The 72,089-nt window shown below is 42.3% G+C and overlaps 1 protein-coding gene across 2 annotated transcripts; it reads left to right on the forward strand.

Annotated features, from left to right (window-relative positions):
• Window positions 1-33,845: 33,845 nt before the first annotated feature.
• LOC123790019 (P antigen family member 3-like) lies at window positions 33,846-40,111 on the forward strand. Of its 2 annotated transcripts, none has more exons than XM_087860582.1 (5): window positions 33,846-34,206; window positions 35,125-35,207; window positions 35,648-35,756; window positions 37,644-37,769; window positions 40,001-40,111. In XM_087860582.1, exons 2-5 carry the CDS (start codon window positions 35,133-35,135, stop codon window positions 40,021-40,023), a joined length of 333 nt encoding a protein of 110 aa, XP_087716708.1. In that variant the 5' UTR covers window positions 33,846-34,206; window positions 35,125-35,132; the 3' UTR covers window positions 40,024-40,111. The 2 variants fall into 2 exon arrangements, with proteins under 2 accessions (XP_087716708.1, XP_087716707.1); XM_087860581.1 differs by lacking the exon at window positions 40,001-40,111 and adding an exon at window positions 39,596-39,982.
• Window positions 40,112-72,089: the final 31,978 nt, after the last annotated feature.

The following is a 72,089-nucleotide window of genomic DNA, read 5'->3' on the forward strand; positions in this document are numbered from 1 at the left end:
AAAGCAATTTGGAACAGCTTCCAGAGAGAAAGATAGAGAACTCATGTCACAAGCCCCATGGCAAAAACCCACACACAAATCTCTTGCAGAACTTCTAGACTTTCTTGAAAAGCTTTTAAAGGCAGGATGCCTGGGCGGTTGAGTCGGTGAAGCCTCTGCCTTTGGCTCAGGTCTTGATCCCAGGGTCCTGGGAAAGAGTCCCCCATCAGGCTCCTTGCTCAGCATAGGGCTCCTGTTCAGCGGGGAGCCTGCTTCTCCCTCTGCCTGCCACTTCCCGTTTGTGCTCACTCTCTGACAAATAAGTAAATAAGATCTTTTTTTTTTTTTTAAGTGTTTAAAGGCAAGGACGTTAGCCATTCTAATACGTATGAGTTGATATCTCATTGTAGTTTTTTTTTAATTTTATTTATTTATTTGACAGAGAGAGAGAAACAGCCAATGAGAGACAGAACACAAGCAGGGGAGTGGGAGAGGAAGAAGCAGGCTCCCTGCCCCCCTAGGAGCCTGAATGGGGCTCCATCCCAGGACTCCAGAATCACGCCCTGAGCCAAAGGCAGACGCTTAAGGACTGAACCACCCAGGCGCCCCCTCATGTAGTTTTGATTTGTTTGTCGCTGATGATCAGTGATGTTGAGCATATTTTCATGTGTCTGCTGGCCATCTGGATGTCTGCTTTGGATAAATGTCTATTCATATCTTCTGCCTATATTTTAGTTGGATTCTTCGTTGTGCGGGTGTTGAGTTTTATAAATACTTTATATGTTTTGGATACTAACCGTTTATCAAATGTGTCATTTGCAAATATCTTCTCCCATTCTCCAGGTTGCCTTTTAGTTTTGTTGTTTCCTTTGCTGAGCAGAAGCTTGTTATTTTGATGAAGTCCCAATAGTTTATTTTTGCTTCTGTTTCCTTCCCTCAGGAGACATATCTAGGAGGAATTTGCTACAGCTGCTGCCAAAGAGGTTGTGCTCTACTCTAGGATTTTGATGGCTTCAGGTCTCACATTAGGTCTTCGATCCATTTTGATTTATTTTTGTGTATGGTGTAAGAAAGTGGTCCAATTTCATTCTTTTGATGTTGCTGTCCAGTTTTCCCAACACACTTTCTTAGAGAGATGGTCTTTTCCCCTGCTTTGCCCAACATGAGTTGACCATATAGGTGTGGGTTCCTTTCTTGGTTTTCTGTTTGTTCCATTGATCGATGTGGCTATTTTTGTGGCTGTGCCGTCTCGTTCTGTTCACTACACCATTGTCATATAACATGACGTCCAGAATTGTGATGCCTCGAGCTTTGCTTTTCTTATTCAAGGTTGCTTTGGCTATTCTGGGTCTTTGGTGGTTCCATACAAATTTTAGGATTGATTGTTCTAGGTCTGTGAAAAATGCTGGTGGTATTTTGATAGGGACTGTGTTAAACGTGTAGATTGCTTTGGGTAGTGCAGACATTTTAACAATATTTGTGCTTCTAATCCATGAGCATGGCATAGTTTTCCATTTCTTTGTGTCGTCTTCAATTTTTTCACCAGTGTTTTATAGTTTTCAGGGTACAGGTGTTTCACCTCCCTGGCAAGGTTTATAACTAGGTATCATATGGGTTTTGATGCACTTGTAAATGGGATTGATTCCTTAATTTCTGTTGCTTCATTATTGGGGTAGAGAAAGAAAACAGAGTTCTGTACCTTGAGTTTGTCTCCTGTGACTTTATTGAATGCGTGTTAGAGTCCTAGCAATATTTTGGTGGAGTCTTTTGGGTTTTCCACATAGAGTATCATGCCGCCTGCGGATAGGGAACGTTGGACTTCTTCCTTGCCGATGTGGATGCCCTCGTTTCTTCTTGTTATCTGATTGCTGTGGCGAGGACTTCTAGGATTGTTTCATTTAATTTCAATCAGTTACCATGTAGCGTATTATTACGTTCAGAGGTAGAATTTAGTGATTCATCAGTTGCATAAAACACCCAGTGTTCTTTACATCAAGTGTCCTCCTTAGTGCCCCTCGCCCAGATACCCCCCTGCCCCCCCACATCCACTCCAGCAATCCACAGTTTGTTTCCTATAGTTAAGAGTCTTTTATGGTTTGTCCCCCTCTCTGATTCCATCTGATTTTGTTTGACCCTGCCTTCCCCTTTGATCCTCTGTTTTGTTTCTCAATTTCCACATATGAGTGAAATCGTATGATAGTTGTCTTTCCCTGATTGCCTTATTTTGTTTAGCATAATACCCTCTAGTTCCATCCATGGTGTGGCAGATGGTAAGAAGTCATTTTTTGGTGGCGGAGTAATATTCCATTGTATATGTATATACCACACTTCTTTATCCACTCATCCATTGGAGGACATCTGGGCTCTCTCAGTATATTGGCTACTGTGGACTTTCCTCCTATAAACATTGTGGTGCAGGTGCCCCTTCAGATCACTATGTTTGTATCCTTTGGGTAAATACCTAGTAGAGCAATTGCTGGATCGTAGGGTAGATCTATATTGAAGTTTGTGAGGAACCTCCATACTTTTTCCAGAGGGGCTGTAGCAGCTTGCATTCCCACCGGCAGTATCAGAGGGTTCCGCCTTCTCCTCATCCCCCCCAACATCTTTCGCTTCCTGACTTATCAAATTTAGCCATTCTGCCTGGTGTGAGGTGGTATCTCATCGTGGTTTTGAATTGTATTTCCCTGATACCGAGTGATGTTGAGCATTTTTGCATGTGTCTGTTGGCCATTTGTATGGCTTCTTTGGAGAAATGTCTGTTCATGTCTGCTGCCCATTTCTTCACTGGATTATTTGTTCTTTGGGTGTTGAGTTTGAGAAGTTCTTTATGTATATTGGATACTAACCCTTTATCAGATATGTCATTTGCAAATATCTTTTCCCTATCTGTAGGTTGCATTTTAGTTTTCTTGATTACTTCCTTTGCTGTGGAGGAGCTTTTGATTTGGATGAAGTCCCAGTACTCTATTTCTGCTTTTGTTTCCATTGCTTTGGGAGACATACCTAGAAAAAGTTGCTGTGGCTGATGTCAAACAGGTTACTGCCTATATTCTCCTCTAGGATTTTAATAGCTTCGTGTCTCACATTTATGTCTTTAGTCTATTTGGAATTTGGTTTTGTGTATGGTGAAAGAAAATGGTCCAGTTTCATTCCTTTGCATGCTGCTGTCCAGTTTGTCTAACACCATTTGTTGAGGAGACTACCTTTTTCCCATTGGATGTTCTTTTTTTTTTTAAATGATTTTATTTGTTTATTTGAGGGGTGGGGAGAGAGAGAGCTTTCCCAAGTGGGGCGAGGGGAAGAGGGAGAGGGAGAAGATCTCAAGCAGACTCTATGCTGAGCGTGGAGCCCGTCGCTTGGCTTGATCTCAGTAACCTGAGCTAAAGCTATGAGTCAGACACTTAACCAACCGAGCCACCCGGGGAACCAACATTGGATACCCTTTATAATAGCTTCTTGAGGTAGAGGTTGAAGTCATTCTCATCCACCCTTTCTTCTCTTGTTTACGCAGTTTCGAGTATGCCTTATCCTCCAGCATGACTTCATCTCCATCCCATACAAGCTGTGGGCCACCTTCATTAATAGTTGATTAAAAATATTTTCTAATTTTCAGTATGATTTCTTTCAGTCGTAAGGTATTTACCAGAGTATTCCTTGCTCAGAGATTTTTCATTCTTTTTCACAGTGAATTCTACATTAGCTTTTCTCTTGTCAGATAACCAATTCTTATTTCCTTTGAAACCTATTAAGGCTTATTCAAGAGAGCAATTTTGTTACTTGTTGGTTTACATTACTAGTATACATTAAACAAAATGTGTATTCTGTCATCATTGTGTTTCATGCCATGTTGTTGCTTCCCTATTCCAGGAAATTCCTGTGTGTAATCTAAACCTAACACCGTGCCCCCCTCCTTAAGAGGAGGGCAGGGATTAAACCAAGAAAGAGGTAGACCACCTCAGATTGGTGGGTGGCAGTTTAAGAAGCAAGGAAATTTATTTATGAGTCTTGTTTAGGGGGTCCAGAAGACTGGTACATATCCCCACCTGCCCATCAAATCTTAAAAGTGTATACAGAGGATTTAAGTGGGTTCAGCCGTGTACAGCACCCAGATAGTCTTATCACCACTTTTCTATCTCAAGACTGTATCCTTAGGGTATCTTCTAAGAACGGGAAAGGAAAGCAGTGACAGGGGACTAGGAGGGCGTGCCTGGGTGGTCCAGTCAGTTAAGCACCTGACTCTTCATCTCAGCTCAGGTCTTAATCTCAGTGTCGTGAGTTCAGGCCCCGTGTCCGGCTCCACATTTGGCATGGAGCCAACTTTAAAAAGGCAAAGTGAAACAGGGGGCCGGGTGCATGTATGTATTTCTTCATTTGTGTGTTCTATTCACACACTTATAATTTAAACTCCGACCCACTTATAACTTCTTATATGTGGTATAAAAATTAATAGATCCGCATAGGGGAAGTGAGGGACAAATAAAATAACACAACATCAGAGAGGGAGACAAACCATAGAAGACTCTTAACTGTAGGAAACACACTGAGGGTTGCTGGAGGGGAGGTGGGTGGGGGGATGGGGTATCTGGGAGATGGGCATTAAGGCGGCACCTGGTGTAATGAGCCCTGAGGGTTCTTTGCAACAGACGAATCTCTACACTCTACTCTGAAAGTAATAATACATTATCTGTTAATTACTTGAATTTAAATAAATAAATAATCATTAGATCCAGCCTCATTGTTACATGGAGTACAGTACTTGTTACCATCTTATCTTTTGATTCACACTTCTTACGGCCCTTTTTCTCTCCATAAAAACATTCCAGTGTTTTTTGTGATTCCACTTTTTCCTGCGAGGGTGTGAAGTCTGTATTTCCTTACTCTTTTATTGAGCTTACAATATGCATCCCTCGGTTGTTATAGTCTTAATAATTACTAACAGTGAATGCAAAGTTCTAATTTTATAACTTCCCTTATAATGCTGGATTTGTGGAATAGTTTAACTTCATTTCTCCTCTTGAGCTTTCACCTTGTATTTACATTAGGTTAATTTTACATATACATAAAAGTCCATAAAATATTACTTTCTTTGTTTCTACAATGATTAGGCAGTCAATGTTTTTTTTTTTAATATTTACTCACATAATGACCTTTCTTCGCTCCTCCTTATTTCCTATACTATTGTTGCACTTTGGAGTTCTATTTTTTCTTCCTGAGGAACTGTTAATATTATTTCTCTTAGTGCACATTTGCTGGTGATGAGTTTCATCCGTGGTGTGTGTGTGTGTGTGATGGAGAGACAGAGAGAGAGAGAGAGAGAGAGAGAACATTTTTAATTCATCTTTTTGAAGAATATTTATACTGCTTATAGAATCCTACATTGACACTTGTTTTTCTAGGCTGTGAAAGATACCATTTCATTTTCTCCTAGGTTTCATTATTCTATCATATCGCTCAGCTTTAAAACTAAAGTATATTTTTAACCTGCTTGCTTTTGTGAATTTGTATTTGGTTATCGTCACTCTTTAAATTTGATGCTGTGGGGTGAGTGTCTTTGTCATTATTTTGGGAGGGTCTACAGAGCTTGTGATATGTATGGATGCCTTTCATCAGTTGTAAAAACTCTGGGCTATTGCTTGTTCAGACCCTGCTTCTGCCCTCTTTTCTTCTCTCGCTGCATCTCTTCACTTACGCCTGTGTTAGACCTCTGTCCTTACCTTTATTTCAATCTAGACTCATGTTGATATATTCAGTTCCCTAATCATGTTGTCCGCCTTGGTCCTGACCTTGCTTCTATGCAATCTTCTGCTCACCTGATAGAGTGGATTCTTTGTTTTAAAGGCTGGGTTTTCACCATTTGAAAATGTCCATTTGAATCGTTTAAAGATAGGTTAGTTTTCTGATGAAATTTTTCGTCTTCCAGGATGAGAATCATACGCAGCGATTCCTAGGAAGTACCATTGCTAAAAATATCGGCAACATTTTTCTTTTACCGAAACCCGTCCGTTTAACATCTGGACTGGTACATTTCTATTTCTGTTTATACTTAGTGGAACAATAAGATTTCTGTATGTTAAAGAATAGCAGTTTTGATAACACACTATGCCTATTCAAAAATAACATGAAAACCAATGTGACGTAGAATATAGCATGGGAAAACCTGGCACTCGATGACATTCATATTACACAGTCTCTTGCATGATTCAGAGAGTAGTAGAGGTTTAAGAGGTGTTTGGTTACATATTGGTGAAGTATGGGTGTGTGTTAAATTGGGTGATATGGGTAAGTTCTCACTTCTGAAAGCACTAATCCAACATTCATTATTCACCCATCGAGGAAATAAGAATTAGACATGAGCTTTTGTTTCGGGGATGTGCCAAAAATTATGGGAAAAAATGGAACTCTGTACAAAACAAGGTATGACGTTTGGTCTGGACCAAATGACAGAAACTCGTTTCTTCTTGCACTTCGCTACGAAGCAAAACTATGGATCTTGAAATTCATGCGAGAGGCAACCAAAAGGAAACTCTGAAAGAATGAAACCTTGCCATTTGCGATAGCATGGATGGAGCTAGACATTAATATGCTAAGCCAAATAAGTCAGCCAGAGAAAGAAAACTACCGTATGAGTTCACTCATGTGTGGAATACAAGAAACAGAAGAGGTGAACATGGGGCGGGTGGGAAGAAAGGCAAACCGAGAAACAGACTCTTAAGTATAGAGAACAAACTGAGGGTTCCTGGAGGGGAGGTGGGTGGGGGAAATCCATTACACAGGGGATGGGGATTCAGGAGGGGACTCAGGATGACCACTGGGCATTGTATGTAAGAGATGAATCACCAAATCCTACACCTGCAACTAATACTACACTGTATGTTAACTAACTGGAATTTAAGAAGAAAAAGAAAAAGAAAATTCTGAGTATTAGTAAGGGAAAGGCAAACGATCTGGGGACTCCAGAAGTGGAGGAGCAACACAGTGGCTGGAAAACTTACTATATGAGCTGGCATGACAGCTCCAGCCCAAAGACAGTATGAAGGCAGAATTCTCTCTTCCTTGGGAAACTTCAGCCCTGTTTTCTCTTATGGCCTTCATCTGATTGAAGGAGTCCCGGCCACATTATAGCAGCTGATGTGAATTACTCACAGACTATTGATTTAACTGTTAACGTTATGTAAGAAGTTAGCTTCCCAGCAATACCCACTCTAGTATTTGACCAAATACCTGAACACTGTGCCCTCGCCAAGTTGACTACATAAAATTAACCATCATCCGTTCTTTCCCCGGGAACCTTCTGTGGAAGGCAGGTTATGTGAAAATATGACCACCAAAGTGGTGGGGCAGCAGTCTTAACTTACAGTTCAACGGAATCATTGTCATTTTTCATCCCATTGAAACTATGACCTCTAGGCAAGCAAGGCATAAAGGCAGAGGGGCAGGAAGTAGAAATTGTGCTAGTGCATCACTAGGGGGGTAATAGTGAGTGGTGCCACTCCCACTTTCCATCCCTCGATTCCTGGAGCCATGAATCCTGCACGGGGGAGAAATAGCTCCGTATGTTGGTTGCTGATTCTGATATACAGCCTCCTGGAGAACCTTGCCCCACTCCTACAGGGTATTGCCATCTACCTGGCACTATTAACAGAGTCTTCAAAAGGACATTCCAACATTGTATCAGCCACCAGATTTGGAATAGTGGGGAGCGTGATAGCACCAGTGAATTCCATGACTACAGGTTCATGGCTTCACACCATCTGCTGTGAATCTAGTTCCTCCATCAGAATCGTGCTGCGTGGAAAACAACAGTGGTAGATAAGGCAATCTGTAAGTCACTGCCGTTAGTTTAGACAGAAGCACTGCATGCCAGGAAGGCAAAGTCATCTCGGTGGTAAGTGTTTATTCCAGTAAGAACAAAATGCTGCTTTTCCACGGTGGAAGAGATCCAATGGAATAAACCTGCCGCCAGCTAGCTGGCTGATCACCTGGGGGGATGGTACCTTATCAAAGGCACAGGGATCACTTCTCTTGCTCGCAGGCTGGGCACTCAGCGGTGCACTTAGCCACGTCAGCTCTGGCGAGTAGACATCCATGTGCTGAACCAATAACTAACATCCTTCCATGCCTCATGGCCAATTGGTTCAGGAGCCCATTGGGCAATGACAAAGATGGCTGAGGAAAGAGGCTGGCTAATAAGCATAGAACAGTTTGTCTTGTACGTTTGATTATTAAAATTCATCTCCGCTGAGAGAGAGAGACAAGCAAAAAACAGACTCTTACCTATAGAGAAAAAAAGGGATGGTTACCAGAGGGGAGGGGGGTGGCGGGGTGGGCGAAATAGACGATGGGGATTAAGGAGTGCACTTGTCCCGATGAGCACTGGGTGAGGTCTGGAATTGTTTGAATCACGCTGTTCTACACGTGAAACTAATATAACACTGTAGGGCAACTCTACTGGAATTTAAAAGCAAAGCAGAGAGAACGGAAAAAAAGAAAAAGAAAATTCCTCTCTGCCAAGGTCACCCTTCAGTGAGCATTCACCTAAGACACAAATATCATTTTTCACCTGCTCAGAGAGGTCTATCCACATACCTCTTCCCTAGAATTTTGTCACCTACTTTAATTCATGTTCCTTCCAATTCCCTGACCTCTCTGCCAAACAATTGGCCACAGCCCGTGAATTGGAACAGAATCAGAATTCTGTCCATTTATCTTTTCTTTAGGGAAGGGGAGAGGGGCAGAGGCAGAGGGAGAGAGAAAGAAGCAGGCTCCACGCCCAGCACAGAGCCCAACACGTGGCTCGATCCCACAACCCTGAGATCATGACCTGAGCCAAAATCAAGAGTCAGACGCTTAACCAACTGAGCCACCCTAGTGCTCCTGTCCATTGCTCTTTTAAGGAAGGTGAACAACCAGGTGCACTGCTCCACGTTCTGCCCACCAGGAGGTTGACCCTTCCCCACTGTTCTCCACGGATGTCCCAGAAAGGGGCTGTAGCGCTACAGCTGTCCACTTTCAGGTGGTGTCTGCATATCGTGCAGAGTCATCTGTAAATTGGGCCCAGGTAATCTCTTCCTCTGTCAATTGCGTGTATCCCTGCTGTTGCACAAATCCGTGAGGCAGTTTTGCTTGGGGAAGGGATGAAAGACAAAAGTGTAAGAGAAAGCGGGTGATACAACCTACACCATTCCCTACTCCCTGGTTTCTTTCTCTACTACAAGGCATCTGCTTTTGCTTCCTTTTCAGATTCCTCATGTGTGTGGGGTTTTGTTTGTCTGTCTGTTTGTTTTGCATTTGGTCTAGCATCATTAGTTAACAATCACAGGGAGACATAGGCAGCAGCGAGCTAACTCCATGGCAGCCAGGAGCAGAAACTCCTCACTGGATTTTTAAAACTTGTTTTACTCTTTCGAGCAGTTTTAAGTTCACAGCAAACTTGAGCCAAAAGTCAGCGTTCCCATATACCTACTGCTCCCACACATACACAGACAGCCTCCTCCACTTAGAATATTCTGCGTCAGCGTGATGCATTAACTAGAGTCGATGAACCCACATACCAAATCACGCCAAAAGTCCACCGACAGTGTTCATTGTGATTCACTTTTGGCGCTGCACGTTCTAACGGTTTTCACAAATGTGTAGTGTCATGTCCACGTGATTTTTAAGTGGGCGTCAACTTTCAACCACAATGACTAAATATCAAAAGTGCAATTATAGTACCTAGAGAATTATTTCACTGTCCTGAAAATGCCCCGCACACTGCCTGTTCTTCCTTCTCTCCTCTAACTCATGAGACCACTAATGTTTTAACGTCTCCATAATTTTGCCTTTTACAGAAGATCACATAGTAGGAATCATACAGTAGTTATAGCCTTGTCAGATAGACTTTTTCACTGCTAAGATGCATTTAAGTTTCCTCCTGTCTCGTTATGGCTTGACAGCTCATTTGTTTTAGCCCTGGATAATATTCCATGCTCTAGATGTGCCACAGTTTACTTACACATTTATCCCAAAAAAAAAAAAAAAAACCCAAAGACAAAAACAAAAAACCACCCCACCATGTTCGTTGCTTCCAAGTTTGAACAATTATAAATAAAGCTACCATAAACATTTATGTGTAGGTTCTTGCATGGACATGAATTTTCAGCCTATGTGAGGAAACACTAAGGCGTGTGATTACTGGATTGTATTACAGGTGAGCATAAGCTGAGTTTTGTGAGAAACCTCTATTCTGCATTCCAGGTGGTTATGCCACTTTGCGTTTCTACCGGCAGTGAATGGGAGTTCCAGTTGCTGCACATCTTCACAAACCTTTGATGCTCTCAGAGTTCAGTGATGCCTCATTGTTGTTTAATTTGCAATTTCATAATCGCACATGATGTTGAGCATCTTTTCATATGCTTATTTGCCGTCTGCGAATCTTCTTTGGTGTGTTCCCTGTTTGTGTCTTTGCCCATGTTTAAATCAGGTTGTGCACTTTCATATTTGGGGGTTTAAGAATTCTTTCTAAATTTTGGATAACCATCTTTTATCAGATATGCCTCTTGATTGATTTTCTCCCGGTCTGTCAGAGAGCAGAAGTTTTTAAATTTTACTGAGGTCCACCGTATCAATTTTTTCTTTCATGGATCACGCCCTTATGTTGTATCTCAAGAAGTGTTCTCTGTATGCATCATCACCTAGATGTTCTGCTGTGTTTTGGATTGCCTATGCAGACGCATCTCCTATGCAGTTTTGTAGGTTTGCGTTTCACAGTTAGGTCTAGGATCCTTTTGAGTTAATTTTTTGTGAAGGGCATAAGGTCTGTGTCTAACTTCATTTTTTCCCACGTGGAAGTCCAGATATTCCAGCATCATTTGTTGAAAAGACTTCTTTGCTCCAGTGTATTACTTTTGGTCCATTGAATAAATCTGCGGGCTGTATATATGGAGGAGGTCTGTTTCTGGGCTTCCTCTTTTGTTCCATCGATCTGTTGTCGGTCTGTTCCTTCACCAATACCATACTACCGTGGTTGTTTTAAGTTTATCCCAAGTCTTGAAGTACGGTAGTGTCAGTCTACCAGCCTTTCCTCCTCCTTCAGCATTGTGTTGGCTGTTTTGTGTCTTTTGCCTCTCCATATACACTTTATCGTCAGTTTGTCAATATCCACAAACTAACCTGCTGGATTTTGATCAGGATGCATTGAATCTATAGAGCAAAGTGGGAAGAATTGACATGTCGACAATATTGAGTCCCTATCCGTGAAAGTGACATATCTCTCCATTTATTTAGTTCTCTTTTGATGTCTTTCCTCAGAGCGTTGTCATTTTCCTCGTATGGATTTTGCACATATTTTCTTAGACTTATACCAAATAGCTTTCATTCTGTGGGGTGCTAATGTAAATGGTAATGGGTTTTTAATTTGAAAGTCCACTTCCTTATTGCCGATATGGAAGAAAGCAGAGGACTTTGCTATAGTAACCTTGTATCCTCAAACCCGGTGTAATTGCTAGTTTGTTCCACCAGTTCTTTTTTATTCTTTTAAATACCTTTACAAAGAAAATAATGATATCTGCAAACAGAGACAGTTTATTTCTTCCTTCTCAGTCAGAGTATCTATAACTACCTTACTTGTTAGCTAGGGCTTCAAGTAGGGTGTTGAAACTGAACAGCAAGAGGGGACGTCCTTGCCTTTTCCTGACCTTAGACGGAAAGCTCACAGTGAAGTACAGTGTTAGCTGAAGGTTTCTTGTAGATGTTCTTCATCAAGCTGAGGAAGTTCCTCTTCATTTCTGTTTTCTGAATCTTAATCATGAATGGATCTTGGATTGCGTCAAACGCTTTTTCTGCATCTACTGGTATAATCAAGGGATTATGTTTCTGTAGCCTATTTCCTCACTGAATTTTGTGGAAAACAAAACTGAATTGGAAGTGGTATCAAGTCGTTGGTCTGAGTGCGATACATTCTGTTTGAAATTATGATGACTGTGATCACTTTAGGTTAATAACTCTTCTAAAATATAATGAGGGTTCCCCTGACACCGAAAAATATGAGCAATGATTGGAAGGCAGATACAATCTCAATCTTACAGATGTAAAGTGATAACGAAGGCAAACCTCAAAGCAGACATAGACCAGGCACCCTGTTAGAGCCTGGCAGGTGGTACACACTCCCTGCAGTGCCATTCAGACATTCCTCCCCACAATAGTGGGCAAAGGCAGATTATTGTTTCAGCCCTGAGCTGAGATGCTTCAGATGCCAGGCCTCATGTACAGGTGCTCCCTTTTGAGATGACATGAACACCATTCTCATCCCTGCTCCATAGAATATAGAGCATCTTTACGTTATGTGCAAACTGTGTCAGGGATTCGATGTCTGTCTTTACTGCTCATTATGCAAAATGTTTTATATTCACTAACTGACTCCCTGTACAGTCCTGTGATGGGCGTTCAGCCCGGATCATAATAGTCTGATGGGACCGTAAGTTTCATGAAGATGCAATATGCTTTTTTGTTACAGTCCCCAGAAGCCTGTTCTAATAAATAACAATGATTGCTACCCCACCCTATAAATAATTTATGATTAAAACATGTAAGCTACTACGGACTGTGATCTATCCTCATAGTCTTGTCAGAGACACAGAGGGCTAGGCAGAACCTTGTAAGGTTTGATCCCACCTATTGAGAAGAGAGGCATAAGAAATGGGTTCCCTACTTGGTAGTCTACTTCCTCTAGTGTGACCGTGGAATGGTTTAGTGTACATTTTCTCTCTCTGTCTTTCATGTCTCATCTCTTTCTCACTGTCTCTCGGGGGGGGGTGTCTTCCTGATCTTCCTCTCCTTGTTCTTCCTCATTCCTTAGGGCCGATTTCCTGATCTCACGGTGGCCCCTGCGCTCGGTCCTCAGCTCTCAGCCCTCACCCATCTGTCCCCATTCACATACTACAACCCCTCCACTTCCCGTTCTGGATGTCTGTGCTCCAGGGCGAGTCCGGTCCAGTCATGAGCTTTCTGCCAAGTCAATGTGGCCTCTCCTTTCATTCAGGGAAGCCTCACTGAAGCCTTGGTTTCACGGTGAGGTCTTGGTGTCACGAGGCACAGCTCAGCCATGGACTGCACACCTTATAATCTTTAGCGGCAGGGGGCAAGTCATATCCAACACCAGGAAGGCCTCAGAGAAGACAGAGGAGAAACATACACTGACACAATCACACCTGAGAGGGTCAGAGGCCTCTGGGTGCGTGAGCTCCTGACCCGGATGTCCCTTGGACCCTCCCTCTCTGTGTGTGGATAGCCAGGGGTAGCCTAGGGCCAACGTTGCCTCTTCTTCCTGGAGGACCCTGGAGTTAGTCACTGCTGTTCAGGGTCTCCTGCAGGTGGTCTTCCTCTTCATCCTGTTCTTCTTTCTCCTACCAGAAGCACAATTCTGTGGTTAATAGGAAGTTCTCATGTTGTTAATCATCCTTTTCACATTGAAAGTTAGCTTTTTTTTTATTTTAATGTTTGTTTATTATATTATGTTAGTCACCATACAGTACATCCCCGGTTTCTGATGTGAAGTTCAATGATTCATCAGTTGAAAGTTAGCTTTTTAAGCTTTCTCAACAAGACCATCTTGCTCTGTAGCCTGGACCGCAAGACCGGTTGGGCTACCAGCTTGGCCTGTCCTGATGGGCACAGCCCAGGATCCTGAAGGCACTGGAACATCCCCAGCACAGCTGTTGGGGGGGGGGGTTAGGAAAAAGCCCCTAGGTCCCCATTCAGATCCTGACCAGCTGCCAACTCTGCCTCCACCCAGTCCCCTCCCAAAGCCTGAATTCTGGGACTACAACTCCTAGGTGGGGCAAGTAGATGCACCGGGACTGCTGGGCTGGGAGAGACACAGGCCTCGAGGAGGAGGCAGCAGAAAAGCTCTGGATGGCGTGAGGGGATGTGCGGCGGTGGGGTGAGGAAGGACCCACCCACAACCTGCCCACTGACCCGCTGCTGGGCCACACTCTCAGCTCCTGCCCTCTGTGGGTCTCAGTCTCCTCACCTGCCCGCGGGCACGAATACACTCCCCACACACCGGGCTTGCTCATGAATGGAAGGGGCTCTGGAGTGCTGAGAGAGCTGATTTGGCCCCAGAAGAGGAGGAGCAGGTCAGATTTGGACGGGAAGGCGTGATTTGGGCCTCCTCAGTCACAGCCAGGGGCTACCTCCCTGGAAGCGCTCAGCACAGTCAGGCAGGTGGGAAGCTCTGAAATCAGAATCATGGGCCAGTCGAGGTCCTCTCTGGAGTGCTCTGTGGTGGCCAGCCATCTGCGTCACAGGCTCCTTCCTGTTTGTTCTCATCTCTGCCCATGGGGAACCCTGACAGGGGCTCAGGGAGCTCACTGCCTCATTGGTAACTGGACCCAACTGCCCTGAGGACAGTCGTGTGTCATCTTCACAGCATCCCCTGGTTAACGCTAGTGTAACTTATCCAAACGGTGGTTCGCATGTTCTGAAATGATTTTGATGATGTCCCACGATTTATTAGAGCCATAGCTCATTCAGTACGCTTCTATGGGATGGATAAGTAGCGTGCAATTCAGGTTTTTGCCATCTTAATGCTAGTTGTGGTGTGCTTTCTTGCACGTGCAATAATGCTTATATATAGACTCGATTTGTAGTAGTAGATCAAAATCGGAAATAATTCAATCACACACCGACAGGGCAACACATCAATAAATTGTGCCAGATTCCCAGCATGGAGTACTGCACAGCTGTGAAAAAGAATGAACTAAATCCCACAGAGACGGAGCGACGAGCGGGGGGAAAATGGATACAAAACAGGACACACTATAGGATCCACTTTATGCATAGCTCAAAACCTAACAAACTAGTGTTTAGGCATTCGTACAGGTGTGTTAAAGCAGTCCTACACAAAAGCAAGGATTCTATCCTGCCTAAGAGGCAACTTTCTATGGCTAATTACATAGTAAAATTCACATTTTCGTAAACGGTTCTATGAATTTCAACACATGTACACATTATTATAATCAGTACGGCAGTCACTATACAGAACTTTTATATCACCCTTCAGAACTTCTCGAGTTCTTTATGCTGCCCCTGTATACTCACTCTCTTACCCCATCCCTACGCCCTGATGACCACTTATTCGTAATCCATACTAGACCTTTGTCATCTCAAGAATATCCTATAAATGGAATAATAGAGCCTGTAATCTTTTGGGACTCCTTCACTCAGCATAATGCAGTTGCGTTTCACCCAAGTTGTTGAATGTGGCTTTTCAGAATGCAGACCGTGCACATATGTTGTTAGATATGGGGATGGGATCTATTATAAATGGTATTGTGGGTTTTTAAAAAAGTTTGCCTCCAATATTTCATTGCTAGTTTATAGAAATATGAAGGTGCTTGTTCTTTTGTTTGTTGGACTCAAATCCTGCAGTGTTCATGAACTCACTTCTTACTACTATGAGTATATTTTATAGAGCCTCTAAAATATTTCTATGTAGACAATCGTATGATCTGCGAGTTGGAGTTGTTTTTTCTCTTCACCACCTGGTAAGCCATTTATTTCTTTTCCTTGCCTCAGCAAATTGGCTGCAACTTTCAGTATGATGTTGATAGCAGGGGTGAAAGTGGACATCCTTGTTTGGTTCCTTTCCCCCCCACATTTACTGAGATGTAAATAACATACAACATGGAGCAATTTTAAGGAGTACGAGATATGAGTATATAGACAGAGAGTGCTAGATATAAAATAGATGATAGACAGATGGATAGACAGTCAGACAGATAGATAGATACATGAAACGATTGCCAGCATCACATTAGCTAACACCTCGCCTCCATCACATAATTACAATTTTTTGTGTGTGGTGAGAACATTTAAGTCTACGGTCTTAGAGGCACCTGGGTGGCTCAGTCGGTTATCTGTGTGCCTTTGGTTCAGGTCATGATCTCAGGGTCCTGGGATTGAGCCTTGCATCCTGTTCCACGCTTATCGGGGAGTCTGCTTCTCCCTCTCCCTCTGCCCCTCACTCCCGCTCAGGACTTCTCTCTCTCTCTCTCTCTCTCTCTCTCTCTCTCTCTCTCTCTCTCTCGCCCTCCCCCCCCAAATAAATAAAGTCTTCAAACAACCAAGATCTACTCTCCTAGCAACTTCCAAGTCTATACTACGATAACATTAACTATAATCACCATATCACCATGCTGTACATTAGATCCCCAGGATATATTCATCTTATAACTGGAAGTTGGTACCCTTTGCCCAACATCTCCCACTTCTCCTACCCCCGACCCGTGGCAACCCCCATTCTACTCTGTTTCTACAAGTTTAGCTTTCCTGGAGTCCACATATAGGTGAGCTCATACAGTAGTCATCTTTCTCTTCTGACTTGTTCCACTTAGCAGAATGCCCTCAAGGTCCATCCATGCTTTTGCCAATGGCAGCATTTCCTTCCTTCTCATGGCTGGACAGTATTCCATCAGATATGTATGCCACAACATCTTTATCCATCCCCCTGTTTGGACGCTTAGGTTGTCTTCATATCTTGGCTCTTGTGAACAATGCTGCAATGAAAATGGGAGTGCATATACCTCTTTGAGATCCTGATTTCATTCTCTTTGGATAGGTACCTAGAAGTTGGTTGCTGGATACTCTATTCTATTTGTAATGTTCTCCATACTGCTCTCCATAGTGGCTGTACCAGTTTACATGCCCACCAACAGTGCCCAGGAGTTCCCTTTACTCCACCTCCTCACCAACTCTTGTTGTCTTTTGTCTCATGACAGCCATTCTAAGAGGGGTGAAGTGATACCTGGTTGTAGTTTTGGTTTGCATTTTCCCGATGATTTGTGATGTCGAGTACCTTTTCATGGTCTATCGGCCGTTGGCATGCCTTCTTTGGAAAAATGTCCATTCGGTTCCTCTGCCCCCTTTAAAAAAATACAACTGTTGATTTTATGCTACTGAGTTGTAGGAGTTCCTTATATAGTTTGGACATTAACCCCGTATCAGGTAGAATATTTATAAATATTTTCTCCCGCCCCATAGGTTGACTTTTCCTTTTGTTTCATTGTTTCTTTTGCCGTGCAGAAGCTTTCCAGTTCGATGTAGTCCCACTTATTAATTTTGTGCTCGGTTGCCAGTGCTTTAGGCACCATACTCAGTCTCTGGATCACAAAGAGTGACGGTTTGTATATAGGACACTGCTGGAACACTCGTATTTGGGAACTGTCAGTGCATCGAAATGTCAAGATGCTTTTTCTCTATGTTGTCTTCTAGGAATTTTACAATTTCAGGTCTTTTGTTTACAGCTTACTCCATTTCAAGTTAATTTTTGCAAGTGGTGTGCGGTACGGCTGCACTTGCATTGCTCTGCATATAGTTACCCAGTTTTCTCAGTACCGTCTATTAAAGAGACCTTCTTTCCCCACGAATATTTTTGACCCCTTTGTCAATTATTGGTTGGCTGTATATGTATATGTAGGTTTATTTCTGGGCTCTTCTTTCTGTTCTTTTGGCATATGTGTCTGTTTCTTTACCAGTACCATACTAGTTTGGTTACTAGAGCTTTATACTACTAGTCTGAATCAGGAAGTGGGATGCCTCCATCTTTATTCTTCTTTCTCAGGGTGTCTTTGGCAACTGGGGACGTTTGTGGCTCCATTCAAATTTTAGGACTGTATTTTTTATATCTGTGAAAAAAAATGCCACTGAAATTCTGATAGGGATTGCAGTGATTGCATGGATGGGTTTGAGTAGTGTAGCCATTTTAGCAGCATTAACTCTTTCAATTCACGAACACAAGATAGCCTTTGTTTAATTGTAATTCCAGTATAGTTAACAGAGAATGCTACCTTAGCTCCAGGTGTGCAGTATAGCAATTCAACATTTCCATACATTACCCAGCGCTCATCACAAGTGCATTCCTCGATCCCCATCCCCTATTTCACACATTCTCCCACCCACCTCCCCTCTGGTAACCATCAGTCTGTTCTCCATAGTTAAGAGTCAGCTTCTTGGGTCTCTCTCTCTCTTTCTCTCTCTTGCCTTGTTTTGTTTTTCAAATTCCACATATGAGTGAAATCTATGGTGTTTGTCTTTCTATGACTGACTTACTTCACACAGTACCATACCCTTTACATCCATCCATTTTGTGGCAAGAGGCAAGATTTCCTTCCTTTTTATGGCCGAGTACGATTCCCTTGTGTATATTTGCAACATCTCCTTTATTCATCTGTGAATGGGCACTTGGGTTGCTTCCATAATTTGGCTATTGTAAATAACACAGCTGTAAACATAGGGCTGCAGGTATCCCTTTGAATTTGTGTTTTTGTATTTTGGGGATAAATGCCTAATAGTGCGATTACTAGATTGTAGGGTAGTTGTATTTTTACCTTTTTGGGAAACCTCTATACTCTTTTGCACAGTGGCTACACCAGTTTCTTGCTTGGTTCTTGATGTTAGAGAAAAGTAAGTAGTCTTTCTCTCTTAAGTATGATGTTGAAGAGGAAAATCACCCAGGCCAGGCTCACCCAGAGCAGGCCCAGGCCGGCAGCCCCCAGTAGATAGAAAGAGCAGAAGATAACCAGGAGCCCCGCCTTGGGAAGAAGAGATAACCTGCTTCTGTAAACAAGCATCCTGCAATACTGTTCTTGCCTAAAGCAGTCCCACACCCCCAATTTAAACCCACGTACCAGCAACCAGCATAGTCCTTGGAACCTGACCCCCTGCACCTCCCCTATAAAACCCCCTCACCCAGGGACCAGAATTTGGAGCAGGAGCTCATCTGGGTACGCCAGCGTAAAGTAAATCCGAGTTCTCCTAATACTCCGAGTGTCATTTGGTCTCTCGCCGGACTGATTCTTAATTTTCCACAACATTTCTGGAGGACCCAGCGAGATTCCAACTGTTCTGGCCCATTGAGCCACTGGCCGGTGGATCAGACTGCACCGGAGCAGGAAAGACCTCAGGGACTGAACGAGGCAGCGTGGCCCCGACGGGATTCCGGGTCCTCCTTCACCCCAGAGTTCCAACCCTCCGGGCAGTCTTGCCACAGCCGGACTCCAAGGAGAAGTGGACCAACTCACCTGGCAACTCATCTGGGCTTGGTAAGCATCGCAGGAATCTGTAGTCAGCACCTGTTCCATGAGCAGAAGGAAAACCCGGCCACCTTCCAGGAATGTCCGTGAGGAATTCCACAGGTTGGGGATCTCTCACGGGGGGAGGTCCGACAGGATAAGAGCCTCCTGAAAGGGGGGACCAGGAAGGAATTTCCAAAAGGAAATCCACAGGTCGGGGGCCTCCCAGGGAGGAGGTCCTGTAATAAATTGGATGTGAATGTGTGAGTGAATGAGCAGCCTGTTTGTGTTTGTGGCTCCACGGTCTAGAGACCACGGAGTCTGAGTGGGCCCCAAACTATTTCCGTGGTGACCTCATAAGGTCAAGGGAGAGGTCTTCGGGGTGCCAGTCCAGGGCTTCAACGGACTTGCTACGGCTGAGAGGCACCCACGTCTCCTCCGGGAGAGCGGACAGGTGGGCATCTGATTGGTCTCTCCTTTGGAGGGGCACCCATCCTTTGGTTTGTCTTTGCGCCATCAACCAGGGAGGGAACACATAGGGTGGACAAGAGAACCTCTGTTCATCATAGGCAGAAGTTCTTCAAGACCTACAGTCCTAGAGTGATGCTCAAAAATTTTAAGTAGGGATTCTCAGGAGATTATGGGATCAAAATGTGTCCTAGATAATTACGTGCATTATGTGAACTGGAATGGCTCACCTTTGTGGTCGGCTGGCCCTGAGAGGGTACCTTAGACCTATCCACTGTTCAGGCCATTTATAGAGTTGTGGTCGGGACTCTTGGACACCCTGACCAATTTCCCATATATTGATTCTTGGCTTCAGATAGCGCAGACTCTGCCGCCATGGGTCCGATTCTGCGCTAATGGGAAGGGCCAGAGTAGGATATTTGTAATCCAAGTAAGAGAGCCCAAAGGCTATAAGAAAGCAAAGCCTGTTTATCAGGGAGATCCAGAGACTGAGGACAATCTGTTCATGCCCCCGCCATATGCCCCAAATGTACCACCACTGATGCCCCACCCTCCAGATAGCCCACCGCCTTCGGTGAGCCCACCTCAGACTTCTCAACAACCACCACGCCCAAGGGGAACTCTGAGCTTGCCCCCATCCTGGAGCCCCAGTCCCCAGTCCAGGAGCCAATGTCTACGCTCGTCTCAGGCTCCAGTTCTTCTAGCCACGGTGCTCCAGATGCCACCCCATGAGATGCAAGGGCCACAACAGATAAACGCTGACAACACCATCCAGCCCGGACACTCCATTCTCATCTATCAGCCCTTTAGTACCACCGACCCTCTGAACTGGAAAAACCATATATCGCCATACTCAGAGAAGCCTCAGGCCATGGCTGACCTCCTGGAGTCCCTGTTCCAGACCCAACAACCCACTTGGGATGATTGCCGCCAGATTCTCCTGACGCTCTTCAACACAGAAGAACGCCGACGGATCGTCACCGAGGCACGTCGTTGGCTCCAAGGCCAGCCCCCATCAGGAGCCCTAAATGCAGAATCATGGGCCCTAGAGGCAGCACCCGACACTCGACCCAGCTGGGATTTCCGTACAGCCGAACGACTAGCTGCCCTAAGTCGATACTGTAGTACAGCTCTTCTGTAGGGACTCAGAGGAGGGGCAGAGAAGCCAACCAACATGTCCAAAACTGCGGCAGTTATCCAGAAACCAGAAGGATCACCAATTGACCTCTACGAAAGGCTATACGAGGCCTTACGAGTGTACACGCCATTTAATCCAGAGGCCCCAGAGAACCAGTGAGTGGTCAATTCAACATTTGTGACTCTATCATATGCCGATATTCACCAGAAACACCAGAAGAATGAAGGCTTCGCCGGCATGAATGCTACCCAGCTGATAGAAGTGGCGAATAAGGCCTTTGCAAATCGAGACCATGAGGCCAAATGAGAAGCAGACAAAAGGATGAATACTAAGGCATCATTGTTGGCCACAGCCCGGGGAAGGTCGGACCCAACTAGACAGTCGGCCCCACTGAGAAAGGGGGGACCCAATAGGAAGGCCCCACTCCGACGAGATTGATATGCCTATTGTAGGGGTCTGGCCACTGGAAAAACGAATGCCCCCACTGTAAGGAACCAACCCAAGGGCCTGACAAAATTACTTCAGAAAAAAGGAAATAAGATGGCAGCCTGAGCCCAAAATGCGAGACCTTATCAGTTTAGCTGGGGTTGAGTCAGACTAGGTGAGACCGGGCTCCTTTTTATTAGGTCCCCGGGATCCCATGGTCTAAATGAAGGTGGGGGGCCAACCGTTGACGTTCATGGAGGACACAGGCACTGAGCTTCAGTGGTTACCACGCCCGTGTACCCACTCACAGGGCATAAGGCCACAATTGTCTGGGCAACTGGTTCCCAAACTACCCACCAGTTCTGTGGACCCCGAGCATGCCAACTGGGGCACCATACACTAACTCATGAATTCCTATACCTACCAGAATGCCCCGTTCCCCCATTAAGCAGAGATTTACTGACAAAGCTCGGGGCCCAGATGGCCTTTATCCAAGGAGGGCCTACCAGCCTCAGCCTGGGAAGGCCAAATTCCCTCATCATGGCAGTAACTGTACCTGCAGAAAATGAATGCCGAGTTTACTGCCAAGAGAAAGGAGCCCCCACAGTACCAACTGTTGGTTGAGTTCCCTGACGTGTGGACCAAAAAAGGACCTCCCGGCCTGGCCCTTAACCACGTGTCTATAGCGGTGGATCTTAAGCTAGGGGCCCTCCCGGTCCAACAGTGACAATATCCAGTGCCCCGGGAGGCACTACTGGGGATTCAGGCCCACTTACAATGACTAAAGGATGCAGGAATACTGATAGAGTGCCAATCGCCAAGGAACACCCCACTGTTACCAGTCAAAAAAAAGGAGGAAGTGACTACCAGCCTGTCCAAGACTTGTGGGCAGTCAGCAGTGCCGTTGTCACACTACACCCAGTGGTCCCCAACCCCTGTACTCTTCTAAGCCTCCTGCCCCCACAAGCAAGCCGGTTTACCTGTTTGGACTTACAGGATGCTTTCTTCTGCCTCCGCGTTGCTCTAGCTAGCCAGTTGATGTTTGCCTTCGAACGGGAGGACCCCCACACTGGGAGAAGGACACAGATGACTTGGACCAGACTGCCACAGGGGTTCAAGAACTCACCCACAATATTTGGAGAAGCCCTGGCAGTTGACCTATCCACCTTCCCAACAGAAAATCCCCTCTGCACCCTGCCCCAGTACGTGGGCGACCTACTCTTGGCAGGCTCCAGCCGAGAGTATTGCTGGAAAGGGATGAGGGCATTATACACCCGACTCTCTGAAACCGGCTACAAGGTTTCCTGGAAGAAAGCGCAAATCTGCCAGCCAGAGGTCCGATACCTCGGGTTTGTCATCTCCAAGGGGCGACGTGCCCTAGGCCCAGAGAGAAAGCAGACAATCTGTTCTATCCCACAACCTAAGACCAAAAAGGAAGTCCGAGAATTCCTGGGAGCAGCAGGTTTCTGCCGCATCTGCATACCTGGATTCTCAGCTCTGGCTAAGCCACTACATGAAGCCACGGCAGGATCAGGCAAGGACCCTCTACACTGGGGACAGGATCAGGAAAAGGCCTTTCAGAAAATGAAGAAACTGCTGGCCAGCGCCCCTGCCTTGGGACTGCCAGATGTAACACGGCCATTCAACATCTTTGTTCATGAAAGAAACGACACAGCCCTGGGAGCCCTCACCCAGACAGTGGGTCCCTGGCAGCAGCTGGTGGCTTACCTGTCAAAATGCCTGGATCCAGTGGTATCAGAGTGGCCACCATGTCTCTGGGCCCTAGGTGCCACAGGGGCCATGATTAGGGAAGCTGATAAACTCACCTTAGGACAGGATATCAACGCCAAAGTTCCCCATGCAGTCATGGCCCTAATGAATGGACAGGGACACAAATGGCTGACCAGCTCCAGAATGGCCCTTTACCAAGGACTGCTATGTGAGAACCCCTGAGTCAGGCTTGAAACCTTGCAGACTCTAAACGCTGCCACCTTCCTGCCAGCAGAGGAAGGACCTCCCGATCATGACTGTGAAGAAGTGATAGACGAGGTTTGCTCCAGCAGACCAGACTTGACGGAAGTCCCCCTCTCAGACCCTGAACTCTTCACGGAGAGAAGCAGCTTCATTCGAGAAGGACAACGGAAAGCCGGATTCGCAGTAACTCCTGTCGATTACATTATACAGGCCGAAGCCTTACCCCAAGGAGGGTCTGCACCGCGAACCCAACACTGGGCATTAATCCAAGCTCTAAGACATGCAAAAGGAAAACGAGGAAACGTCTATACCGATTCAAGGTATGCCTTTGCCACCCTACATGTACACGGGGCCATTTACAAGGAGATAGGGCTCTGGACAGCGGGGGCGGGGGGAGGATATACAAAATAAGGAAGAAATCCTCCAACTGCTGGAAACAGTCTGGGAACCATCTCAGGTAGCAGTCATTCTCTGTAGAGGCCACCAGACGCGTCCAGACCATGTCATTAGGGGAAACCGCGTGGCTGACCAGGCAGCAAGGGAGGCAGCAGAAAAACAGAGCTCCCCCGGGGAACCGGGACGGGCCGCTAAACTCCTGTTACCTCCAGACTTGCCTCCCGTCCCAGATTACACCAAGGAAGAAGAATTGTGGGCAAAAAATGAGGGAGGAATAAAAGGAGAAGGGGGCTGGTGGAAATTGCCTGACCAGAGACTTTTCGTCCCAAGTGCTGTAGCAACTGCCCTACTAAAGCAACAGCACGAGTTGACTCACTTTGGAAAAACAGCCCTGGAGAAACTGCCGGGCAGATACCATTTCGTCCTCAAACTGCCCACCCTGTGCGCCCCAACAAGCGCTAGGTGCGGTATATGGCACGGAATAATGCAAATCAAGGACCAGACCAGGCCCCGGGATGCAAACAACGGGCTCCATGCCATTCGAGGACCTGCAGATAGACTTCACAGAGGTCAGGCCATGCCAAGGGTACTGATACCTCTCGGTCCTAGTTTGCACTTACTCAGGGTGGGTTGAGGCTTACCCCACACGCACAGAGAAGGCACAAGGAGTCATAAAAGCCCTCTTGAGAGACATCATTCGCAGGTATGGGCTTCCCCTGTCCATCAGCTCAGACAATGGACCGGGTTTCGTTGCAGAAATAGTCCAAGGCCTAGCCATAAGTTTAAAAGTAAAATGGAGGCACGCGTGGGTGGCACAGCGGTTAAGCGTCTGCCTTCGGCTCAGGGCGTGATCCCGGCGTTATGGGATCTTCCACTGTGAGCCTGCTTCTTCCTCTCCCACTCCCCCTGCTTGTGTACCCTCTCTCGCTGGCTGTCTCTATCTCTGTTGAATAAATAAATAAAATCTTAAAAAAAAAAAAAAGTAAAACGGAAGCTCTATACAGCATATAGACCCCAGAGCTCAGGGAATGTAGAGTGCATGAACTAGACCCTTAAAACAACTTTAGTTAAGCTCTGCCAGGAAACTCAATCCCCCTGGGTCGGAACATTACCGCTGGCCCTGCTCAGGGCACGCTGTACTCCAAGACCCTCCGGTTACTCCCCCTTTGAGATTCTCTATGGCAGGCCACCCCCCATTCTAAGCAGGCTTTTAGGAGACCTCAAACACATTGCAGACTTAGGAATGTCCCTACAGCTCCAAGCCCTGGGAGAAACCCTATGCCACATCTCCCGAGAAGTTGTAGAAAGGACCCCTATCCCCTTGGGTAATTGGGCATATCCCCACCAACCTGGGGACATGATATGGGTAAAAGATTGGAAGAAGGAGCCGCTCCACCCTACTTGGACAGGCCCCCATCTAGGAATACTGGCAACTCCCACTGCTGTTAAAGTTGCAGGTATCGCTCCCTGGATCCATCATCCCCGAGTAAAGAAGGCAGCGGCCCCTGCAGATCCAGACGATTGGCAGACAATCTGGGACCCTACCGACCCCCTCAAGTTAAAGATCCGGAAGATGACCCAGCAGCCCACAGCCACCAAGGGGGCCTCCGGCCAAGCTTAACGCCCTGAGGAAACCCGCGGATCCCCCACTTGAGGAGTCCACGACCTTGCTCCAGTCACAAACCTGGAAGCTGACTGGTCAACGCACGGTGGAAGCTTGAGGAACTCAACGGGGAACATTTGGACACTGAAGTCCCAGTGCCATCCTGTACCAGTAATACTAGTGATATTGTAACTCTTGTGTTCTCTGTGGGTCTGTGTCAGCTCCAGGCAACTGGAATTGGACACAGAAAAATCACTCTAGCCATAGTCTATATAAGTGTAGTGAGTTTATTCAGTGGAATCTACTGCTTCTTAGAACTGCAACCCCCGCCACCCCAATTCAAATAAATCTCCTGACGCTAGCGCTGTGGCTGTCGTTTATAGGACTAAGCTTGGGCTACCTAGATGACGACATGACTGAGGATGGCCAGCCCCATCAGCCGCAGGCTGTAGAGAAGTTAGGGGGGACCAACCACCTGCCATGTACATGCCAACATTACCACCAGCCCTCTTGGTCAAATATCCTCGATACATGTGCTAGAGCTCACCCGACTCTCTGTCAACCCAAGGGCCTGTTCTATGTGTCCGGTCTCCCAATGGATCGATGCCACAACTGCTATGCGGCCCTAGTCCCCGGGAATCCCCCACCTCCTCCACGGCCTCTCCCCGCTCCTGTCCAGAAGGCCCATACCCGAACTCTCACTCTGGCTCTAGCCACAGCCACTCCCAAACCACGACAGGCAACACCAACCCCACTGTCTCCCTGCTCTTGTACCTCAGTTTACCCTAGCATGCCGACACAGTGTTATGACCCGAGGGAGGTCACTGTTGGCCACAGTAAAGGAAAGCAACTCATGACTGGAAGTATTAAGCCTACGCTATTTTGGGGCTACAGGGATCCAAGATGTCCCGAGTTAAGCGGTCCGACCTGCTGGGAACCTGACCCTTATCGGCCCCTACTGAGGCTCCCTCCTCATCAGGGGCCCCTACCTAAGACCCTCTAGTAAGTGATGTGAGAAAGGAGGTCCACCACCTACTCAACACAACCGACCCTCAGTTGGCTGCAGATTGCTGGCTCTGTCTGCGGACCGGGCCCCTTCAGCTTATAGCAAGCCCCCTGAGTGTCCTTAACCTGAGCAGGCCCACAGTCGACCCTCCCAAGCTGGCAGATATCAATCCTAAGTCAGCCAATGCATTATTGTCTCATCAGGCCCCTGACTGTGTCCATAATCCTGGGAGAAAACATTCAATAGGAAGTCTATCTGCCACCCAATGTCTCCAAACCCACAATTGCCCTTCGCTTGATGGGTGCACGTCTGCCACACCATGGTGCACTCCAGAACCTGGCACCCTTTTCATGTGTGGGAACTGTATTTACCGATGTTTGCCGGCTAACGGGCCCGGACATGTACGTGGGTGCCTCTTACTCCCCAGGTAGATATAGTCCCCAATAATCAATCCCTTCCCATTCCTCTGTTGGCACACACACGGTCCAAGAGGGCCATCCAAGTCATCCCACTGGTGGTTGGACCAGGCATAACTACAGATGTGGGCGTGGGCACGGGCATAGGAGGAATCGCCTCGTCCTCCTATTACTACAGGCAGCTGTCAGAAAATCTTGCAGAAGATATGGAGCAGGTGGCTAAGTCTGTAATGACTATACAAAATCAGATAGATTCCCTAGCAGCAATAGTACTACAAAATCAGAGGGGCTTAGACCTGCTCACTGCTGAAAAGGGGGGAGTCCGTCTCTTCCTAAATGAGGAATGTTGTTTCTACACGAAGCAGTCAGGGGTAGTCAGAGACATGAGCCTACGATTCCGAGATCGGATTGCTCGCCGGAGACAAGAACTACCAAATTCTTGGGACAGTTGGTATAATGTCTGGGGCTGGGCCACATGGCTCCTTCCCTTAGCTGGCCCTCTCCTCACGATTCTATTGGCACTCCTGTTTGGTCCATGTACTATTAATCTTATCACCCGTTTCATCAGCTCTCGAATGGAATCAATTAGATTGCAACTACTGGTAACTCAGTACAGATCTTTAGACCAACAAAAGCCCAGTGGAAATGATCGACGCTCATTCTAAAGTTAGAAAAGGCATCGAAAGGGGGGAATGAAGAGGAAAATCACCCAGGCCAGGCTCACCCAGAGCAGGCCCAGGCCGGCAGCCCCCAGTAGATAGAACAAAAGATGACCAGGAGCCAACACCCCCACCCCACCCCCACCCCAGGAACAAGAGATAACCAGCCATTCCTGCTTCTGTACACAAGCATCCCGCAATATTGTTCCCGCCTAAAGCAGTTCCACTCCCCCAATTTAAACCCACCTGCCAGCAACCAGCATAGCCCCTGGAACCTGACCCCCTGCCCCTCCCCTCTAAAAGCCCTGTAACCCCCTTGCCCTGGGCCCAGAATTTGGAGCAGGAGCTCATGTGGCTCCCCTGGTGTAAAATAATTCCGAGTTCTCCTACTTCTCCGAGTGTCACTTCGTCTCTCGCCGGTCTGATTCTTATTTTTCCACAAGATTTCCAGTTGTAGGAGTTTTTGTAGTTGCTCTTTATCAAGGTAAGAAATCTTCCTCCTGCTCCTCCTGGTTTGCCGAATGCTTCTGTCACAAATGGTTTAAATCTGGCATAGCCAGGTGATGAATTTGTTTTTCTTCTCTCCTCCAGGCAGAAGAGAAGGCTTTCCCATTCACAAGGGTAACCTTTGGGTGGGCAAAAGAAAAAAAATAAATAATAAAATTTTAGTTTGTCTCTCCTCCAGGGGCGCTGGGAAAATTAAGGCAATTCCCTGGGCTGAAGTAAACCTTTAGATAACCCAGAAGGAAACCGGGAAAATGTTTCAAGCTTTGACTTTAGCTTTGTTGCTGCTCCTGAGGCTACCTCCCAGCATTCTAAGAGATCTCCATTCCCATCTGTAATCCAAATCTTATAGTTCCAATAAGGCCCCCCCCAAAAAAAAAGTAAGATTTAACAGTAGGGTTTTTCGTTTGTTGGTTGTATTGCACCTGGATGTATGATAAAATTGATATAAAGTGTTATATATACTTGCACTATCTTAAATGCTGAAAGAACCATCCCTATCAGGGAAAATAGAAACAAAAAGATACGAAAGGCACATCGTGTTTTAACTTGTGTTTGACTCAGGTGAGCAGATTGGAATTTCGAGTCTGTGAGTATTAAGAAGAAATTATGTCCCTATAACCAGTGGTTTTCCTCAGATTGTTACCTCTGTAAAATGGGAAACAATATCAAAGGGTGGCAATATACAGAGGGAGATAAAATTGGGGGTTTTAAAAGTAGTTTTCAGCTGTTAATGAACTCTTGTAAGATCAGATAGCTCATGCATACAAAGTCATGATTTGTCAGCCAGGTGTGCATGTGTTTGAGCGGGTCAGTTGGATATCATGACTGACAAGATAAAGGGGGCTCGGGATAGCCTTGCTTGTTGCTTGGATCTGAGTCAGGACTCTCTACTTGAAGTTTTCTCGCCTTGCTGCTGCTACCAAAGAAAAGCTTCTGGCTTCTTTGGAACCCTGTATTCACAGATCCCAATTCCCTGACCTGGCTCTGGGTTGACACCTGATGTGCCTGCTGTGGGCTCTTTCAGCCTCAGCAGGAGCTGTGCTGCACCGAAAGCAGGCACAGGCTGAGGGAACAGGACTGAGGCTCTGGGACTGTTGCAGATTTAAGACACCCATCTGTGAGCCCACAAACTCGGGAAACATCATGGAAGCTGCTTGAACTGTCCAAGTCACTGCACCAGGAACGGGGCTGGTTCTCTGAGGGGACCATGTAAAATCGACCTTTACTTTAGGCCTATATTTCTGATGCAGGGGCTAGTTGCATTCCTATTTTGGTTCCTGCCACAACTACAAGTTGGGGGAGCACACGGCACTGTGTGTATGACCCTCCATCCACTCCTGACAGATCAGGATATCTCACTGCTATTGACTTGGTTTCCACTTTCCAGATCAATAGCAGGATTCAACAATGGACCGATTAGCCTGACTCTACTTCCCTCACCTTTTCCTTGCTGCACACACACTAAGGGAAGGAAGTTTGTTCATTCAGTGCAGCTGTCTCCAGCAGTGGATTAATCTTTTACAGCCTAACTGCTAAATAAATGCTAGAGACAAGAGGGACATGACGTTCTGTAACTCATTCAAATTGGTTTTCAGATTAGGATTTTTATCCGTAGCAATCCCTGAACATGATGGGTCTTTCTGGCTGAGTTATAAACATTTTTATAAAAATGCTTTTGTCCCTCGTTCAGACAACCGTTTCCTACAAAACCTAGGAGATAATGAAAGAGATGTCGAATATCGATGTCAGGATAAGCCACAATGATTTTCTAACAATAAAGCAAGCATAAAACATTGCAGCTGGAGAGAAGCAAAGGCAGAGAGCAAGGACATTAATGACCTCTGTTTTTCCAAAACGATTCTTGGAGACCTCTCTTGCTGAAGAAATACTCCCAGTGTAGCCTTTCCGATCTGCTGTGAGCACTTTGAGTGCAAACAGAGTGCTGAGTCTCCAGCCACACCTGCCAGAGCTCTGACTATGGGACAAGCGGTGTGGCCCCAGCTCCCAGACTTGCACACAAAGCGCCTTCACGTGCCTTCCACCCTCACAGAGTAGATGGACTGGTGTCACGGGCAGATCAAACTGCTGGGAACTGACTGCTGCCCACAGCCCCTCTGAAACCAAGGGCTGAAAAGAATATTCCAACTGCACAGGGAGTCCTAGAGGGGAAGGTCCCATGGCTGGAGGCCTCATGAGGGCCCCGGTAACCTGAATTGCCTGATTCATGGACGTCCAGCTCTTGGCTCCCTATCAATTGTAAACAGTGCTTCAGGAGTACCACCTGTGTCCTTCCTGTGGGACTACACTGCCTCTGTGAGTGCCCCGACTAGCCCAACACCGCCCCATCCTGGAAGCCTTTCATGTCAGCTTCCACTTCCTCACCAGACTATGCTCTGCCTGAGTTGGTGATGGGTCAGCTTAAAAAAAAAAGTTCATTCAGAAACTTACACACAAATGTACCTGCATTTCTAAGATAGTCTTTCACAATTAATGGGATTTGCTTAGCTGGCTGGGATGGTTACTTTTGTGTGTCTTTTTGGCTAGGCCACACTACACGGATAACTGTTCAAACTGTATTCTGATTTTGACATGAAACTACTTTTCAGATGAAATTCCATTCTGAAGTCTAAAATTGAAATTTCTCTTTTAAATCTAAATTTTAAGTGTATGTATTTACACACACAGAGATACATGCATATGTGTTATATATGTTATATGATTATATATGAATGTGTGTGTGTGTTGTGTGTGTGTGTGTGTGTGTGTGTATGCACACAAAGATTCATAGCGATATACACCTCCCCTTGGTGCTCCTTCTCTGGTGAATCCTGACTGATATACCGGCTCATTCCGGGACTCTTCAAGGGCATCACTGAGGTCAATACGACAGTGTGGGCTGGTCTCACCCTGTTGCATGGGTTCAAAGAAAGAGCGACCAGTGGCCTTTCCCTCTCCCCCTCTGCAGACTGTCGACCATTTGGCTCACTATTATGACCCAGGGCTTGGCCATCTCCCTTTTTAGAGCTAACTTTGATTCCACAAATGCGGACTGGCCTCCTATTGTGCGCCAGGTCCTCTACTCTGTCCTGAGAACATCAGGAAGAGCTGTGTGTTTCCAACCTTCCAGGAAGGAGTTAAGAGTCTGGTGAGGGAAATAAACATGAAAACAAAACTTTAGTGCAGTAGGGCAGTGAGCATGGCTGGTTTTGCTAACTCACTGAGGACAGACGGTACTATGAACATCTCACACTTCATTTTCCCCATCTACTGACAGTATATCCTCAAGAAAATCTATCGGGTAGGTATAGTTTTAGTTTCCTCATTATGTTTCTGCCAAGCGTGCCCAGCTACAAACGTCAGCTGATACTGGTGTGCCATACCAGACTCAAAGCCAAAAAAGAAGTGCTTTCACTGATGTGTCTTCCAAAATGGTCAAGGCTTCGTTGTACATTTCCAGACAAAGAACTATGCCAGCTTCCCTCAAGGTAAAGGGAAATACCTCAAATAGGAATCCAGATTATTTAAATCTCTGCAAAGAAAGCTTTGTATCCCTGCCATGCTCAGCTTCCAAAGGCCAGTAGCCCCCTCCAATCATTTCATCAACCCAAACTGTGCTCTGCCTCTCAGATATACGCCACTTCCATCTGATGAAAGTATGCTGCTGTGTACAGCCAGCGTTACAGCTCGGTCAGCCAAATAACACCCAGTTCTTGATGGACAGCTGAGGTTGCGTGGTAGGTGCGTGGCCTATGGTCAAGTTTTCGGTGTGTATAAAGGCCCAGGAGCAAGCCCAAAGCATCTTCTCAAAAGGAGAGTACGTATCTGAGAATGCTGCAGGGCTTTGTTCCAGAAGTCTAAGGGCCTGCACTGTGATTGACCCAGAGGAGACTGCCTGCCAATGGCTTCAAACAACATCCCTATCTGCCACTGCCACTTCAAATACCATTGGATCTGCAGGATCATATGGCCCAGGTGGCAGAGCAGATTGCATGGAAGTGTGCATCAGTTGCAGAACCTTCTCTCATTCTGGGCCCAACCAAACCTAGCCGCCTTTTCGGTCCCTCAGTAAGTGGGAAGGAGTAACACACCCAAATAGGGAATAGGATGTCCACAAACTTCCAAGCGGCCCACTAGGTATTGTCTTTCTTGCTCGCCTTAGCAGAACTCAGTGTAACAAGTTCTTCTTCACCTTGGAAGGGATATCACCACATGAACATGGCACATTGCATTGGACACCAAAAGGTTCACTGAAGTAGAAAACCCCTAACGTTTTGCCAGATTTAATTCATAGCCTCTGACACACAAAGAGCTTACCAATGATCCTGGAGTGACTGCAACCTCTCACTTACTAGTCCCAATCACCATAACATCATCAGCCTAATGGACCGGTGTGATACGTTGTGGAAGGGAAAGGTAATCAAGATCCCGGAGACTAAATGATCACACGGGGCAGACACTGATATATCACTAAGGTCAGACGTTGAGGGTGTATTGCGAGCCTTGGGAGCTGAGAGCCCACTGCTTCTGGTGGTTCTCATGGACAGAAGTGGAGACAGAGCCATTTTTCAGATCAATAGCTGCCATACCAGTAACCAGGGCATTCGTGAACTTGTACGAGCAATGAAACCACATCTGGTACAACAACTAAAATTGGATTCATAGCCTGGTTAAGCTCACAATAATACACTGTCATTCTTCAAGATCCATCTCTCTTCTGTGGAGGCCAAGTAGATGACCAGTACAGGGGTATGGTGAAAATCACCAAACCTGCATTTTCCAGGTCCTTGACAGTGGCATTCATCTTTGTAATCCCTGCTGGGATGAAACACTACTTTAGATTTACTGTATTCCTAGGTAGAAGCAGATATAATGGCTTCCATTCAGCCTTTCCCACCATAATAGCCCTCACTCTACAAGTCAGGAGATCAGTGACAAACTTAGTATCCTCAGGTATACGTACTGTGATGATGAATTCCAGACTGGGAAAATAAACCCAAGACGTGTTCAGTAGCTCCATGGGCCTGCTGTTTAATGGAACTAGCTACAACTCCATTGATCACTGACCTCAATAAGCCCCTGCTCAGAATGGAGGGCCACAGAATCACTTTGGGTCTCCTGGATTCCATGGCAATTCAGAACCAGTGTCCAGTAGACCCTAAAAGTTCTGATTATTTCCTTTGTCCCAATGTACAGTCGCCCTAGTAAAAGGTCCCTTTGGGAAGACTAGAAGAGAGATAGAGAGATTGAGAATATCAACTTCCAGTACTGTATGTTGACCTTAGAAAAACAAAAGAACGAACTGTTTTTTTTTTGTTTTTTTTTTTTAACCAGCAAAATGTCATTCAGCAAAAGCGATGGCCTTGCAATTCTGGACAAGGAAACTAGGAAATGCTACGTAAGAGCAGAGAACATGGCAGAGATTCTTGTTCTTTCTGTTCAGAAGCTGAAGCTGGGAGGGGTTTCTACAGCTTCCCATTGGCTGAGTGTGGTGGATTTAAGGGAATGGGCTGTAGCTGGGCAAAGAGAAATTCTTCTCTCCTCCTGATAGGGCATGTAAGCTAAACGTTTTCCTGTTGGGGAATGTGAGGTATGTTTATTAGACAGTGGTAGTGATGTGGGAAAAATCTTTAGAAAAAAAATTCTTCCCTTGATGTGTCCTCCAAAACTAAACCATGCTATCACGATTGTCACCCAATCTTAATCACACCCTCCTGCAACATTGAACCATCTACTGTATACCAGACTTCAAAATCCGAAGAAATATCTCTCCTGTCCTGTCACCTTCAAAACTCTTTTAAGGTCTATCCAGGTAGTACTTTCCCCTTATGGGATAAAGACAGCTTTGCTTGGAAGTAGCCTGGCTCTTATTTGGGAAGTACAGAATTTGAGGAGCATAGACACTACTGCTGCATGCCATATGACCATGGACTGAGCCTAAATCCCAGGATCTGTATCTGTGGGTATTTCTGAAACGAACACCGACTGATTGAATGCAGTTGTATAGACAGAAATGAGCTACCATTGCAGAGATTTCAATGTGCAGTAGCACAAACAAAAATGTGGAGAAAACAGGTTGTTAATGTTTATCATACAGAGGTGAGCCAATTCATTCAAGTGTGACACAACGTCCAAAGCAAAGGAGGAAATGACAAATCAAAGCACATATGAAACTCAGGTTAAAATGCTACACATCTATTTCTGTCTCAGCCCCCCCCCTTTTTTTTTGAGACACCTTGTGCACTAAGGGTAAAGTGGGGCTTTCCGTCCTCAAAGTATCTGGATGCATAGGAGAGACTGGTGTTTTGAAAAACAATCTGTTGAAGCTTCTGTTCTTCTCCTGGGCTGGCCCCGTGGTTGCCATTCTCTGCAACAGCACAGGCGGGAAAACCTCAACCTACCCTGCACGCGCCCAACTCTGCGCGCATGCTCATTGCTGTGACAGAAGAGTACGCATGCTCATTGCCCTGAGGAACTGTTGCTGGGCATGCGCATTGCCGCCCGTGTTGTGTGAGCAGAGCTGAGATCGATTGAGGCGTTCGAGTTCTCTCTGCCGTGAGCTTTCTCGCTACCTGAATTCGACTGGTAGGTCCCCGGATCAGTCCTTCCAGGAGTTTAAGTGTGAGGCAGGATGGGGAGAGAGCCAGTGGGCGTCGGGCAGCTCGGGACAGTAGATCTGTGGCGTCCTAGGTGGAAGTTCAGAGGAGCTAGCGCCCTTCTCCTCACAGGCTTTGAGACCGCCATTGCGTTCATCTTCGTGTTGGGGCCAGGGCAAGTGAGGATGGTGGGCCCAGGAGGGGAGATGACGAGGGCGCGAGGCCTGGCCCTGGGGGTGGGGGATGGGGAGTGGGGGTTCTGTGCACTGGTTAGTTGCGGTACCTGGGTCTTGGAAGCACGTGCAACTGCTGGCAGAACACAGAGGCCAGGAATCTCATCGGGACCCTGGGCAGGGAGCAGACCAGGCGGTATGGGAGAGGCTAGGAAGTGGGGAATGCTGGGGGCTTGTAACTGGGTCCCCCGAGATTTGTAGTGCACTTTGCAGAGTATCAGGGTAGGAGGCGGCCCTGGGTCTGTTGCGCGGCTAGACACCGGAACCCTCGTAGTGCGAACACATCCACAGGCCGAATGCGAAAGATTGTTTCTTTCTCTGTTTTCCAAGAAAACCTTATTTAAGGCGGTAAAATGCGTAAATGAGTAAATAGGAATGTGACCAAAGCAGCAGCGACTCAGGTTTCAATGTCCAGCACTATTTTCTCAAACGCCTTTGAGACTAAGCCTCGTGTTTTAGCCTGTCCGTAAGGTGATTTCACGGCCACCCTGGCTGATCGAAACGATCTTGCATCCCGTGTATTTGGTGTGATCGCAGCGTGTACACTATCCTCGTACTACGTGGGCTTTCAAAGTATTTTCAAGGGAAAAAAAAAAATGAAACCTTTTTGGCCTTGGAAGAGGTGTACCTCTCCTTTAGAGTACGTTTTCCAAATACCAATATTCTCCTTTCAGGGTGAACTATGAGTGGCCGCGTCAGATCAAGATCCAAGTCCAATCAAAGAAAGGATGATCCAGGGTCTAACCAGCATGTGGCGGTGAGTACTTCCAGATCCGATGTTTTCGAATGCCGTACATTTATTGCTCTGAAAATTTTGAGGACCTGCAAACATACAGATGCAGTGTTAAAAGCTCCTCTGCTGGTAGAGGGAAGGAAACATTGAACCAGAAGGAATCCATGTTTCTGTTGCCTGTGGAAATACACCCAAGGCTTCTTTGTCATGGTTATTAATGACCAAATGTGCATGCCCATCCCAACATCCTTTACAGTAGACTCCAAAGTGCTTGTGGCTACCTCTTGTTAGAGTAGCCGCTCTGTGGGAGAGTAACTTTTCAGAACAAGTCCATAGAATCATGATGTGGGAGTCTCTTTGTGCTTATTCATTATTTGATAGCAAAATGTGTAATGTATATTTATTCTGTTAGCATGTATTCACGACACACGTTTTTATTTGTGCACATACACACACACCCCTAGGAGCAGCAGCCCAGTGATGAGCACCCGAAACAGAAGGAGGCACCACCTGCAAATCAAGACATTATAGCTGATCAAGGGAAGGAAGTTGAAGGAGCACCTGTGGCTCAAGGTGAAGGGAAAGGGACGCAGAATGTCTGCAGGGACAGGGGCTGTCTGTGTGCATCATGCGTTATGACGTCCCAGAACAGGAGGAAAGAACACATGAGAGAGAATCTCAGTCATTTCCGGAAAATGGGCTGAAAATGTGAAGAGAGTGTCGTGTGCAGATTCATGTAGTCCTTTGCCGTAATTAATCTCCCCTGCTTCCTCAAGAATGAATCGGTGTGCTTGAAAATGCAGTCTTTCCTAACAAGAGGAAAATGTTTCACTAACTATAAAAATATACATCGTTTCACTGGTTTAATTTGTCTTAGAACATGTTTGTGTGGCAATTTCACTCATTTCATCAAATGCGTAAACAGTTTTCAGCAGCATAGGCGGAGTGCCAAGTCAGCATATCCTATGACATGTGGAATAAAGCTGGTTTGCATTGGGATGGGAGCCCCATTTTATAAATGAGAAAACTAAGGCTCAGGGATTGTGGCTTGCCAAACACTGCTTGACACATGGAGACGTAATTCATTCTTCGTTACAAGGTTTGTGTTCTTTGGGAACCCTGCTGGCTCAGTCGATAGAGCGTGTGACTCTTGACCTCAGGGTCGACAGTTCAAGGCCCATACTGAGTGTAGAGATTACCTAAAATAAGAAATTTTAAAGAGGTTTGTGTTCTGCCTACCATCTGTGTTGTGGTACAAACAAGTGCATGGTTTTGTATAGAATGCTTCCTACTCAGAGGTGTCCGTACTGTAAAGTAGCTTACTACTGGTACAGGAATCAATCCAGTTCAGGGGAGCAGGAGAGAGACTCCAGGAAAGAGCTCAATGAATGAGAGCCACTGTCTGATTATTCGTTTGATAGGGTACATTTCGTAAGACCTGGATAATTCAGGAAAGTGGCCTTAGGATGACTATATTAGTACGATTTTTAAGCCGCTTTAGAAGGTGTTGAAATACCTTTATGAGTAGGAAAATCCAAAGTATCTTAAAGTGATCATGAAACAAGAAAGGAGTGTCTTCCAAATATAGCCTTTTCACCAAGTACTTGTAGTGAATTATTGACACCATTCAGGCCATGGATTATGTTAAAAATTTGTGGTTAAGAGGGTTCCACAAGGGGCGCCTGGGTGGCTCAGTCGATTAACGGTCTGCCTTGGCTCAGGTCAATGATCCCAGCCAGGGTCCTGGGATTGAGTCCCACGTTGGGCTCCCTGCCCAGTGGGGAGACTGCTTCTCCCTCTCCTCCCCGCTTGTGCTCTCTCTCACTATCTCTAGCTCTCTCTGAAATAAATAAATAAAATCTGTAAAAAAAAAAAAAAGAGGGTTCCACAAACCTCTTCCTGACAACAAAGTCCATTAATTTCTTTCCACCCTACTTCCTGTATTCTCACTGTAAGACAGTAGTTGGACTGTTAGTCACTAATGTTTTGCTGTTCGTTTTGGAACTTTGCTCCGTACATGACTCCTTTATCCTAAGTTCCCTACAGGGACTTTGCACTTAAATCGAACTAGTAAGATTTGACAAAATAACTTGCGGGTTGCCCTAATACAGAATAGGTGTCACTAGTGTAGGATTTGTGACATGCCCCCACACATACTCAGCTTATCCTTCAGAAAACTACATTCTACTTTTAAATAAACTCTTACTCATGGTGTAGACTGGATTTCTTAGGTAGCTGATGCTCTCTCTTCTTAGAACACTACGGTAATATAAAGGAAATGAAGTGCAGTGGGCTTTATCTTTAGAATGTCACTTGAAATAAAGCATATCGTACTACGGGGAAACAAGAATGGGCAATGCATGTTTCCATCACATCTTTTTTATCACACTAGCCTATAGGCTCTTATTTATTTGTATTTCATATTCACTGCTTAAATTTTGATTACGTTTGTGTTTCAAGGACCGGACCTGGAGGCTGATCTCCAGGAGCTGCCTCAGGCAAAGGCTGGGGATATAACTGAAGATGACCCTGAGGTCAAGGGGACAAGCCTGCCCTTCTTAGAGCCCATTAAAATGCCGGAAGCAGGTATGTTATCCATTCACAGTGCAAAGTATGAGGGTCTTTTCCTGAATATTCTATCTTTATTTAAGTAGATATAACTTTCAGGATACATTCAAAACAGAGTTTACCTATGAAGACACTGTCCCCAGTACTTCAAACCCGAACATCCTGACGGCCTGACTTACACGCTAGTGGACATAGAAACAAAGTGGGTCAAAGCCTTATTGAATCATAAAATACGAAAACAGTTCTTTTTTTTTTAGAATAAATAATCTGGCAGAGACCTGATAATATTCAGATCCTTCTGTAGGTTCTGCTTTTATCAAACACAAAATTCATTTGGATTAAATATTATGCTGAGGCACTGAAGTAGGTTCTGCTACCAGCTCTAACATAACTTGTGTGATTCTCGGAGAATCCCTTAACTTCGGAAACCATGTTTACTCATATATATATATGGAATTCAATTCAGATATATTACGCTCATTTATAATGCTGACTTGTGTATTCTGTGGTTCTGTTGGCTACCGTACATAGAATACAAAGATGTTCCATTTCGCATGTTTTTTTTTTTTTATCAGAGAACAACTTTGGTCAAATTTTAACATGTGAATTGAGATTTGACTGCCGCTTAAAACAACAAAACACAATGGTTGCTCCATGGGCTTCTCTATGGAGAGTTGGATACCTATTCCTGCTGCTGCTGTTTTTTTTCCCAAATGTTTATTTAAATTCTAGTTAGTTAACACGTAGTGTAATATTGGTTTCCGGAGTAGAATTTAGTGATTCATCAGTTACATCTAACGCCCAGTGCTCATCACAACAAGTCCCCTCCTTAATACCTGTCACCCATTCAGCCCGTTCCCAACCCATCTTCTTCCATCAACACTCAGGTTGTTCTCTGTAGTTAAGAGACTCATGATTTGTTTCCCTCTCTCTTTTTTTTTTCCATCCCGTATGTTCATATGTTTTGTTTCTTAAATTCCACATATGAATGAAATCATGCTATGTGTTTTTCTCTGACTGGTTATTTCGTTAGCAAAATACACTCTAGGTCCATCCACATCGTTGAAAATGGCAAGATTGCACCATTTTGATGGCTGAGTCATATTCCACCATATACCACCTCTTCTTTACCCATTCATCAGTTGATGGACGTTTGGGCTCTTTCCATAGTTTGGCTATTGTTGATAATGCTGGTATAAACATTGGGGTGCTTGTAGCCCTTTGACTCTGTAGTTTTCTGTCCGTTGGGTAAAAACCTCCTCTTGTAACTGCTGGGTCACAAGGTGGTTAGTTCTCTTTTTAACTGTTTTAGGATCCTCCATACAGTTTTCCACAGGGACTGTACCAGTTTGCATTCCCACCAAGAGTGTAAGAGGGTTCCCCTTTCTCCACATCCTCGCCTACATCTCTTGTTTCCTGGGTTGTTAGTTTTACCCATTCTGACAGGTGTGAAGTACGTGACCATATAATCTATTCGACAAACTGGAACACCGTTAGGGCACACACCGGCACGGCAAATGGTTACCCTACTTGATCAACGGCATAAGGGATCAACTAGCTGACAAAAACAGTTTTCCACTTAAGCATAACAAAGAATAAATTACATGTGGTACTTAGTAGTTTCTCTGCTAACATCACTTAAACAGTAACCAGCTTGGCATTATTACTTCAGCATCATATATTGAGAATATTATTTCAAGTTCAAGAAGCCTTTAAAGGATACTTACACCTAAATTTGTTTTTCAGTTCTTTGCGTGTTGTGTGTAGTTTTTGTAAAACTACGTTTGGTTTTTGCTTTCCATTTGAAACTACCTTTAATAGGCTCCTTTGGTTTTGTGTGTTAGGAACCTCAACTGTCGGGGCGCCTGGGTGGCATAGCGGTTGAGCATCTGCCTTCGGCTCAGGGCGTGATCCCGGTGTTATGGGATCGAGCCCCACATCAGGCTCCTCCGCTATGAGCCTGCTTCTTCCTCTCCCACTCCCCCTGCTTGTGTTCCCTCTCTCGCTGACTGTGTCTATCTCTGTCAAATAAATAAAATCTTTAAAAAAAAAAAAAAAGGAACCTCAACTGTCTTCGTGTTTTGTTGTACCAGTGGAAAGTGTGGTGTGTTCAAAACATACTGGTAAAATATATGCTTGGAATTCTGTCTTATACAATGAAAAGTATAGTGTCCTTCCTGTACCATTAGTTTACTCGAAATACAATTCTGCTGAGTAATGTTTCCCACTGATACGTCCTTATCTTACAGGTGAAGGACAGCCCCAGATTTAAACAAGGACAAGCTGAAGCATGCAAACTACTCTTATGTGCGGTACTTCACTGTTGAAATTCTCTCAATAAAGTTTTACAGACTTCCTCCAAAGAATCTTTTGAAATCTTGTGTTAAACTTATTCTAAGTAGGGGGTGCCTGGGTGGCTCAGTCACTTAAGCAGCTGACTCTTGGTTTCAGCTCAGGTCATAATGCCTTGGTCATGGGGTGGACCCCAGTTGGGCTCTGTGCTCCATGTGGAGTCAGCTTGAAAGATTCTGTCCCTCTGCTTCTGTTCCCTCCCTCCCTTCTTCCCTCCCTCTTTCTCTCTCTCAAATGTATAAATACATCTTTAAAGAAAAACTTCTTCTCAGTAGTAGTGAAGAGGAAAATTGACCAGAGCATGCCCAGGCCAGGAAGCCCCAGAATATGGAAAGTTATTAACAATAAGCTAGAGATACTTCAGACCCTTCTGCTTTTGTAAACAGGCTTAAGCTCACAGACACCCTGCACTATTGTTCCAGCCTGCAGTAGCCCCAACTCCCCCAGTTTAAACCCACCTACCAACAATCAGTTTAGCCCTTGGAACCTGACTGCCTGCAATCTCCTGTAAAAGCCCTGTAACCCCGTTGCCCAGGACCCAGAATTTCGAGCTCGAGCTCATGTGGGACTGCCGGCATAAAATAAATCTGTGTTCTCCTACTTCTCCGAGTGCTACTTGGTCTCTCACTGCTCTGATTCTTATTTTACTGCAACATTTCTGGAGGCCCTGCGAGATTCCAACTGTTCTGGCCCCTTGAGCCACCAGCTGGTGGCTTGACTGCACCGGAGTAGGGAGGAACTTGGGATCTAACCAAGGCAGCATGCCCCCCAACAGTATTCTGGGTCCTCCTTCACCCCGGATATCCAACCTTCCAGGCAGTCTTGCCCTGGCTGGCTCCAAGGAGAAGTGGACCAACTCTCCTGGGAACTCATCTGGACTCGGTAAGCATCCCGGAATTTGTAGTCAGGACCTGCTCCAGTGATTAGAAAGGAAGCATGGCCACCTTTCAGTAATATCCCTAAGGAATTCCACAGGTTGGGGACATCCCGGGGGGGAGGTCCCACAGGATAGGAACCTCTGGAAAGGGGGGACAGTAAAGAAGATCCGAAAGGAATTCCACAGGTCAGAGCTCTCAAATTCTCTACTTCCCAAATAAGAGCCAGGCCACTTCCAAGCAAAGCTGTCTTTATCCCATAAAGGAAGAGCATTACCTGGACAGATTCTTAATATAGTCTTGGAGGTGGCAGGGCAGGAGATCTATTTCTTCAGATTTTGAAGTCTGGTATACAGCAGATCGTTCGATGTTGCAGGAGGGTGTGATTAAGATTAGGTGAGAATCGTGATAGCATGGTTTAGGTTTTGAGGACACAACAAGGGAAGAATGTTTTTCCTAAAGATTTTATTTATTTGAGAGCGAGAGAGCACAAGCAGGGGGAGTGGCAGAGGGAGAAGTAGAAGCAGACTCCCCACTACTGGGAGCCCAACATGGGGCTCGATCCCAGGAACTGGACATCATGACCTGAGCCAAAGGCAGACGCTTAACCATCTGAGCCACCCAGGTACTCCACAAGGCAAGAATTTTAAGACCAAAAGTTCAAAGTTTCTTGTGGTTGAAAAATGTCCTGGGGGTGCCTAGGTGGCTCAGCTGTTAAGCATCTGCCTTCGGCTCAGGGCCTGATCCCAAGGTCCTGGGATCGAGTCCCGCATCGGGCTCCCTGCTCTGCTGGGGGAGCCTGTTTCTTCCTCTCCCACTCCCCCTGCTTGTGTTCCCTCTCTCGCTGGCTGTCTTGCTCCCTCTGTCAAATAAATAAATAAAATCTTAAAAAAAAAAGAAAAATGTCTTTTCACACTTTTCATTGATGAGTTAATGGGTTTTTGAGGTAGTTCCTAGAATGAAGAAGAAAGTTATTTGTGACTCTTCTGTTCTTAGGCAAGGCCTTGCTGGATTAGTAAGTCGATGTAGAGAGCAAAATGAAGCCTCTCATGTCAAACAGGAGCCTGTGTCAAGCAATGACCCAAGTAGGTAAAACCTTTCAAAAAACAAAACGCCAGGGCCTGATGGGTTTCCCGGGGAATTCTACCAAACATTCAAAGAAAAAATAATACCTATTCTCCTAAAGCTATTTCAAAAAATAGAAACAGAAGGAAAGCTACCAAACTCATTCTATGAGGCCAATATTACCTTGATCCGCAAACCAGGCAAAGACCCTAAAATAGGAGAAGTACAGACCGATTTCCCTGATGAATATGGATGCCAAAATTCTCAACAAGATCCTTGCTAATAGGATCTAACAGTATATTAAAAAGATTATCCATCATGACCAAGTGGGTTTCATCCCTGGGATCCAAGGTTGGTTCAACATTCTCAAGTCGATCAGTGTGATAGATCATATCAACAAGAGAAAAGCCAAGAACCATATGATCCTCTCAATAGATGCAGAAAAAGCATTTGACAAAATTCAGCATCCTTTCCTGATTAAAACCCTTCAGAGAGTAGGGATAGAGGGTACATTCCTCAATCTCATAAAAGCCATCTATGAAAAGCCTACAGCAAATATCATTCTCAATGGGGAAAAGCTGGAAGCCTTTCCCTTAAGATCAGGAACATGACAAGGATGCCCACTCTCGCCACTATTATTCAACATAGTACTAGAAGTCCTTGCAACAGCAATCAAACAACAAAAAGGGATAAAAGTTATCCAAATCGGCAAAGAAGAAGTCAAACTTTCTCTCTTCACAGATGACATGATACTTTATATGGAAAACCCAAAAGAATCCACCCCCAAACTACTAGAAGTTATAGAGCAATTTGGTGATGTGGTGGGAAACAAAATCAATGCTCAGTTCCATTTCTATACATGAACAATGAGACTGAAGAAAGAGAAATTAGGGAATCCATCCCATTTACAATAGCACCAAAAATCATACGTTATCTTGGAATTAACCAGAGATGTAAAGGAGCTATATTCTAGAAACTACAAATCACTCTTGAAAGACATTGAAGAAGACACAAAAAGATGGAAAAATATTCCATGCTCATGGATTGGAAGAATTAACATAGTTAAAATGTCCATGTTACCCAGAGCAATCTACACTTTCAATGCTATCCCAATCAAAATACCAATGACATTTTTCAAAGAACTGGAACAAACAGCTCTTAAATTTGTGTGGAACCAGAAAGGGCCCCGAATCACCAAGGAAGTGCTGAAAAGGAAAAACAAAGCTGGGGGCATCACAATGCTGGATTTCAAGCTGTACTACAAAGCTGTGATCACAAAGACAGCATGGTACTGGCACAGAAACAGACACATAGACCAATGGAACAGAATAGAGAATGCAGAAATGGAACTTCGGCTCTTTGGGCAACTAATATTTGATAAAGCAGGAAAAAACATCCAGTGGAAAAAAGACAGTCTCCAATAAATGGTGCTGGGAAAATTGGACAGCTACATGCAAAAAATGAAACTTGACCTCTCTCACACCATACACAAAGATAAACTCCAAATGGATGAAAGACCTCGATGTGAGACAGGAATTCATCAAAATCCTAGAGGAGAGCATAGGCAGTAACCTCTAGGACATTGGCCGCAGCAACCTTTTTCATGACACATCTCCAAAGGCAAGAGAAACAAAAGATAAAATGAACTTGTGGGAGTTCATCAAGATAAAAAGCTTCTGCACAACCAAGGAAACACTCAAAAAAACGAAGAGGCATCCCACGTTATGGGAGAATATATTTCAAATGACACTACAGATAAACAACTGGTATCCAAGATCTACAAAGAACTTCTCAAACTCAATACACAAATAACAAATAAACAAATCATTAAATGGGCAGAAGATATGAACAGACACTTTTCCAATGAAGACATAGAAATGGCTAACAGACAAATGAAAAAAATGTTCAACATCATTAGCCATCAGGGAAATTCAAATCAAAACCACACTGAAATACCACCTTACGCCAGTTAGAATGGCAAAAATTGACAAGGCAAGAAACAACAACTGTTGGAGAGGATGTGGAGAAAGGGGATCCCTCCTACATTATTGGTGGGAATGCAAGTTGGTACAGCCACTCTGGAAAACTGTGTGGAGGTCCCTTAAAAAGTTAAAAATTGAGCTACCCTAAGACCCAGCCATTGCACTACTGGGTATTTACCCCAAAGATACAGACGTAGTGAAGAGAAGGGCCATATGCACCCCAATGTTCATAGCAGTATTGTCCACAATAGCCAAATCGTGGAAGAGTTGAGCTTCCCTTCAACAGATGACTGGATTAAGAAGTTGTGGTCCATATATACAATGGAATATTACTCAGCTATCAGAAAGAATGAGTTCTCAACATTTGCTGCAACATGGACGGCACTGGAGGAGATAATGCTAAGTGAAATAACTCAAGCAGAGAAAGACAATTATCATATGGTTTCACTCATCTATGGAACATAAGAACTAGGAAGATCGGTAGGAGAAGAAACGGATAAAGAAGGGGGGTAATCAGAAGGAGAATGAAGCATGAGAGACTATGGTCTCTGAGAAACAAACTGAGGGCCTCAGAGGGGAGGGGGGTGGGGGAATGGGATAGACCGGTGATGGGTAGTAAGGAGGGCACGTATTGCATGGTGCACTGGGTTTTATACGCAACTAATGAATCATTGAACTTTACATCAAAAACCAGGGATGTACTGTATGGTGACTAACATAATATAATAAAAAATATTATTATAAAAAATAGAATAAATAAATACAATAGGAATACCAAAAAAAAGCAATGATTCATTGACTAAGTACAACATGGTAGTGCTCATCCAAAAAGTGCCCTCTTTAATACCTATCGTCTCTATCCCATCCCCCAACTACCTCCCTCCATCAGCCCTCAGTTTGTTCTCTGTTGTTAAGAGTCACTTATTGCTTGTTTCCTCCTCTCCTTTCGTTGTTTTCCTCCTTCCCATATGTTCATCTGTTTTCTTTCCTAAATTCTACATATGAATGAAATCATGTTCTATGTGTCTTTCTCTGACTTACTTCATATATCATAATACACTCTAGCTCTATCTCCATGGTTGCAAATGGCAAGATTTCGTTCATTTTGATGGCTGCATCATATTCCATAGTATATGTATACCACCTCTTCCTTATCCATTCATCAGTCAATGGACATTTGGGCTCTTTCCATAATTTGGCTATTGTTGATAATGCTGCTATAAACATCGGGATGAATGTACCCCTTCTAATCAGTATTTTTGCGTCTTGGGTATATGCCTCGTACTGCTGGGTCATAAGGTAATTCCATTTTTAACATTTTGAGAACCCTCCAAACTGTTCTTCAGGGTGGCTGTACCAGTTTTCAGTCCCACCAACAGTGCTGCAAGAAATACCTCTTTCTTCACATCCTCACCATTGAATTTTGATGGTTTTCTGTCTCACATTTAAGTCTTTAATGTACTTTTTGTATAGTGTAAGAAGATGGTCCAGTTTCATTCTTTTGTATGTTTCTGTCCAGTTTTCCCAGCACGATTTGTTGAAATGACTTTTTCCCTTTGGAATTTTTTCTCTGCTTTGTCAAAGATTGATTGACCACGTAGCTGTGGGTCCCTTTCTCGGTTTTCTGTTTTGTTTCATTGATCTATGTGTCTGTTTTTGTGGCAGTACCATCCTGTTTTGATCACTACAGCTTTGTAATATAACTTGAAGTCCAGAATTGTGATTCCTCCAGCTTTGCTTTGCTTTTGTAAGATTGCTTTGGCTATCTGGGGTCTTTTGTGTTTCCATAAAAATTTTAGGATTGTTCGTTCTCGCTCTGTGAATAATGCTGGTGGTATTTTAATAGGGATTGCATTGAATGTGTGGATTGCTTTGAGTATTATAGACATTTTAACAATATTTTACTTCCAGTCCATGAGTGTGGAATGTCTTTCAATTTCTTTCTTTCTTTCTTTCTTTCTTTCTTTCTTTCTTTCTTTCTTTCTTTCTTTAATTTTTTAAAAAGATTTTATTTATTTATTTATTTGACAGAGAGAGACAGCCAGCAAGAGAGGAAACACAAGCAGGGGGAGTGGGAGAGGAAGAAGCAGGCTCCCAGCAGAGCAGGGAGCCCGATACAGGGCTCGATCCCAGGACTCTGGGATCACACCCTGAGCCGAAGGCAGATGGTTAACAACCGAGCCACCCAGGTGCCCCTGTCTTTCCATTTCTTTGTGTCATCATCAATTTCTTATAGTTTTCATAGTACAGGTCTTTCACCTGTCAGATTAGGTTTATTCCTAGGTATCTTACTGGTTATTTTTGCAGTTGTAAATGGGATTGATTCCTTAATTTCCCATTCTGCTGCTTAACTATTGCTTCATAGAAATGCAAAAGATTTCAGGGTTCCTGGGTGGCTCAGTCAGTTAAGCATCCAACTCTTGGTTTCAGCTCAGGTTATGATCTCATCACTTGTGAGATTGAGCCCTGTGTGGGGCTCTGTACTCAGTGGGTTGTCTGCTTGAAGATTCTCTCCCTCTGCCCCTCCCCTATGCACTCTCTTTCAAATACATAAATCTTAAAAAAAAAAAAAAGAAATGCAGCAGATTTCTATATGTTGATTCTGTATCCTGCAACTTTATTGAATGCGCGTATCAGCCTTAGCAATATTTTGGGGGAGTCGTTTTGGTTTTCTATAAGAATATCATATCATCTGTGACACAAGAAACAACAGGTGTTGGCAAGGATGTGGAAAAAGGGGAATCCTCCTGTACTGTTGGTGGGAATGCAAACTAGTACAGCCATCCTGGAAAAGAGTATGGAGTTTCCTCACAAAGTTAAGAATAGGACTACCCTCTGACCCAGCAATTGCACTACTAGGTATTTACGCAAAGGATACAAAAATACAGCTTGAAAGTGGTACATGCACCCCAACGTTTATAGTAGCATTATCTCCAAGAGCCAATTCATGGAAACAGCCCAAGTATCCATTGACTGATGAATGGATGGGGAAGTGGTATATATACACAATGGAATATTACTCAGCCATCAAAATGAATGAAATCTTGCCATTTTCAAGGACATGGATGGAGTTGGAGAGAATTATGCTAAGTAAAGTAAGTCAGTCAGAGAAAGACAATTACCATATGATTTCATCCCTGTGTGGAATTTAAGAAACAAACCAAATGATCAGAGGGGGGGAAAGAGGCAAACCAGGAAACAGACTCTTAAGAGAACAAACTGATGGTTACCAGAGGGGAGGGGGGTGGGGATCATGGGTTAAATGGGTGATGGCAATTAAGGAGTGCACTTGTCATGAGCAATCAGTTTTGTATGGAAGTGTTGAATCACTATATTTATACCTGCAACTAATATTACACTGCATGTTGACTAACTGGAGTTTAAATAAAAAGTTAAAAAATAAAATATGACTAGTGACTAAAAACATTCCAATAAATAAATAAATAAACGCAGGGAAAGAGAAGGCACAAATCTCTCTTTCTGTCTGTATACATCTCCATCAGTCTAACAATCCACTGGCCTGGCTCTTGTCATACCCCTATTATTGTACATAATATGAGTTACATCTCTGACCCCCTCATTTGCATCCTCACACCCCCCAAAATATTTCTGCAACTAAGGACTGTACTCAGAACTCACCATCCTTAGGAATAACAATAGATTACAAGCAGCAATTGTCTTTAATACTACAAAGTATTAAAAATATTTCCTGGTGAAAGGACTTTTGAAAGTCTAAGGTTCAAATTAAAAGTGAGACTAAAAGTAGGGTGCTCTGCTTTGCCACAGAATATGTGAGAGGCCTCTAGGTTATGGAGGTGGATGAATATACTAGGGCCCAGGTGAAAGGAAAGGAAAAGGAACCCGGGGGACTGGCTGAAGCACATTCACTTGGATCCTGCCTAGTGTCTCCCTGTAAGCTGTGGCATGAAGTAGACATGGGTTTCAGTCCTGCCTCTGACACAGACTGTGATGGCGGGAAAGGTATTTACATCCTTTAGGACTGTTTCCTCATTTCTAAAATAGAAATCACAACACTTACCCTAAATGATTGCCATAAAGAGTCAAAGAGAAAAACATATATGAAATATGCATTATATTTAAAAAATGGATTTGGCGGGGGGCGCCTGGGTGGCACAGTGGTTGGGCGTCTGCCTTCAGCTCAGGGCGTGATCCCGGCATTGTGGGATTGAGCCCCACATCGGGCTCCTCCGCTGAGAGCCTGCTTCTTCCTCTCCCACTCCCCCTGCTTGTGTTCCCTCTCTCGCTGTCTCTATCTCTGTCGAATCAATAAATAAAATCTTTTAAAAAAATGGATTTGGCGGGATGCCTGGATGGCTCAGTCAGTTAAGGGTCTGCCTTTGGCTCAGGTCATGATCCCAGGGTCGTGGGATCGAGTCCTGCATCAGGGTCCTTGCTCAGCAGGAAGCCTGCTTCTTCCTCTGCCAGCCACTCCCCTGCTTATGCTCCCTCTCTCTGACAAAGAAATAAATAAAAACCTTTAAAAAAATTTAAAAATGGATTTGGCTTATTATATTCCTTCCATCAAACTTTCAAATAGTTTTTTTATTTTATTTACCATTATAATTACATCTCTAGTAAGAGAAAATTATTTTGAATTTCGAGTAGGGATATAAAGCTGACTTTTTAAATGATTTGAGTTAGAAACTTATTTGATTTACTTGTTTTAATTTTTTATTTGAGTATAGGTGACTAACAATGTTACATTACTTGCAGGTGTACAACACAGTGATTCAACTTCTCTATACATTGTGCTATGCTCACCACAAGTGTTGCTAACATCTGTCACCATACAATGCTATTATAATATTAGACTATATTCCTTATGCTTTCCATTTATTCCCATGGCTTATTTATTCCATAACTGAAAACCTGTATTTCCCATGCCCTTTCACCCATTTTGCCCCTCCTCATCCCCCTTCCCTCTGGAAACCATCACTTTGTTCTCTGTATTGATAGGTCTAATTGCTTTTTGTTTATTGATTGATTTGTTTTGTTTTTTTTAGATTCCACATATAAATGAAATCATGTTATTTGTCTTTCTCTGTCTGGCTTAATTTCACTTAGCCTAATACCCTCTAGGTCCATCCATGTTGTCACAAATGACAAGATTTCATCCTTTTTATGGCTGCATAATATTCGTGTGTGTGTGTGTGTGTGTGTGTGTGTGTGTACCCCATCTATGGTCACTTAGGTTATTCACATCACATATCTTGGGTATTCTAAATAATGCAATAAACATGGGGGTGTATATATCTTTTCGAATTAGCGTTTTCATGTTCTTTGGGTAAATACCTAGAACTGGAAGTATTGCATCATATGAGCTGTGAGGAGGAAACTAGCAACCTTGGGAGAGTTTGTGTGGCATGATTCCTGGCCTCTAAGCATGAAGTTTGCGGAAGTTGTCATTCTTCTCCTCACAGGTGTCAGGTCATGACCAGGACAAGGGAGGATTTCATTCATGTGGAGTTTAAGAAACAAAACAAATGAGCAAAGGGGGAAAAGAGAGAGGAAGAGACACAAATTAAGAAACAGACTCTTAACTATAGAGAACAACTTGGTGGTTACCACACGGGAGGTGGATGGGGGTTTTGTGAAATAGGTGATGAGGATTAAAAAGAGTGCATTTGTGATGAGCACTGGGTGTTGTGTGGAAGTGTTGAATCACTGTATTATACCCCTGAAACTAATATTACACAGTATGTTAACTGGAATTTAAACACTTAAAAAAAAAAAACAAATAGGAGCCGTCTGGTGCTGAGGATGGGGTGCTGGGCTTCCAGAAACTTGCTGCTGCTACCTGGTGGCCAGGCTGAATCCCAGCCCTCCACAGAGGTCAAGAAAGAGGAGGACCCTTACCATCCCATCCCATTCACTTTTCTCCAGCAAAGCCAAGTCCCCCTAGATGGTGGAGCATTCCCTGGAAAGGGAGCAGCAATAGGCAATAGCCCTGGTGGAGGGTGCCACCCTTCAGCCTGTCCCTCATGGTTCTAGTCAGCTGGTGCTTCTTTAGGCAGGAGACAAGCACAGACTGGTGGTTGAGACAGGTGTTGTGAGAAGAAGTGTCAAGAGCCCGGCTATCATTCCGAGGAGACTGAAGCTCTGGCTGCCCACCAGGAGAACTTAATGGTGTGCTAGTGGGGGCTAGCAGCGAGGGTACAGGCAGCCACCCTTAGGTTTTTAACATCATGTTTGACTTCTTCTGTCTTGGTTATGCATGTCCCCAGAGTGAAGGACTTAGCACATCTGGCCACGCTGGCCCATGTGAAGGCAGAGCAGAATGCCAACAGATTGGACAGGGCTCTTTACCTAATACTTGATGCCCAATAAATATGTCCAAAGATGTTTCATTTTCAGATCCATAGAAAAGGTTTTGGTTGCATTGTGTGCTGTTGGATTTGTGATGTATCCTTCTGCATCACAATCATGTTTCCAGAGCAATTGTGGTGACACTTGTAATCCAGTGTAATCGGTTTGCAGGTTATTTGCTTTCTGAGACAGATTAACTGGCCGAAGAGTTAAACTTTTTATTTTTTAATGTACTATGGTATGTATAAATTGATGTTAGTTTTACAAACTAACAGTAAATTTTAATTTGGTAATGTGGAATTAAGCCAATCCCCCTCCCTTTTTTTGCATCTCATTAAAAAAGGTGGGGGCACCCTTTAGTCCTTTCCAATTCCTTTGTTTTCTTTTTTTTCCAGAATAGGGACTGAGGAAAGAAACCTATAAAATCTTCAAAAAAAGAAAAAGAATAAAAAAAGAAACCTAAATGTAAATTATGGAATTTACAAAGAATACCAGAAATAATGAATTTTCTCAGCTCTACAAATTTTTTATTTTTATCAAGGCAACAACTTTCTGAGTAGAATAAAACTGATAAGTAATTCTTTTGACAAATTACAGGCAATATTTTGGGTATCTAAATGATATGTTTTTCAAGTAGTACTTAGTAAGAAACTGCTTAGTTCTGAATTAAATACAAATGCACAAAAGGAAGATTTTTTTTACTTAAGCTTCTAGTGAAAGGTTTTATCTTGGCATGTCTGTGGTGCTGAAGTTAATTGGAGGTTTCTTTCACTCAGGTGTGTGAAGATTGCTAGTGTACTGATTTCCCAAAGATTCTCTCTGCTGGAGTGCTGTTAGTGTTGGACCCACCTTAGTAAATTATGTTTATTAGGGAATTGAGAACAATATAAGTATGTTCTTTTTAAAATTTTTTATTATTTATAATTTTTGAAGTATGCTCCACACCCAACATAGGGCTTGAACTCATGACCCAAAGATCAAAAGTTGCAAGCTGTACCAACTGAGCCAGCCAGGCACCCCCAAGTATGTTCATTTTTTAAGGATAGAGAGATCAAGGTTTGGAAAGATTGAGCTAATCATAGCTCAGGCTAGATTGTCATACCAGCAGGGGCAAAGAACTAAGATGTCTTTTTTCTAGCCCCGTGTGGCTGTTATCTGTTTAATTGTGAACGATTTTGTTTGAACAATAGTCATTCAAACTTGAACCCTTACTTTTCTCTCACTAGCTCCTGCAGGGAAAAAAGCCAGACCTAATGAAAAGAATTTTTGTTTTAATTAAAAGTAACTTTCATATGGCAAAAGCAATGTGACTTATCTGGAAAAGTTAGACTCTGTAATAAACAAAAGGAAGTGAATCAGAAATACTAATAATCCCACCACCTAGAGGTAACCACTGTGAAAACCTTGTTGTTTATCTTTCCAGATTTTTTAATGTATATAAATATACAGCTTTTTTGGGAAAAAAATGAATAAAAATATTCTACTTTCAGTGTGAAATATGAGTGGGCAAGTAAAATTAACATCCAGATCTGGAGAAAAAGAAGATGATCAAGATTCTTCCCAGCAGGTTGAGACTGTGGTTGTGAGTCCTTTAACATTTGATGTTTTTTATTAGCAGAAATTAATTTTTGAGAAAATGATATTGAACAATACAAATAAATTGATAAATGTCTTTCATACTGATAAAGTGTGGCAAATGATCTTATGAAGGAACATTGATCCAGGAGGGCTGCATTCCATTGTTTCTTGGAATGACGTGCTGTTGTGTTCCCTGGAAATATTCAGGATGACTTCCTTCTCATGCTTATTAGCAGATTACACACATCCATCCCAACATAGACTTAAATGACTCTGAAGATCCTTGTGGGTAACTCTTATCAGAGCTAACTCTTCCCTGTGGGAAGCATAACTTTATTAAAAATACGTATATAGAATTGTGTTGGAAACAATGTTGTTAGACTTATTTATAATTAGATATGTCTATGTATTTTGTATATTTATGTCATTACATGTATTAACAACAGTACTTTTTATTTGCACACATACACATTCCACTAGGCTCAACAGTCCACTGTTGGGCAACCTTGCCAAAAGGAGCCATAACTGAGGATATTAATTACACCTGAGAAGGAGGGAGAAGGTGAAGGAGTGCCACTGGTTCAATGTGAAGGAAAGGGGAAGAAGAAGCCTGTAGGGGTAAAGTGTATGAGTGCATCATGCATTATGACATAATCAGTAAGACGTTGTAAGAAAACATTAAAAAAAAAGATTTCAAACATTTCCCCCAATGTGGCTGAAAAATTAAAGAGAATGTAATTTGCACTTTAATGCCATTCCCTTGCTATAAAGAATTTTTCCTTTTTTTTTTTCACAACTGATTTTAGATGCTCAAAAATCTTTCCTTGCCAGGGCTATATTGGCAAATCCAAGGAAGCTACATTTAATTTTAGTCATAAAATTATGCAGCATTTCTTAGTCATTGCATTAAAAGTGTAAGCAACTGTTTATGACATGTGTAGACTACCAAGTCAACATACCTTACAACAACCAGAATAAAGCCTTTTTACATAGGGATGTTAGCCTGCTTTTTTGAAATGAGAAAACTGAAGGTCAGGAACTGTGTCTTACCAAACAGCATTTGAGAGTTGGGAGACAGAATTCATATTTCATTCCAAAGATAGTATTCCTCACATGATCTGTGTTTTTGTAGGAAAAAGTGAATGGTTTTGCTTGAAATGCTTAATACTCAAATGTGTCTATACTGAAAGGTAGCTCAGTACTGACCCAAGAATAGATGTAGTTCAATGGAGTAGGATACAGACTCCAGAAAAGAGTTCAATGAATGATGGCCACTGTTTTCTTTGATGCTATTTTTATATGGTAACTTTGGTAAAAGCTGGATAATTCAGGATACTGGCATACAGGTAGATGTTTTACTATGATTTTGTAAGTGACATTAAATGTGGTTAAATCCTTTTATGATTAAAAAAATCAAAAGATTAAATATCTTAAGATTATTATCATACAGAATTATTTCTTCCAGATACAGAGTTTTGAAGCAAAACATTTACATAATTTAGGCCATGGATTATTTTAGCAATTTGCAGTTGAGGATTCCAGAATATGACTGACAACAGTGTCCATTAATTTCTTTTCACCCCACTTCCCTTATTCTCATTGAGAGAAAATAATTTTGCTGTTAAGCACAAATAATTTTGCTGTTATGTTTGGTATTTTGTTCTACATGGATTTTACTTTTGGGATGTTACATATAGGGCCTTTGGGACTAATATAACTTTATTTAACAAAATAAATTTCACTGACTGACTACCTCAGTAAGGGATGGGTGTTGTGACTATAAGATTTGTCTTAGCACGTAAATCCACTGAGCTAATTATTCAAAAAATTATATTTTAAATGTAATTTAAATCCTATCCATGGTATAGACTTCAAATTTCTTTTTTTCCCAGCTTTACTGAGTTATAATTGGCAAATAAAAATATCTATTAAAGTGTGATATTTTGAAATATGTACACATTGTGAAATGATTAGCACAATCAAGCTAAGTGTCTGTTAATGGATGAATGGATGCAGAGAATGTAGCTTCTGTGTGTGTGTGTGTGTGTGTGTGTGTGTGTGTGTGTGTGTGTGTGATTGTGTGTACTGGAATATTATTCAGCCTTAAATAAGGAGAAAATATTGTCATTGCAACGACATGAAGGAACATGGAGGACATTATGTTAAGTGAAATAAACCAGACACAGAAAGACAAATACTGCATGTTCTCATGTATATGTGGAATCTAAAAAAGTCAAACTCACAGAAGCAGTGAGTAGAATGGTGGTTACCAGTGGCTGAGGGATAGAAGAAATGAGGAGATGTTGTCAAAGAGTACAAAGTTTCAGTTATGCAAGATAAATAACTTCTGAGGATCTAATGTACTGCATAGTGACAATAGTTAATAATGCTGTATTATATAGCTGAGATTTGTTAAGAAAATAGATCTTACATGTTTTCCCCACCCAAAAAAGTGGTAACTTTGACTCCAGATTTCTTTTTTTAATTTTTAACAATTTTATGTGAATATAATTCACATACTATATAATTCATCTTTCTTTTCTTTCTCTTTCTTTCTTCTTTCTTTCTTTCTTTCTTTCTTTCTTTCTTTCTTTCTTTCTTTCCTAAGTATAATTAGCATACAGTGTTATATTAGTTTCAGGTGTACAATATAATGATTTTAAAACTCTATACATTATTCAGTGCTTATCATAAGTGTACTCTTAATGCCCATCCTCTATTTCCCCCATTGCCCCCACCCACCTTCCCTCTGGCAACCATCAGTTTGTTCTCTACATTTAAGAATCTGTTTTTTTCTTTGTGTCTTTATTCTTTGTTTTTTCTTGTTTGTTAAATTCCACATATAAGTGAAATCAAATGGTATTTGTCTTTTTTTAACTGACTTATTTCATTTAGCATTGTATCTTCTAGGTCCATACATGGTGTTGCAAATAACAAGATCTTATTTTTTTCCTGGCTGAGTAATAATAGTTCATTTCATATATATATCATCTTTTCATCCATTCATCTATTGATGGACACTTAGGTTACATATCTTAACTATTGTAAATGCTGCTGTAATAAACATAGGGGTGCATATATCTTTTGTAACTAGTGTTTTTATTTTCTTTGGTAAATACCCAGCGGTAGAATTACTGGATTGTATGATATTTTTAATTTTTTGAGGAAGCTCCATAATGTTTTTCATAATGGCTGCACCAATTTACATTCCCACCAGTAGTGCACAGGGTTCCCTTTTCTCTACATCCTTGCCATCCCTTATTATTTTTTGCCTTTTTGATACTAGCCGTTCTGACTGATGTGATGTGATATCTCATTGTGGTTTTGATTTACTTTTCTCAGATGATTAGTGATATTGAGCATCTTCTCACGTGTCTCTTGGCCATCTGTATGTCTTCTTTGGGAAAATGTCTATTCAGGCCTTCTGCCCAATTTTTAATCAGATCTTTTTTTGTGTGGTGGGGGATGTTGAGTTGCATGAGTTCTTTATATATTATGGGTAGTAACCTCTTATTGGATGTATCACTTGCAAATATCTTCTCCCATTCAGTAGCCTTTTCATTTCATTTATGGTTTCTTTTGCTGTGCAAAACTTTTTAGTTTGATGTAGTCCCAATTGCTTATTTTTGCTTGTTTCCTTTCCCTGAGGAGATAGATGCAGAAAAATATTGCTAAGGTTAAGACTTTTTATCATTCAACATTTATTAGTGCTACTCATACCATGTAGCATGCTAGGTGCTAGGGGTCTAAGTACTAACTAGAAACATAGTTTCAACCGTGGATTCACAGTCTAGTCAGAGAGACCTAAATCACAGTTTTAATGTAGTAAGTAAAATAACAGATAAGTATAAGAGGGTGGGTGACAATTAAGTTGGCTGAGAACAATCTTGGGAAAAGAAAAGGGTAATAATATTCGTAAAACTTTGCTTTCCTTTTTCTCTAGCAACCATACTCCTGAAATAATAATACTGAAATTCTTAGGCATCACATTTTTTTTTTACCACACTTGCTTAAGGCTTCTATTTTATAACACTGAGGGAATGAATATTATCATTTCCCTATTTATATTTTATATTTTACAGCTTAAACTAATAAGTTTTTCTATTTTTAAGGGCCTACCTGAGAGCTGATCTCTAGGAGCTGGCTTAGTCAAAGATGAGTGATAAGAGTGGAGATTGGTCCAGATGTCAAGGGGGAAATTCTATCAAATCTAGAACTCATTAAAATGCCATAATCAGTTATCTTATCTGTTAAAAATGCATTTATGTGGTTTCTGTTTTCCAGAATATTGTACCTTTAATAATATAGTAGTAATATTACTGTTACTTTAATAACAGAGTTCACATATAAAGATCTTTTGAAAAGTAGTTCAGACCCTAAATCCTGATTGATTGACTTATAAATTATCAGATAATAGAAACAAACTGGGTCAAAGCCATAATGAATTATAAAATATGAAATCATTTCCTTATTTTTTTACTATCTTAGCTACTTAGCTATAAGTACTTTAGCCAGCAGCTGATAATTTTCAGATTCTTTTATAATTTCTGCTTTTAACAAATACCTAGTGCATTTGGAATAAATACCAGTTTGTATGAAATATGCTGAGGCACTGAAGTAGGTTCAATGCCAGCTCTAACACAATTTGTATGATTATGGGCAAATACCTTAAAGTCTAAACCCATCTTTACAATGAATTCAAATCAGATATATTAAAATCATTTTCAATGCTGAGTCTTGCATTCTCTGGTTCTATTGGATATAATAGAAATATATTCTGTTTTGCATGATTTATCATAAAATATTATCTTGAGTTGAATTATAATGTAAATTGAGATTTCATTCCTACTGTGAAAATGAGCAAACATTCTGCTTGGTGTTTGTTTTTCTGTATGGACTCCTGAATGCCTGATCTTCAATTCTGTCAAATTCTGAATTCTCTGTCTTAAAGAACAATTACATTTTAAATCCTTTCCCCAGTGAAGCTTCAAATGACTGAATAATAAAATGTCAAGAGATAGTCTACCTTCTAATTTCTGTGGCTGATCAAATAGAGAGGGTGCATGTAGATAATGATGTTCAAGGCACGTCATGTGTGAGTAAAATACATATGCTAAACACACTCACTATCCCCAACATTAGTCTTAGTGAAGACTAATAAAAATGTGGATATTTTGATATAATTACCTTTAAGCATATCAAATGTGGCATATAAGTTTCCTCCTAGAAACATCATTTAATAAGATTTAAAGGTCAAATACTACAACCCTAGTACTTTCTGACTAATCAACATCCATATCTTTTATATATGTTTTCCAAATTGCTCAGTATTAATTGCATGAGTGTCTGAATTTAAAGGAAACATTTGACGTTTAGGGAAGAAATTAACATGCATTAGTCTTTTAAATATTTTCATTCTATACTCCTGATCCATTCCATTAGAATATTTAGTTTAAAATATAATTTTCGGACTACTTTCAGGAACTTATTAAACATGAGTAAAATGTACTCATAAGAGGATCATAACCCTAAATACATATGTTATTTAAAAAAAGATAATAAATTACATGAGTATTCAATATAAAAGGTAAGAAAAAAAACAACAGAATAAACTTAACAAAAAAAGAAGATACACTTCATTAAAGACAGATATGAATCATTAGGAAAAGCAAAGTAATCCAACTAATAAAAAGGATGGTTCAGGCGCCTGGAAGCGGTAGCCACCTGCACGACGGATCGGGCGGACTCGCGGACCGGCACCCACGAGAGAGCAGACTGAGACCGGGAGCAGGGGAGCACGCACCACCAGACTTTTCACCAAGCTCCGGTGTGCTCACTGGAACCAGACTGAGACCGAGAGCTCAGGGAGTGCGCGGGGGCGGCTGGTGGCTGGCGGCTGGCGGCATTAGAAACACAAAGGACAGAGATGCGACAGCACTGGAAGTGAGGGCTGGGACGCTGGGTCTGGGGCGCACATCCCTGGACGCTGCAGGGTTGAGCAGCACCAACAGAAACAAAGTGGCCACAACATCAGTGGAGAACAGTCCGCGATCCCTCTGTTCTGAAACAGAGGCTGAGATTCGGCCACTGCTGCTCTGACTCTCAGAAGAGGCACAGCAAACCACCAGGGAAAGCAGCCAGAGAACAAAAGCCCAGAAATACCAGCTCACAGTGTGCCCATCCCCATCCCCCCTCGCAGGGGATATGGAGACTCTACCCAAACAGGGTTGCCTGAGTATTGGCGTGGCAAGCCCCTCCCCCAGAAGGCAGGCTGAAAAATCAAGAAGCCCACATCCCTAAGATCCCTATAAAACAAGGGTGCACGGCCTGGTACCGGCCAATAATTTGGGCTCTGGACAACTCCGCAACCTCTCCTCATCAGAATGACAAGAAGGAGAAATCCCCCCCAGCAAAGAAAAGACAATGAGTCTGTGGCCTCTGCCACAGAACTAATGGATATGGATATAACCAAATTATCAGAAATAGAATTCAGAGTAACAATGGTCAAGATGACATGTAGACTTGAAAAAAGTATTAACGAAAATGTTAATGAGAATATAGAATCTCTAAGGGCGGAAATGAGAGCGAATCTGGCAGAAATTAAAAATTGTATGAGCCAAATGCAGACAAAACTAGGGGCTCTGACGAACAGGGTCACTGAGGCAGAAGAACGTATTAGTGAATTGGAGGATGGGTTAGTAGAAGAAAAAGCGAAAATAGAATCTGGACTTAAAAAAATCCACGCCCTCAAATGTAGGTTATGGGAGATCACTGACTTAATGAAACAATCCAATGTCAGAATCATCGGCATCCCCGAGGGGGTGGAGAAAAACAGAGCTCTAGAAGAGGTATTTGAACAAATTGTAGCTGAAAACATCACTAATCTAGCAAAGGAAACAAGCATTTGTGTCCAAGAGGCAGAGAGGACCTCTCCCAAGCTCAACCATGACAAACCTACACCACGTCACGTCATAGTGCAATTCACAAATATTAGATCCAAGGATACAGTATTGAAAGCGGCCAGGGCAAAGAAATTTCTCACGTACCAAGTCAAAGGTATCAGAATTACGTCAGACCTGTCTACACAGACCTGGAATGAGAGGAAGGGTTGGGGGGGGCATTTTTAAAGCTCTTTCAGAGAAAAACATGCAGCCAAGGATCCTTTATCCAGCAAGGCTGTCATTCAGAATTGATGGAGAATTAAAGACCTTCCAGAATTGACAGTCATTGACCAATTTTGTAACCACGAAACCAGCCCTATGGGAGATATAAAGCAGGGTTCTATAAAAGTAAAAAGGCCCCAAGAAGAATACAGAACAGAAGGTCACAATCTATAGAAACAAAGACTTTACTGGCAACGTGGCATCATTAAAACCATATCTCTCAATACTCAGTCTCAACGTAAATGGCCTGAATGCTCCCATAAAACACCTCAGGGTTGCAGATATAAAAAGAAATGACCCATCCATTTGCTGTCTACAAGAGACTCATTTTGAACCCAAAGATACATTCAGACTGAAAGCAAAGGGATGGAATACCATCTTTCAGCAAATGGACCTCAAAAGAAAGCTGGGGTAGCAATTCTCATATCAGACAGATTGGATTTTAAACTAAAGACTATAGTTAGAAACACAGAAGAGCACTATATTATTCTTAAAGCATGTATCCAACAAGTAGATATGACAATTATAAATATATATGCCCCCAACAGGGGAGCAGCAAGATACACAAGCCAACTCTTAACCAGAATAAACAGACATATAGATAAAAATACATTAATTGTAGGGGACCTCAACACCCCTATATCAGAAATAGACAGAACACCCTTGCAAAAAATCAGTAAAGGAACAAAGGTGTTGCATGCCATACTCGACGAGTTGGACCTCATAGATATATATAGAACACTACACCCTAGAACCAAAGAATACTCATTCTATTCTAATGCCCATGGAACATTCTCAAGAATAGATCATGTTCTGGGTCACAAAACAGGTCTCCACTGATACCAAAAGACTGAAATTATTCCCTGCATATTCTCAGACCACAACGCTCCGAAATTGGAACTCAACCACAAGGAAAAATTTGGAAGAAACTCAAACACTTGGAGACTAAGAACCATCCTGCTCAGGAATGATTCCATAAACCAGGAAATCAAAAATCAATTTAAACAATTTATGGAGACCAACGAGAATGAAAACACGACGGTCCAAAACCTTTGGGATACTGCAAAGGCAGTCCTAAGGGGAAAATACTTAGCCATCCAAGCCTCACTCAAAACAATAGAAAAATCTTAAATGCAGTTTTTATAATCGCACCTCAAGAAGCTGGAACAGCAACAGAAGGATAGGCCTAATCCACGCACGAGGAAGCAGTTGACCAAGATTAAAGCAGAGATCAATGAATTAGAAACCAGGAGTACAGTAGAGCAGATCAACAGAACTAGAAGCTGGTTCTTTGAGAGAATTAATAAAATTGACAGACCTCTGGGAAGACTTATCCAAAAGAATAGAGAAAGGACCCAAATTAATAAAATTATGAATGAAAACGGAGAGGTCACAACCAACACCAATGAAATTGGAAGGATTATTAGAAACTTTTATCAACAGCTTTGTGCGAATAAATTAAGCAATCTGAAAGAGATGGAATCCTTCCTAGAAACCCATAAACTATCAAGACTGAAACAGGAAGAAATTGATTTTTTAAACAGACCAATTAATTATGAAGAGATTGAGTCAGTGATAAACAATCTTCCAAAAAATAAAACTCCAGACCTGGATGGTTTTCCTGGGGAATTCTACCAAACATTCAAAGAAGAAATAACACCTATTCCCCTAAAGCTATTTCAAAAAATAGAAACAGAAGGAAAGCTACCAAACTCATTCTATGAGGCCAATATTGCCTTGATCCCCAAACCAGGCAAAGACCCCCTCAAAAAGGAGAATTACAGACCGATTTCCCTAATGAATATGGACGCCAAAATCCTCAACAAGATCCTGGCTAATAGAATCCAACAGTATGTTAAAAGTATTATCCATCATGACCAAGTGGGATTCATCCCTGGGATGCAGGGGTGGTACAACATTCGCAAATCTATCGGTGTCTTAGATTTTATCAAGAAACAAAAATTCAGAAATCATATGATTCTCTATATAGATGCAGAAAAGGCATTTGACAAAATACAGCATCCTTTCCTGATTAAAACCTTTCAGAGTGTAGGAATAGATGGTACATTTCTCAAGATCATAAAAGCCATCCATGAAAAACCTACAGCAAATATTCTCAACGAGGAAAAGCCTTTCCCTTAAGATCAGGAACACGACAAGGATGCCCACTCTTGCCACTATTATTCAACATAGTACTAGAAGTCCTTGCAACAGCAATCAGGCAACAAAAAGGTATAAAATGTATCCAAATCTGCAAAGAAGAAGTCAAACCGTCTCTCTTCGCAGATGACATGATACTCTATATGGAAAACCCAAAAGAATCCACCTCCAAACTATTAGAAGTTATAGAGCAATTCAGTAATGTGGCAGGGTACAAAATCAATGCTCAGAAATCAGTTGCATTTCTATACATGAATAACGAGACTAAAGACAGAGAAATTAGGGAATCCATCCCATTTATAATAGCACCAAAAATCATACGTTACCTTGGAATTAACTCAACCAGAGACGTAAAGGATCTCTATTCTAGAAACTACAATTCACTCTTGAAAGACATTGAAGAAGACACACAAAGATGGAAAAATATTCCACGCTCATGGATCGGAAGAATTAACATAGTGAAAATGTCCATGCTACCCAGAGCAATCTACACTTTCAATGCTATCCCTATCAAAATACCGAGGACATTTTTCAAAGAACTGGAAAAAATAGTCCTTAAATTTGTATGGAAACAGAAAAGGCCCCGAATCACCAAGGAACTGTTGAAAAGGAAAAACAAAGCTGGGGCATCACAATGCTGGATTTTGAGATGTACTACAAAGCTGTGATCACAAAGACAGCATGGTATTGGCACAAAAACAGACACATAGACCAATGGAACAGAATAGAGAACCCAGAAATGGACCCTCGGCTCTTTGGTCAACTAATCTTTGATAAAGCAGGGAAAAACATCTGGTGGAAAAAAGACAGTCTCTTCAATAAATGGTGCTGGGAAAATTGGACAGCTATACGCCAAAGAATGAAACTTGACCACTCTCTCACACCATACACACAGATAAACTCCAAATGGAAGAAAGCCCTCAATGTGAGACAGGAATCCATCAGAATCCTAGAGGAGAACATAGGCAACCACCTCTACGACATCAGCCAAAGAAACCTTTTTCATGACACATCTCCAAAGGCAAGAGAAACAAAAGATAAAATGAACATGTGGGACTACATCACGATAAAAAGCTTCTGTACAGCCAAGGAAACAATAAAAAAAAAACTAAGAGGCAGCCCACGGAATGGGAGAATATATTTGCAAATGCTGCTACAGGTAAAAGACTGATATCCAAGATCTACAAAGAACTTCTCAAACTCAATATGCGAGAAACAAATAAACAAATAAAAAAATGGGCAGAAGATATGAACAGACACTTTTCCAATGATGACATTCAAATGGCCAACAGACACATGAAAAAATCTTCAAAATCATTAGCCATCAGGAAATTCAAATCAAAACCACACTAAGATACCACTTTATGCCAGTTAGAATGGCAAAAATTAACAAGGCAGGAAACAGCAATTGCTGGAGAGGATGTGGAGAAAGGGGATCCTTCCTACATTGTTGGTGGGAATGTAGGTTGGTGCAGCCACTCTGGAAAACAGTGTGGAGGTCCCTTAAAAAGTTAAAAATTGAGCTACCCTATGACCCAGCCATTGCACTACTGGGTATTTACCCCAAAGATACAGACGTAGTGAAGAGAAGGGCCATATGCACCCCTATGTTCATAGCAGCATTGTCCACAATAGCCAAATCATGGAAGGAGCTGAGATGCCCTTCAACAGATGACTGGATCAAGAAGACGTGGTCCATATATACAATGGAATATTATTCAGCTATCAAAAAGAACGATTTCTCAGCATTTGCTGCAACATGGACGGCACTGGAGGAGATAATGCTAAGTGAAATAAGTCAACCAGAGAAAGACAATTATCATATGATTTCTCTCATCTATGGAACATAAGGACTAGGACGATCGGTAGGGGAAGAAAGGGATAAAGAAAGGGGGAGTAATCAGAAGGGGGAATGAAGCATGAGAAACTATGGACTCTGGGAAACAAACTGAGGACCTCAGAGGGGAGGGGGTGGTGGAATGGGATAGACTGGTGATGGGTAGTAAGGAGGGCACGTATTGCATGGTGCACTGGGTGTTATACGCAACTAATGAATCATCGAACTTTACGTCAGAAACCAGGGATGTACTGTATGGTGACTAACATAATATAATAAAAAAACATTAAAAAAAAGGATGTGCTAGTCCACATAACCTTGAATAAAATGGGTAAAGCCCAAGTATATACAACAGAAAATATAAACAAGATACTAACAGATAGTGAGCATATTATATAATTATAACAGAGTACATTCTTTTTTTTAATGTTCCAAGTTTTTATTTATATTTTAGTTAACATGTAGTTTAATATTAGTTTCAGGGGTATAATTTAGTGATTCATCACTTACATATATGCAAACTGCTGCAGCAAAAACTGGTTCTGGAAAACAGTATGGTGGTTCCTCAAAAAGTTAAAAATAGAACTACCTTATGTCCCAGCAATTGCACTTTTAGGTATTTACCCAAAAGATAGAAAAATACTGATTCGAAGGGTACATGCACCCTGATGTTTATAGCAGCATTATCAAAAACAGAGTACACTGGGTTTTTTAAAAAGATTTTATTTATTTATTTATTTGAGAGAAAGAGAGAGAGAGCAGGAGGAGGGGCAGAGGAAGAGGGAGAGAATCTCAAGCAGACTCCCCGACCAAGCAGGGAGCCTGATATGGGGCTCCATCTCACAACTCTGAGATCATGCCTGGAGCTGAAACCAAGAGTTGGACCCTTAATTGACTGAGACACCCAGGCACCCCTAAACTGATATCTTTAAGATATTGATGAAATGGCTGATATGGTTGAAAAACATAAATTTTTAAAAAATACCCCAGTAGTAACTGAATATCTGACCATATATTTTTTTTATAACAACTAGAATGCTCTCCATGGTGAAAAGACACACTCATAATTATACAAAGACTACAAGTGAAAACGGGGACAAATGGTTACCCTTCTTAAAACAACCACATTACAAATAAACTAGAACAAATAAACATTTTTGCATTTTTCCACAATAAAGAAAAAAACAAATATAATACTGGCCTTTTTATTTACTTCACCTAAGAAGTAACAGGGATAACATAACATTTTAGCCATGCTATATACAGAACATTATTTCAATTCAAAATATTTAAATGATACTTTTTTTGTTATAGTTAACACACAATCTTGTATTAGTTTCAGGTGTAAAACAGTGATTCAACAAGTTTATACCTTATGCTATGCTCAGCACAAGTGTAGCTACCACTGTCACCATATGATGCTATTACAATATCATTGACTATATTCTTTATGCTGCTTTTTATTCCCACGACATATTCATTCCATAACTGGAAGCCTATATCTCCCACTCCCCTTGGCCCATTTTGCCCATTTCCCCTACCTCCTCCCTCTGGCAACCATCGGTTTTTTCTCTATATTTATGGGTCTGATTCTGCTTTTTGTTTGTTTATTCACTTATATTTTATAGATTCCACATATGAGTGAAATCATACAGTATTTGTCTTTCTCAGTCTGACTTATTTCACTTAGCATAATACCTTCTAGGTCCACCCATGCTGTCAAAAATGGCACATACAGTATGGCACAAGAATAGACACATAGATCAATGGAACAGAATAGAAAGCATAGATATAAACCCACACTTACATAGTCAATTAATCTATGACAGAGGCAAAGTACATCAAAATAAAAAGCTTCTGTGCAGCAAAGGAAACCATCAGTAAAACAAAAAGACAACCTACTGAATGGGAGAAAATATTTACAAATGACATATCCATTAAGGGGTTAATATTCAAAATATATAAAGAACTTATGCAACTCAACACCAGAAAAACAAATAATCCAATTCAAAAATGGGCAGAAACACCAATGTTCATAGCAGCAATGTCCACAATAGCTAAATCGTGGAAGGAGCCGAGATGCCCTTCAACAGATGACTGGATTAAGAAGTTGTGGTCCATATATACAATGGAATATTACTCAGCTATCAGAAAGAACGAGTTCTCAACATTTGCTACAACATGGACGGCACTGGAGGAGATAATGCTAAGTGAAATAAGTCAAGCAGAGAAAGACAACTATCATATGATTTCTCTCATCTATGGAACATAAGAACTAGAATGATAAGTAGGGGAAGAAAGGGATAAAGAAAGGGGGAGTAATCAGAAGGGGGAATGAAACATGAGAGACTATGGACTCTGAGAAACAAACTGAGGCTTACAGAGGGGAGGGGGGTGGGGGAATGGGATAGGCCGGTGATGAGTAGTAAGGAGGGCACATATTGCATGGTGCAGTGGGTGTTATACACAGCTAATGAATCATCGAGCCTTACATTGGAAACCGGGGATGTACTGTATGGTGACTAACATAATATAATAAAAAATCATTATTAAATAAAAAAAAAACAAAAATGGGCAGAAGACATGAAGAGACATTGCTAGTTAATAATGGCTATCCTTGATTAAGTGAGTAGCATGTGTCATCACTCAGACAAAAGCAAGTGAACGAACAAAAAAACACTTCTCTGAACACCTTCTAGGAATCAGGTTCTGGTCTCTGGGCTAGTCAGACTCTGAGGACATAGGAATAATTCATGCAGGATAAGTTCTCAAAGAGGTCAGAGTTAATGAGCAGGAAACCACACAGAAGATAATGTAAAATAAGAAACTAAGGATGTACTGTATGGTGACAAACATAACATAATAAAAAATTATTATAAAAAAAGAAAGAGGACATAAGCAGAAATGCCAGCACATTAGAAAAAATAAAATAAAATATGTTTAAAATTTTTAAAAAAGAAGATAATGTAAAATGAATGTGATGATGGGAATAAAAGGCATAGCATAAGGAATACAGTCAATGGTTTTATAATAGTGATGTATGACAGACGGTAGCTACATTTGTGGTGAGCAAGTGTATCACTGTTGTATCACTGTGTTGTACACAGTGTTGAAACTACTATAACATTGTCTTTCAACTATACTCAAATTTTTAAGAAATGTATGTGATTAGAACCATGGCAAGAGAGAGCCAAGGGGTACTCAGAACACAGTGGAGAGAGCCCTGTAACCCAGGTGGCCAGGAATGGCTTCTCCTAGGGGATGATGTGTGTACTCTATATACTGCTTCACTATAAATACATTTTATTTAATTTTTTAAAGTTTTAATTTATTTTTATTATTTTTAATTATTAATTTTTTAAATTTTAATTTTTTAAAGTTTTAGTTTAAATTCCAGTTAGTTAACATACAATGTAATATTCATTTCAGGTGTAAAATATAGTGAGTAAACACCTCCATACAACACCTGGTGCTCACCACTACAAGTACACTCCTTAATCCCCATCACCTATTTCATCCATCCCCCACCCCCATTCTGGTAACTCAATTTGTTCTTGATAGTTAAGAGTCTGTTTCTTAGTTGCCTTTCTCTCTCTCTCTCTCTCTCTCTCTCTCTCTCTCTCTCTCTCTTTTCCCTTTGCTCATTTGTTTTGTTAAAATTGTTAAATTCCACATAGGAGTGAAATCATATGGTATTTGTCTTTCTCTGACTGACTTATTTCTATTTCGCTTAGCATAATACTTTCTTGTTCCATCCATGTCATTGCAAGTGGCAAGATTTCATTCTCTTTAATGAGTGTATATATATATATATATATATATATACACACACATATATATACACTCATACATATATGCGCATATATACATATATATACTCATATACACATATATGTATATATATATACATATATGTATCTCACAACTCATATGTAATAGAATATTACTCAACCCTCTGCCCTCTGTCCTCTGCAAATACATATATACTACATCTATTCATCAGTTGATGGACACTTGGGCTGTTTCCATAATTTGAGTACTGTAGATAATGCTGCTATAAACATAGGGGTGCACGTATCTTTTTGAATTAGTATTTTTGGGTAAATACCCAGTGGTGCAATTGCTAGATCATGGGGTAACTCTATTTTCAACCTTTTGAGAAACCTCCATACTGTTTTCCAGAGTGACTGCGCCAGCTTGCATTCCCACCAACAATGCAGGAGTGTTCCCCTTTCTCCACATCCTCACCAACACCTGTTGTTTCTTGTGTTGTTGATTTTAGCCATTCTGACAGGTATGAGGTGATATTGTAGTTTTGATTTGCATTTCCCTGATGATCAGTGATGTTGGGCATCTTTTCATTTGTCTATTGGCCATCTGGATGTCTTCTTTGGAAAAATACTGTTCAGGTCCTCTGCCCATATTAATCAGATTATTTGTTTTTTAGGTGTTGAGTTCCCTAAGATCTTTATATATTTTGGATATTAACCACCTATCAGATATATCATTGGCAAATATTTGTTTGCATTCAGGATGCCTTTTTATTTGCTTTTTTTTCTTCTTGTCTGAGGAAACATACCTAGAAAAATGTTGCTGTCCAATTTTCCCAACACCATTTGTTGAAGAGACTGTCTTTTTCCCACTGGATATTCTTTCCTGCTTTGTCAAACATTAATTGACCATATAGTTGTGAGTTCTCTATTCTGTTCTATTGATCTATGTGTCTATTTTTGTGGTAGTATCATACTGTTTTGATCACCACAGCTTTGTAAGAGAACTTGAAGTCCAGAATTGTGATGCTTCCAGCATTGCTTTTCTTTTTCAAGGTGGCTTAAGCTATTTGGGGTCTTTTGTGGTTCCATACAAATTTTAAGATTGTTTGTTCTAGCTCTGTGAAAAATACCGTTGGTATTTTGATAGGAATTGGATTTGCATTGGATGTGGCATTTTCTGTACATTTAGCCAGTATTTGAGTTATTTTCTGGGTTATTTACACCAATGTGATATTTTCCAGTTGTAGCCATAAGATGAGATGAATTTAGGATCTTCGTAATATGCCATATTTCCCAGAAATGCTGACACAATGATTCTTTTTTTTAAAATATTTTTTATTATATTATCTTAGTCACCATGCAGCACATCCCTGGCTTTTGATGTAAAGTTCGATGATTCATTAGTTGTGTATAACACCCAGTGGACCATGCAATACGTGCGCTCCTTACTACCCATCACCAGCTTATCCCATTCCCCCACCCCCCTCCCCTCTGAAGCCCTCAGTTTGTTTCTCAGAGTCCATAGTCTCTCAAGCTTCACTCTCCCCTCTGATTACCCCCTTTTTCTTTATCCCTTTCTTCTCCTACCGATCTTCCTAGTTCTTATACTCCATAGAGGAGAGAAACCATATGATAATTGTCTTTCTCTGGTTGACATATTTCACTTAGCATTATCTCCTCCAGTGCTGTCCATGTTGCAGCAAATGTTGCGAAATCGTTCTTTTTGATAGCTGAATAATATTCCATTGTATATATGGACCACATCTTCTTAATCCAGTCATCTGTTGAAGGGCATCTCGGCTCCTTCCACGATTTAGTTATTGTGGACAATGCTGCTATGAACATAGGGGTGCATATGGCCCTTCTCTTCACTACATCTGTATCTTTGGGGTAAATACCCAGTAGTGCAATGGTTGGATCATAGGGTAGCTCAATTTTTAACTTTTTAAGGGACCTCCACACTGTTTTCCAGAGTGGCTGTACTAACTTGCATTCCCACCAACAATGTAGGAGGGATCCCCTTTCTCCACATCCTCTCCAACATTTGTTGTTTCTTGCCTTGTCAATTTTTGCCATTCTAACTGGCATAAGGTGGTATCTCAGTGTGGTTTTGATTTGAATTTCCCTGATGGCTAATGATTTTGAACATTTTTTCATGTGTCTGTTAGCCATTTGTATGTCTTCATTGGAAAAGTGTCTGTTCATATCTTCTGCCCATTTTATGATTTGTTTATTTGGTTCTCGTGTACTGAGTTTGAGAAGTTCTTTGTAGATCTTGGATACCAGTCTTCTATCTGTAGTATCATTTGCAAATATATTCTCCCATTCCGTGGGCTGCCTCTTAGTTTTTTGACTGTTTCCTTGGCTATGCAGAAGCTTTTTTAAAAAAATATTTTATTTATTTATTTGACAGAGAGAGACAGACAGCGTGTGAGGGAACAAAAGCAGGGGTAGTGGGAGAGGAAGAAGCAGGTTCCTAGCAGAGAAGCCTGATGTAGGGCTCGATCCCAGAACGCTGGGATCATGCCTTGAGCTGATGGCTGACGCTTAATGACTGCACCACCAAGGCGCCCCAGAAGCTTTTTATCTTGATGAAGTCCCACAAGTTCATTTTATCTTTTGTTTCTCTTGCCTTTGGAGATGCGTCATGAAAAAAGTTCCTGTGGCTCATGTCGTAGAGGTGGCTGCTGCTGCTCTCCTCTAGGATTTTAATGGATTCCTGTCTCAAATTGAGGTCTTTCTTCCATTTGGAGTTTATCTTTGTGTATGGTGTGAGAGAGTGGTCAAGTTTCATTCTTTTGCATGTAGCTGTTCAATTTTCCCAGCACCATTTATTGAAGAGACTGTCTTTTTTCCACTGGATGTTTTTCCTGCTTTGTCAAAGATTAGTCGCACAAAGACCCGAGGGTCCATTTCTGGGTTCTCTATTCTGTTCCATTGGTCTATGTGTCTGTTTTTGTGCCAGTACCATGCTGTCTTTGTGATCACAGCTTTGTAGTACAGTTTGAAATCTGGCAACGTGATGCCCCAGCTTTGTTTTTCCTTTTCAACAATTCCTTGGTGATTCAGGGCCTTTTCTGGTTCCATAAAACTTTAAAGACTATTTGTTCCAGTTCTTTGAAAAATGTCATTGGTATTTTGATCAGGATAGCATTGAAAGTGTAGATTGCTCTGGGTAGCATGGACAATTTAGCTATGTTAATTCTTCCGATCCATGAGAATGGAATATTTTCCCATCTTTTTGTGTCTTCATAAATGTCCTTCACGAGTGATTTGTAGTTTCTAGAATATAGATCCTTTAAGTCTCTGGTTAAGTTAATTCCAAGGTAACGTATGATTTTTGGTGCTATTGTAAATGGGATGAATTCCCTAATTTCTCTTTCTTCAGTCTCATTATTTGTGTATAGAAATGCAACTGAGCATTGATTTTGTATTCTGCCACATCACTGAATTGCTCTATAACTTCTAATAGTTTGGAGGTGGATTCTTTTGGGTTTTCCATATAGAGTATCATGTCATCTGTGAAGAGAGACAGTTTGACTTCTTCTTTGCAGATTTGGATACATTTTTTCCCTTTTTGTTGTCTGATTGCTGTTGCAAGAACTTCTAACACTATGTTGAATAATAGTGGCGAGAATGGGCATCCTTATCGTGTTCCTGATCTTAAGGGAAAGGCTTCCAGCTTTTCCCCATTGAGAATAATATTTGCTGTAGGCTTTTCATAGATGGCTTTTATGAGATTGAGGAATGTACCCTCTATCCCTACACTCTGAAGGGTTTTAATCAGGAAAGGATGCTGTATTTTGTCAAATGCCTTTTCTGCATCTATTGTGAGGCTCATATGGTTCTTGACTCTTTTCTTGTTGATATGATGTATCACACTGACCGATTTGCAAATGTTGAACCACCCTTGCATCCCAGGGATGAATCCCACTTGGTCATGATGGATAATCCTTTTAATGTACTGTTAGATCCTATTAGCCAGGATCTTGTTGAGAATTTTGGCGTCCATATTCATTAGAGAAATCAGTCTGTAATTCTCCTTTTTGAGGGGGTCTTTGCCTGGTTTGGGGATCAAGGCAACATTGGCCTCATAGAATGAGTTTGGTAGCTTTCCTTCTGTTTCTATTTTTTGAAATAGCTGTAGGAGAATAGGTATTATTTTTTCTTTGAATGTTTGGTAGAATTCCCCAGGAAATCCGTCAGGCCCTGTTGTTTTGTTTTTTGAAAGGTTTTTAATCACTGTTTCAATCTCTTCATAATTAATTGGTCTGTTTAAAAAATCAATTTGTTCCTGTTTCAGTCTTGGTAGTTTATAGGTTTCCAGGAAGGCCTCCATCTCTTCCAGATTGCTTAATTTATTGGCATAAAGCTGTTGATAAAAGTTTCTAATAATCCAATTTCTTTGGTGTTGGTTGTGACCTTTCCCTTTTCATTCATTATTTTATTTTTGGGTCCTTTCTCTATTCTTTTGGATAAGTCTTGCCAGTGGTTTGTCTATTTTATTTGTTCTTTCAAAGAACCAGCTTCTAGTTCTGTTGATCTGCTCTACTGTGCTCCTGGTTTCTAATTCACTGATCTCTGCTTTAATCTTGATCAACTGCTTCCTCGTGTGTGGATTAGGCCTGTTCTTCTGTTGCTGTTCCAGCTTCTTGAGGTGAGAATATAAAAACTGCATTTAAGATTTTTCTATTCTTTTGAGTGAGGCTTGGATGGCTAAGTATTTTCCCCTTAGGACTGCTTTTGCAGTATCCCATAGGTTTTGGACCGTTGTGTTTTCATTCTCATTGGTCTCCATAAATTGTTTAAATTGATTTTTGATTTCCTGGTTTATCGAATCATTCTTGAACAGGATGGTTTTTAGTCTCAAAGTGTTTGAGTTTCATCCAAATTTTTCCTTGTGGTTGAGTTCCAATTTCAGAGCGTTGTGGTCTGAGAATATGCAGGGAATAATTTCAGTCTTTTGGTATCAGTTGAGACCTGTTTTATGACCCAGAGCATGGTCTATTCTTGAGGATGTTCCATGGGCATTAGAATAGAATGAGTATTCTTTGGTTCTGGGGTGTAGTGTTCTATATATATCTATGAGGTCCAACTTGTCGAGTATGACATTCAAAGCTCTTGTTTCTTTGTCAATTTTCTGCTTAGGTGATCTATCTATTGCTGATAGTGGAGTGTTGAGGTCCCCTACTATTAGTGTATTTTGATCTATATGTCTCTTTATTC

The sequence above is a fragment of the Ursus americanus genome, unplaced genomic scaffold, assembly GCF_024610735.1.
Source record: "Ursus americanus isolate L20-20 unplaced genomic scaffold, mUrsAme1.1.p SCAF_150, whole genome shotgun sequence".
Lineage (NCBI taxonomy): Eukaryota > Metazoa > Chordata > Mammalia > Carnivora > Ursidae > Ursus > Ursus americanus.

Bases quoted from the DNA above. Each gene is read 5' to 3' on its own strand.
- LOC123790019 (XM_087860581.1), top strand. From the start codon at position 35,133: ATGAGTGGCCGCGTCAGATCAAGATCCAAGTCCAATCAAAGAAAGGAT. The intron at 35,208-35,647 runs GTGAGTACTTCC...ACACACCCCTAG, and splicing joins GGTCTAACCAGCATGTGGCG to GAGCAGCAGCCCAGTGATGA. The intron at 35,757-37,643 runs GTGAAGGGAAAG...TTGTGTTTCAAG, and splicing joins AGGAGCACCTGTGGCTCAAG to GACCGGACCTGGAGGCTGAT.